At 43.0% G+C, this 60,948-nt stretch overlaps 5 protein-coding genes across 10 annotated transcripts in view; 2 read left to right on the forward strand and 3 right to left on the reverse strand.

The window, feature by feature from the left end:
* dlx6a (distal-less homeobox 6a) overlaps window positions 1-1,366 on the forward strand; it is a 2,465-nt gene extending 1,099 nt beyond the window's left edge. The window contains exons 2-3 of the mRNA XM_030063590.1: window positions 198-391; window positions 769-1,366. Coding sequence (XP_029919450.1) covers window positions 198-391; window positions 769-1,008 — 434 coding nt within the window. The 3' untranslated portion in view covers window positions 1,009-1,366. The remainder of the gene's footprint in view (window positions 1-197; window positions 392-768) is intronic.
* Window positions 1,367-5,545: 4,179 nt separating this feature from the next.
* dlx5a (distal-less homeobox 5a) lies at window positions 5,546-7,307 on the reverse strand. The gene is made up of 3 exons (XM_030063589.1): window positions 6,833-7,307; window positions 6,211-6,395; window positions 5,546-5,982 (listed from the first exon to the last, which is right to left on the reverse strand). Exons 1-3 carry the CDS (start codon window positions 7,188-7,190, stop codon window positions 5,665-5,667), a joined length of 861 nt encoding a protein of 286 aa, XP_029919449.1. The 5' UTR covers window positions 7,191-7,307; the 3' UTR covers window positions 5,546-5,664.
* A 2,465-nt stretch (window positions 7,308-9,772) lies between these two features.
* On the forward strand, window positions 9,773-31,488 carry ago2 (argonaute RISC catalytic component 2). Its single transcript, XM_030064345.1, has 20 exons — window positions 9,773-10,021; window positions 11,392-11,439; window positions 12,187-12,367; window positions 12,497-12,617; window positions 12,789-12,970; window positions 13,732-13,868; window positions 13,951-14,085; window positions 14,303-14,390; window positions 14,588-14,735; window positions 14,833-14,952; window positions 15,236-15,358; window positions 15,532-15,665; window positions 16,432-16,616; window positions 16,757-16,916; window positions 17,118-17,208; window positions 17,928-18,122; window positions 19,604-19,738; window positions 19,997-20,098; window positions 21,004-21,203; window positions 21,513-31,488. Exons 1-20 carry the CDS (start codon window positions 10,003-10,005, stop codon window positions 21,619-21,621), a joined length of 2,613 nt encoding a protein of 870 aa, XP_029920205.1. The 5' UTR covers window positions 9,773-10,002; the 3' UTR covers window positions 21,622-31,488.
* Window positions 31,489-32,218: 730 nt separating this feature from the next.
* Window positions 32,219-55,547, reverse strand: pals2b (protein associated with LIN7 2, MAGUK p55 family member b). 6 transcript variants are annotated; one of them, XM_030063513.1, is made up of 14 exons: window positions 55,441-55,547; window positions 48,718-48,786; window positions 44,758-45,024; window positions 40,859-40,959; window positions 40,005-40,157; window positions 38,506-38,658; window positions 37,682-37,909; window positions 36,493-36,624; window positions 36,297-36,393; window positions 35,871-35,939; window positions 35,617-35,778; window positions 35,115-35,317; window positions 34,529-34,657; window positions 32,219-34,017 (listed from the first exon to the last, which is right to left on the reverse strand). In XM_030063513.1, exons 3-14 carry the CDS (start codon window positions 44,888-44,890, stop codon window positions 33,841-33,843), a joined length of 1,737 nt encoding a protein of 578 aa, XP_029919373.1. In that variant the 5' UTR covers window positions 44,891-45,024; window positions 48,718-48,786; window positions 55,441-55,547; the 3' UTR covers window positions 32,219-33,840. The 6 variants fall into 6 exon arrangements, with proteins under 6 accessions (XP_029919373.1, XP_029919371.1, XP_029919375.1 ...); XM_030063511.1 differs by having other exon boundaries at window positions 40,841-40,959; XM_030063515.1 differs by lacking the exon at window positions 44,758-45,024.
* Window positions 55,548-57,229: 1,682 nt separating this feature from the next.
* Window positions 57,230-60,344, reverse strand: npy (neuropeptide Y). Its single transcript, XM_030063604.1, has 4 exons — window positions 60,299-60,344; window positions 59,620-59,807; window positions 57,913-58,002; window positions 57,230-57,603 (listed from the first exon to the last, which is right to left on the reverse strand). The coding sequence occupies exons 2-4, from the start codon at window positions 59,805-59,807 to the stop codon at window positions 57,582-57,584; spliced, it is 300 nt and encodes a 99-aa protein (XP_029919464.1). The 5' UTR covers window positions 60,299-60,344; the 3' UTR covers window positions 57,230-57,581.
* Window positions 60,345-60,948: the final 604 nt, after the last annotated feature.

Raw genomic sequence — 60,948 nt, forward strand, 5'->3', positions numbered from 1 at the left:
ATAAAGGCAATGTTAGATGTCAGTCTATATCAGCCTGGATTGATTTTTAGATAGTTTCATTCAACCTCGCGATTTTTTTTTTTTTTTTTTTAAATCCTCACCTAGACATTTTGGGCTCTTGCGGTTTGTTATTTTCTGAGCAAAGGTAAAGGCATTTTGGCTACTGTGAATTATAATGTTGCCCATTTTTGTTGCAGAGCAGCAGAAAACGACAGTGATTGAAAATGGGGAAATTCGTTTCAATGGGAAAGGCAAGAAGATTCGCAAACCTCGGACAATTTATTCCAGTTTGCAGCTTCAAGCACTGAACCACCGTTTCCAGCAAACACAGTACCTCGCGTTACCGGAGCGCGCCGAGCTGGCTGCCTCTCTAGGACTGACACAAACACAGGTACCCTGAGCTGTGGATGATCCAGCTCCTGAAAATACTATTTATTTGTCAGCCGTAATAAACCTATTATTATCATTATTATTATTATTATTATTATTATATCATCGTTATTATTATTATTATTATTATTATTATTGTTATTGGCAACAATAATAATAACACTAATGTTGTTTTTTGTTGTGGCAAATTGTATTGGTAAATATATTTTTTATATTTCTTTATCATTTTGCTGGCAGTGAATCTTCTCTGTTTGAATAACCGAAATTATTTATTTTTCAGTTTTGCAGAAATTAAAGCAGCCGTGCTCACAACGTCACACCGCCTATTAATATTTATGCTTCTCTAATGGCATGCATCCCCCCGCTCTCTCCATGCAGGTAAAGATATGGTTCCAGAATAAAAGGTCAAAGTTCAAGAAGCTGCTGAAGCAAGGCAGCAACCCGCACGAGAGCGACCCTATGCCCGGCTCCATCGCCCTCTCCCCGCGCTCCCCGACCATTCCTCCTATTTGGGACGTCTCGGCCTCTTCCAAAGGAGTAAACATGCCGGCCAACAGCTACATGCCCGGTTACTCTCACTGGTACTCGTCCCCACATCAAGATTCAATGCAGAGATAGACTGGCAAGGCTGGAGGTCAGTGAGCTGTCTGGAGGCCTCCGGATCTCCGCCAGTTTCCCCTCGTACGTTTAACTTGTGTCATCCCAGAGACTGGATCTCGAGGAGAAACCCCTCTGCTGCTCCTCTGGTGAAGGATAAATGCGGCCAGGCCTCGGTGAGATGACAAACAAGGGAACTAACCATTGTAACGTACATGACTGTTCAGTGGGCTCGCATTTGTTATGCTTTCATTCATGTCAACATCTGAACGTCAATATACCAAATATATCAGTGACATTTTAGCCAGTTTGGGCAAGGACTGCATACCCTCTCCACGCGCTGTGGCGCACAGAACCTTTTGCCTTGGTTAATTGAAGGACTCCTGACTGCTATTTGACTGGTTGTTTCTCCAACATGCAAAACCAAGCAATTTGTCTGTCTGTAAATATAATCTGCGATTTTAGTTGTACATACACTTTTTATGTTTTGTCAGATTGAGTAAACCATGACTCAAAACAGATGTCTGCTGTTCCATTATTTAAAAAAAAAGAAGAAAGAAACAAATGAGGATTGTTATATTTTTCATTCATTAGGCCTCCTATCCTTCATTTTAGGTCAGCATCACAATATGAATAGGCCTATTGCCCATGCCACTCTAATGCGCATACGACACTGAATAACAATAGGCAAGCTCGAGACATAATCCTCAATGTCTTATTTCATCGTAGTCAGCATTTGAAATAAATCCAAAACGCCTCGCGGTTATTCACGAGGAGAGCTACAGCACAGTCTATATAGATTTATCAAATACATTGAACACCACAGGAAATTAACTTACCCTGCACCGCTCGTTTCTACATTTACCTCGAAAGACATTCGCTCCAGGTCCAGCGTATCTTGTCATTTCACCCTCAATTATTAGAAGTATTGACAAAATGTTTTCTCCCTTCTCTCCGTCCCAATGCAGGCCGTTAAATGCCAAGCTCCGCGGGATCGATCTTGAACAAAGCATCCAGCTGCAGTGGCGTTCAATATGAAGGAGATATTTGGGACAATTTGTGGGTTTTTATCCAAGTGAGGGTTTTTTTCCATTCTCATAAATGCAGGCATAATTAGGGTAATTTTTGATGTAGCCCGCTGATTACAGCGTTTTTACCGTCAAAGATAATTACCTGTAATTTTCTACCACTTTTAATACTAAAAGGCATCTTTATTTGGATTTGAGGTAGCACAGATGGAACAAAAGAGAAAATTATTCGGTTATTCATATACAAATTGCTGAGAGGAGTGAACGCTTGGGATATTATCTGAAATTACAACGTTGAAAAGCTTCATGCAGCTGTCAAGTCGCGGATGCCCCACTCGCGCACAGAATGAGCCTACCTGAGCCCTATAGGCCATGTGCACCCCTGGTCTATTAGCAGTGAGCCAAAACCCTCTGGGTGGAAAACATCAACAACGGCACTGAATACATAAATACACCGGCTAGCCCTGCACTTTAACAAATCTCACCAAACTCCATTTGCCATGTGTTATATTTTCCAAATCGAAAGGCCTGTAACAGCCCCCTCACGAGTTAAATCAAACATGTTTTAACACTTAGATACATAGATAGATAGATAGATAGATAGACAGACAGACAGAAGGGAGGGGGTAGGGAGGGACATGTGTCAGCCCTCTTGGTCTGTGTCTATAGGTGCTGCAGTGAAGCCAGTTCCCATATTAAAGCTGCTATACACCTCACAGGATTTCAGACAGTTCTATTAACCTGATGCCTCGGCAGTAATACAGCAGGCTTAGTAAAAACACAAAACATCAGTTATCCTCACCTGTAAATATAAAGTAATCATCATTAAGGGTGTTGTATAGGCCTCTCTCTCTCTCTCTCTCTAAAAAAAAAAAAAAGTCCTCTACACTGTCCATATAATTCTCATTTAAAAAATATATATATGTTAGATTTTCGTTGCTGCATAAAGCAAAGTGCTGTTAAGAAAGCTGTAGCTCTGTCCAACCCGGACCAATGTTGCCAAATGCCAAAAGGAGCGAGCACAGGAGAAAGATTAGAAATATCCTTACCTTTCTACGCTTCTCTAGAATGGACTAAAGCAAAAAAGCGGTGCACGGTTTTACTGCTGCTGGTTGAATAAGCAAATCCAGGTGGGAGAGTGTTTGCACACCCCGGTAAGCTCTTATATATTGCCTACAAAATTAGCTGTTATTACTGTCACTGTTTAGTGATGGCGAGCTTGAAAAAAGCCCTCTGCAATCAAGAACCAAGCGCATCTTTGCAAATTATAGATAATTGTCAATGTCCAGATTATGATAATGGAGGCCCTAATCCTGGAGAATAATTATTGTGGAGTGTTACAGTTGAAGCTGTCCAGTAAAGCTAACTGTCATTATTTAGACTCGATTTGCAAAACGGGGGGAAACTAGCTGAGTGGAAAATGTTCGGTTGGAAATAAACGGGGCTCTCGATATAATGGCACCGTCAGTGTGTGTGTGTGTGTGTGTGTGTGTGTGTGTGTGTGTGTGTGTGTCTGTGTGTGTGTGTGCGCGCGCGCGCGCGTGTGTGAGAGAGACAGAGAAAGCAGGCCTGTGTGCATGATGGTGTGTGCACGTGAGTGTGTTTACGTCTGCGTCAGCTTTGCGCGCGCGCGTGGCCGTGCGCGAGCGCGTGTGCGTGCGATATGAAAATCAGAAGTAGATTTCTCGAGTGACCTGCCTGCGATGTAATTACGGGACCAACGGCTACAGTAGAAATTAGGTTGAAAACAACAAGAAGCGCCGTCGTGTGTTTTGGATTAGCGTTGAGGAAAGCATCTTATGCAGCATTTTGCTCCAGTGTGTGTGTGTGTGTGTGTGTGTGTGTGTGTGTGTGTGTGTGTGTGTGTGTATGTGTGTGTGTGTGTGTGTGTGTGTGTGTGTGTGTGTGTGTGTGAGTTGGTAAAGTCTATTCGGTACAATCAGGGGGAGGAAGAGGATTCTGTGTCAGGTGGAAACGGTAACATGCATGGGTCAGTGTGTGGGTCATATACAACTGCATTGTTCAGTGTGTGTGTGTGTGTGTGTGTGTGTGTGAGAGAGAGAGAGAGAGAGAGAGAGAGAGAGAGAGAGAGAGAGAGAGAGAGAGAAAGGAGGGTGGTCTTTGTGCAACATTCGTTTATAAAAACTCACTATGTTCTTTGTGCATATGGCCGGGAAAATTCAATTAGAGCCATTTTCAAAACCCTAATGTTTCTCACAGTGGCACGGTTTGTTTAGTGGTTTTGCAGTGGCCTCGCTGGTACGACTGGCTGCTAATAACATGGTGAAATTGTGGAGGATTTTTTTTTATTTTACCCGGAAGGTGGGCTGCGGCCGGGAGTGGCAGAGCTCTGGAGCCGGTCTACCCCCACAGGAATGCGGATTGTCTCAGATCTCCGTGCCGCCCCCCTCGCCTCCTCTCTGCCATTCAAAGCAGCTAATTGTAGGGGACACAAAGCGAGCACGACTGCAGACTGTCTGCTGCAGGACCCAGACATTTTCTTTACAGGGGAAGCCAGTCGACTCACAGGCACTGTAATGTTCTCCACTAAAATAAAATTTTGTTGTGACGTGAAGAAACGCACGGTGAGGATCTGGCATAATAATAATAATAATAATAATAATAATAATAATGTGTGGCCATAGTAATAAGTATAGTAATTCTATAATAATTTGAAGAGAACATCATACAAATATCACTGCAAAATATGTCATATTGGATGCTTGAGAATTATATAGATTTGCTTTGGGGGGGAAAAATTATTACTGAGTAGCTCAGACACACTAGACTCCATAATAACATAATATTCTGTGAATGATTCGTTTGAGAAATCACAATAAAAATATAAATATAGACTTTAGTTCTTACATACCGTGCAAGCCTTGCACAGAAACACTGATTTTCATTTGGCCTGGGTAATTTTCATGACCAGCTTGAAAAGGCCAGTGGGTTATCTAATTTCTGCACATCGCAATGAACTTTCAAAGCAATATTTGTTTTAATCTGTTCAACAGTGTGGGGCATTAGCATTGCTATTCTTTTATACCTTTAGGTTATAAATGCAAATGGATACACCTGCCTCTGAAAACCAAACGGGGAATTCATGAGACAAAGATAGATAGTTTTTAGTCCCTGAAAATTAAAACCAATTTGTCTGAAGCGTCTGCAGACATGAGAGTTTCACGGTTTAAATGACACATAGTCTATAATCTAAATAACGTAAGATAAATATAGAAAGTTGCTATAGTGGCCAATTATTGATCATTTACATGACCGTAACGATTTACGCCACTTTTCATCTTAATACCGAGCAGCTGTGATTTACAACCCTGTGTGAAAATATCGCCTGAGGCACACAAACATATTTTCGTAGTTAGCCCTTGTCGTGATTTTCAGTGCAAATAATTGCGGGTTAGAATAACAAGAAACTGCAGTGAGACCGGAAGTCACATATTTAAAGTTTTCAAAGTCCATTGTCCATTTAAACGTTTAATAGTCTTCCAAAATGCAATAAATTACATGCACACATTTACATATTTTACACGTTTCTTCTATGACTGCCATCAAATACATTGCATATTCCTCTGAAATTTAAACACGAGTCCAATAGAAGGGGAAAAAAAAAATATTTGAAATGCACAACAGGTTTTCAATATAACGTCCCCGCTCCGAGAGCCAAAGAGTGCTGTATCGAGTTAGGGGTCTGGAGGTGGGAATTCATGGAGCCGCCGGCTGTGGAGGTGTACCATGAGCCCGCGTTTTCCAAAAAGTTAGAGGCCGTCGTGTTGATGTTTTGAGGCTGTAAGCTGTGGGGCCTGGAGGGGCCCTGCGTGTCCCACACGGCCGGGGACTGTGGAGAGTTGCACGCCATGGGGTCGCTGGAGCTGGGGCTGTGCTCAGGTGGAAGCTCTCCGTTTTTCATGATCTTCTTCAGCTTTGACCTTTTGTTCTGGAACCAGATTTTTACCTGAAAAAATGGAACTATTAAAATCTGACACAAAACCTCACAAAAATGGCAAAATACGCTGAGTGCGTCAAGGTGCACAGCAAGGCATGCCCAAATACCACATTATTTTGTTGGAGGGAGGAGGAGACTCCTTCACATCTTTAACATTTGAAAACAAAATACACATTTTTAATAATTTAATGTGAAAATAAGAGAAAGAAGTGTTTCATCTATAATGCTTTATCCCACCTGTGTTTGCGTGAGTCCCAGTGAGGCGGCCAGCTCGGCTCTCTCCGGCAGCGCCAGGTACTGTGTGTTCTGAAACCTCCTCTGCAAGGCGGCCAGCTGGAAGCTGGAGTAGATTGTCCGGGGTTTTCTGACTTTCTTGGGCTTCCCGTTCACCATCCTCACCTCGGGCTCTGTTACTTCCTTTTCTGTTAAATAAATAAATAAAAATAAGCAACACTGCCTATCACAAACTGCAGTGGCCTATATTTTTTTTAATCAACATTTTAGGTCGCTGAATAACCTCCGTTTCATCAAGACAAAACCTGCAGACCACATGAAATGAAACTAAGCGCGGGCTGGCAGAGGGAATATTTTTTATTCTAGTAATACTTTAAATCACAGAGAATCGCGCACTGTTTAAATAGTAATAATAAAAAAATAATAAAATGGTTTTAAACATCCTTCTGGGGATTTTATTCGTTTTAATAAGCCAGTAGATACATACATCTGCATTTCTTGTTAATGAGGAACAATTTAAAAAGTCCATCAGAATTGGTGATAAAATATTAAGAAAATATAGCCATTATCAACCACGTGATCGGTCAGAATAAATCGAATATTATACAAAGAATCGGGCCCATACCTTGTGGACTTGGCTGGGCTTGTACTCTGCTGTAACTCCCTGCGTACTGGTGGTAAGCAGAGGTCGTGTACGAGCTGTAATCAGGGTAGGACTTTGTCGAGTAATTTCCAGCGGATCCATTTACGCCGTGGTACTGGTACTGATAGGCATTGAGAGGCTTCCCGTACGAGGTTGAGTTGGGGGAGCAGTAACCGTGCGGGACTCCACCGACGGGACTGTAGTAGCCAGAATCCGTGGCCGTGGACTCGGGTAAGGTAGGAGATTCCTGAGATGGATGATGCATGGTGGAGAGTTGAAACGAGCTCTGGAAATCTGCAGGTTTTACACTCGAGATCCTCCGGTCGAACACTCCAGTCATACTTCGAAAGGGAAAACGTGTGTTTTTTGTTTTATTTCGTTAACACAAACGACACAGTCTGACTCCAAAGTGGTGTGAACTCTACACTGGCATTGTCGAAAGGCTGTCGCGCCGTCGGGCTCTGGTGAAGACTGCAGCCAGCCCCGCAGCAAAGACTTGGTTAAATCCTAAATTGCGCTCTTACGCACTGCAGGGAGGATCTGGTTCCATTGGCCAAGGCGCACACAGACACAGCTACACCCAATTCACTGGGCCAGTGTGCCTATAGGGGGAAAACCACTCAGGCTATATGCTGCATTGTTGTGTTGTTACCATCCATCAATGGCAGTGATTAAATTCATGTCTCCCATCGACATTTTTCAAAGGGCTGAATTAAAATGCAGAGGGACAAAAACTGCAGGGGTGACCGAGTGGTAGTGGTGGCCTCATCGCTGAATTTATGGTTTCCAGTAAAAAGAAAAAATATATATATTTTTTACACACATTTAGGATAACTAACCCCTATATTATGGAATAACATCAAATGACATTCATTTAATCACGTCATATTTAAAAGACCGGTCTTAATATAATAGCCGACATTAAACCAGAAGCACTTACTTACCGACATCATATTATTTTCTATTTTTATCAGGCACGAGACACAATCGAAATTCAAATGGAAAAGCCATCTTAATGGCATGTTTAAAATGTCTACATCTATGTAATAGGTCGATTTAATATAAAATATGATATTTAATTCAATTACCACAATTTAATAATTAACATAGCCTATGACCTAAATAGATTAGGTTATTACCGCGTTTCAGATCCATCATGTTCGATTGGTCTGTTCTTAAAAATGATGTCAAAAACTAACCAAGTTCCCCTAGGATATGATTAAAGTTTAATCTTATCTGAGCTTATCTTCAAATCTACAAGCAAGCATGCAAAATCAATACTGAGCCTGACAGCTGACATTCAGTGGTACACAGCGCCGCCCAGTGAGAAAACTTTGTAGTTACAGAGCAAGCGCACCCACCTCAGTCCCCTGTGCCTTGAGAGGGTAAAACTGGGCTCTCATGGCGATAAGAGCCCACAAGGGAGTGCTTATTGATTAAAGATGAAAAGAAAAACAGAGCTAAATAAGAGATCAAGCTAACAAGAAATGAAACTGGACAGCAGACTGCTGTATTTGGCCAACAGGGGTGATGGGTCTGCACGGTTATTAGGCCTGTAATAATACAGTTGTAACAGCATTACAACTGCATTCAGCTTCCAGACTGGCAACATGACACAGCAAAATCAAGACCTACTCTAGCAATATTTGATGAGGAAGGTAAGGGGAATAATGTGTTTGATATTAGATAAACCTACAGGAACAGATTTATGTAAAGAACAAAAGTAGTCTTGGTTTATTGACACAAGGAGGAACGTAACTCACTAAAGCTGCCGTGGCTGCTCTACCTGGGCATTTCATACTTCTGAAATTTCCAGGACTGCTATTCAGCATACTAGTCTTTTAATTTATTGTGAAAACTGACCCCCAGTTTTAACTGAAGAACTTTTATTTTCAAACAAAAGAGCGGTAAGATCACCCCTAAACCTTGACCTGATTGCCAAAATATCTGGAAAGACTATATCAACATAAATACCTAATAATAGCCTACATTGATTGATTCATTCATTCATTCGTGTATGCTATTTTATTGTACCTATTTTATTTTTTGAAAGAACACCTGCGCGCATTTTGTAGTGTAGTCTGTATAAAAAACGAAGTAACATTGTAAAAGCTCTATTTATGCATTAATGCAAAACATTTTCACCTTAAGTAAAGACACTATATTATCCATACACGAATCAGTGATTATCACATTAATATAATAATGATGATAATCGGTGTATCCCGGAAATAGTCCCCCGTTTGGGGGCCACAGGACACTGATCTTCTTCCTGTGCATTCTTGTTTGTTGACAAGTTGTGAGCGCCTTGCTGCTGGTTTCAGGCCCCTGATTTCTTAAACTGGGTCAGCGCTGCTGTCTGTGGTCCACCGACACGTTTTAATCCGTGAAGTGAGCTTTGCATTCCTGCGTTTTTCTCGAGTCAAGGTTGTTGAGGCGGCGAGCGCGCAGCATGCGTCTGACATCACTAAACAGTGCTCTGGTTCTGCCGTCAAGATAGTTCCCCTCCCATCCTGACCGACAGAAACAAGCTGTCCGTCCGACTGGAAACCAGTGTGTACATGCGCCCAGGCCAAAACTGGACTATTAATTTAACAGCTAGCTAGATAGGCCGGCCATGCATCTGCAGCAGCTACTGTATACAACATGGATTATTTAATTATCACATTTTGTCACATAACCCGTAACCTATGTGTAAGGAGGTTCCAACTTTCAGCAATTGAAAGACATGTCTAAGTAAATTACTACCAAGCTAAAATTACGCCGATAGGCTAAAATTAAATAGGCTTTTGCAGAAGGAAAGTGTATGAGACTCTCTTGCACCAAAGAGGAAAGGGTTTAGAACGGCTGAGCGGATTTAAGCGAAGGCGGAAGTGGAGGTGAGGGAGGTGTCTCGGCCGGATAGGCTCTGCGCTCGCCTCTATCTCGGCTCCCGTTTTGTGTGTTGGGGGGATGGGGCCGTGCCGAGGATGAGAAAGCTCTCGTGGTGCAAATATTTACCACTTGACTAACTAAAATATTTCTTCCCGAACTGGACTTCCCTCGCTCTTTTTGTACAGAGATACTTTCGGGCCACGTATGTGTTTGGGAGGCATACGGGAACAGTAAAGTGGAGTACCCGTACGTCCACGGCACACGCTTAAATCGACAAAATGTATTCCTCTGCTGGAGGTAAGTTGGCCAGTTAGCGTGAGCTAGGCAGTGCAGCTAGCTCAAATCCAGCGATGGTCCCAGCGCTTTAATGCCTTATTTGTGCATAGTGCGAGGCATCGCTGAAACAAAGCACCCGTTTGGTCCTTCTGTGTCGTTTCTTAGTGCAAAGCCCAAACGATCCTTTGCATAAACACAGTAAGTCCACTGGAAGCAGCACTCATAACTAACGTTAGTAGGGAATAGCTGTGCTAGCATCCAACAAAAACAAGCTCCGGCTAACTAGCTAGCTTTGCCACATTCCCCGACCTTGTTATTGTTAGCAAACTTTCCAGCCTAAATACTTCGTGTGGCGTCGATTATCAGGCATATTTCCAGTTAACTTTGTGGATTTCTGCGATTTTAAATCGGTATAGTGCGGTTATGAAGCGTCTCCCAGTTGAATATTTAGCTACCTCGATACATAGTGTTTAGCGACCTAATCTCATCGTCAATCCATGCTAGCCATAGCTAACCCTACTGTTAGCTAACTTTTATGGTAACTGAACTTACCTAACATGTAACACATTTTCATGCGGGCATTGTGGAATTAACACGATCGGATTACGGAAAATTATGCAACTGATGTCAAAAACTACTTTGATGAAGTCGACCAGCTAATGCGAATTGGCCCCATTTTAGACATTAAGTTTAACGGCTGCCCCACTTGGCTAGTAAACCCACACAGGGTTGTCCAAATTTATAGGCTTTATTTATAGTCTCATTTATAAGTTCTTGCTCTCATGCTTAGACCGTCGTAATTGATTACATATTGTTCTTCCAGTGTTCTTGTTTTTGTATAGTTGGAGTAGCTAAAAATACCAAACAGTGGGCTTTTCCTTTTTCATTCAGCTGATTGTTTTAGTGTTTATTTGTTATGGTGCATTTGGACCAGCCATATTCCCTGCCCTCTCTAATGTGACTGATTTTGCAGAATAGAAAGGAAAATGACTGGCTTCTGGAAGATCAGATGCCAGGTTGCTTGACTGTGTGTGTGTGTGTGTGTGTGTGTGTGTGTGTGTGTGTGTGTGTGTGTGTCTTGATAAGAGCTTTGGAAAGTCGCCCTTGGTTGTGAGTGATGGTGTGTGGATGCAGATAAGAGAGCTAGGCTTACTGAAATGAAGCAAGAAAGCACAGACAGAGCTGAGCAGTGCCATGTGCTTTGCTTGTCCATCAGCTAAGTTACATAAATAACAATGTTAATTTCATAAGACAGTTAAATATAGACTGTTGACCTGTATAAATACACGCATGTTAGATGTTTTGCCATTCTGTTTACAGCAATCCCCAGCATATGTGAGACCCAATGGAAAGTCTGAGAAAATATAACATGTAATTTTTGTCTTCTTTAGCTGCTGAGATGCTTGAGGGACCCCTTTCATCTGGGTCAATAGGCTCTGGTAAGCTTTTTCCATATTTGGACTTTGAAGCCGAACACTGGACCTAGCATTGGTCCCAGTGTAACTCATAACAAGTGTTTTTTTTTCCTTCCTTCAAGCATCACAGAGCAGTCAGAGTCATACAATATATCCTCCTGGCTGAATAATGAAATTGCCTAGGAAATAGGGCACAGGTGATTTGTCCACATAGCTGAGATTCTGAATAAAATACTACATCACAGTAGATAGCCAATTTCCTCCAAATCTATCCTAGTTTGAGTTTTGAATGGTTGTGTACTTTAATATATCAAAGGGTATTCAATAATCACCCCCCGGATATTACTAGGTTTTATGGGTGTTATTCTGTTTGAGTGAGTAGAGCTGTAGGACAAAGATAAGGTGCCAAAGGGAGTGTGCTCTTGGAGCCCCACTACCTTATTGAAGTTGCAGATATACGGATACTCGGTTCAACAAGGTCAACCAGTGTTGAAATGTTTATATGCATCTTCTGCTCACTAATAGCACGAAGCATGACTGAACACATTAAATGAAAATCTTCAAGTGCAAGATAGGCAGGTTCTGCCTTGCAATAGAGTATGTACATTTGCCTTTGGTTGAAAGTTCAATCAAGGTCATTCTTTGTTTATCAGCTGTTAATGGATTAGTAATGGGATTATCAAAGATCTTGGGAAATGCCAGTGGTGTCTATACTGTGTGATCCTAAACACTTAATATGTTGTTTTCCTTTCTTTAACCCCTCTAATTTAGACCCCCCATCTCCCCCAGTGCCAGAGTATGTGTTCAAGCCGCCATCACGGCCAGACTTTGGCACCATGGGCAGGACAATCAAGCTGCAGGCTAACTTCTTTGAGATGGAAATCCCCAAACTAGAGGTGTACCATTACGACATTGACATCAAGCCTGAGAAATGCCCCAGGAGGGTCAATCGGTAATGCATAAGTGTATATTTCTTTGACCACCATGTTTACACCTTACAAACTGGAGATCACTGGCATTCTGTCTGCGATGCTGTCTCAGCAGTGTGGTGATTTTCTTGTTTCATTTTTTCTTTTGACAGGGAAATTGTGGAGCACATGGTCCAGCACTTTAAAACACAAATTTTTGGGGATCGAAAACCTGTATATGACGGGAGGAAGAATCTCTACACAGCCATGCCCTTGCCTATAGGCAGAGACAAAGTAGGTCATTTTGGTACAGCCAAGCAACAAACACAATCACCACTTGTGGGGAAATTGCTTAACCTATGTTTGTGTATGTGAGCCATTAAAATGCGATTTAAAAATGGCATTCAGGACAATATCACCGCATTCCCCGCATTCTGACCTCTTCCTATCCCTTCTACCACACAGGTGGAGCTTGAAGTGACCATTCCCGGTGAAGGCAAGGACCGCAGCTTCAAAGTGGCCATCAAGTGGGTGTCCTGTGTTAGTCTGCAGGCTCTGCACGAGGCGCTATCGGGACGGCTACCCAACATCCCCTTTGAGACCATTCAAGCCCTGGACGTGGTCATGAGACATTTGCCCTCTATGAGGTCAGTCTTTTATTGTTGAACATTGACTCTCAAATGGTTGCAGGATATTGTTTTCTCTCATATACAGGTTGTGGTTGATGACATATTTGTGTTAAAATAAATGTAGTTAGGAAAGAATGGCCAAGTTGGTACTTGCACTACTGATAGTGGCTTCAGGTGCTATTTGGAAACATCATATTTACTGTAAATACTAGAAACGCATGAACACCCACTTGAACTCATTGGGAAATATTGATGATGCCCAAGTTTCTGAGGTGTGACGTATCATGAAAACAAAAATGGGATAATTAAAAAGTTGCTAAAATGAACAATAGTACATACTAGATTCACAGTCTATGCGCTTCATTCAGCTACTGATCTAAAAAGCAACTCTAGAATATTTGCTTTTTGTGAATATGTAGCAAAGTCAGGTTTTGAACGATCTGTTTTTTTCCCATCAGGCTGCTATGGTTAACTGATAATTACAACCACAGCACTTGAACACTAGCCAGGTTGTAAGGAGTTCTGAGTTTGGAAATCACAGCTTCCAACTTGCACTGTAATTCACACAGCCACATTCACCATTCTTCAGTTGTGTCCTGAGGTCTTTCACAGATCTTCCTCATTCAGGGGATAACATGCACATCAAAGGCTGCTGACCATCTCATTATTTGCCTCATCAGTATTTCCTTACTGCGTTTCTTCAGCCTGTTCCCCTGCCAGCTTCCCATTGCTAAAAAACATGTTAATCAGGTTTTGTCGTCTGCTGATTTCTGTTCCAGGTATACTCCCGTGGGCCGCTCCTTCTTCACTCCCTCAGAAGGATGTTCAAACCCCCTCGGTGGGGGCAGAGAGGTGTGGTTTGGGTTCCACCAGTCGGTCAGGCCTTCCCTCTGGAAAATGATGCTCAACATTGATGGTTGGTTTCATACTATGTGTTTGCCACTTGCATGAGGAGAAGCTCTTTCTGTGAATCTCACTGGCGTGTGCTTGTTTTGCAGTTTCGGCCACTGCATTCTACAAAGCCCAGCCTGTAATTGAGTTCATGTGTGAGGTCTTGGATTTCAAAAGCATTGAAGAACAACAGAAGCCCTTAACAGACTCTCAGAGAGTAAAATTTACTAAGGAAATCAAAGGTAATTATAGCAGCCAATGGAGTACTTGCTTGTCATTTTGATTTTTCTTCTCTTCTTGTCCTTTTGATAAGGTCAGAGTTATTTACAAGCCTTTCATTTTATCATTTTTATTCCTCTTGAGTGTTTGACCCTGTGTAGAAGTTAAAAGGCAACTACTGTCACAATTTTATGAAAGTCATATGACAAACTGTATCGTCCTGTGTTGTGATCTAACCAGGTTTGAAAGTGGAGATCACTCACTGTGGGCAGATGAAGAGGAAGTACAGAGTATGCAATGTGACCAGGAGACCAGCCAGCCACCAGACGTAAGAATGCTCTACCCTTGTTCTTTAGTTTTTGTTTTAAATCCTAAGATTTGTAGTAAATCAGTAATAGTTGTGTATTTTAAAAGGTTTCACCTCCTTATTCTTGCATTTGGTATGTAGAAACATGCAAAAATTATGCATCAAAGTCTATTCAGAGCTTGCATTAACATACTTGTATGTGTGTATCCTCCCATCAGGTTCCCTCTGCAGCAGGAGAATGGCCAAACTATTGAATGCACAGTAGCACAGTATTTCAAAGACAAGTACAAGCTGATTCTGCGGTATCCACACCTCCCATGTCTCCAGGTGGGACAGGAGCAGAAGCACACCTACCTGCCTCTAGAGGTATGAAGCTATCCACTGATTTACTTTGGGTAGAGATTGATGTATTTTCATCGAAAGCCACCAGAGGTCCTGTATGTCTTATTTCATGCCTGTGTAGGTGTGTAACATAGTGGCAGGCCAGCGCTGCATCAAGAAGCTAACAGACAATCAGACCTCCACTATGATCCGTGCCACAGCCCGATCAGCACCCGACCGTCAGGATGAGATCAGCAAATTGGTGAGTCCCTCAGAGACGATGGTAGTGGATTGTTAACCGGAGATACTTCAGTTGAATATAAAGAAACATGAAGCAGTGTGTCTGCAGGCCCCAAAAGCTTTAAATTCTCGAATATATATTGTTTATCTAAACTCAAGCCATTTACATTTTGGTCAACAATACAACTCAAATAAAGCACTTTAAGTCTTAAATTCAGTTTTAGTTGTCTTGTCTTGTCTTGTCTTTAGTTGTCTTAGTTGTGATTGATTTCTTATTGCGTCAATGTTTTTGTTGTGTTTTCCAGATGAGAAGTGCCAACTTTAACACTGACCCTTATGTTCGGGAGTTTGGAGTGATGGTGAGGGATGAGATGACAGAAGTGAACGGCCGCGTATTACAGGCACCTTCCATTCTCTATGGAGGCAGGGTATGTTGCTCACCAGGGATTAGATGTGTCGATGGTGATCAAAAGATAGCATGCTGATCATCTGTGCAGCTACAGCACATTCCATTTGTTGTTCCAAGATTCAGTGAAAATGACTTCTTGCTGCTTCATGTTGTGAGCTGCCAGCAATCCAAGTCTCCTGTTATCATTTGTAGAACAAAGCAATAGCTACACCAATCCAGGGAGTGTGGGACATGAGGAACAAGCAATTCCACACCGGCATTGAGATCAAAGTGTGGGCCATCGCTTGCTTTGCCCCGCAGAGACAGTGCACTGAAATTCTGCTCAAGTAAGTGTCACAGTGCATTCATAGAATGCATGTTTTTCATCATGCTGTGCCTGTGTGGGTAGTCTGGATTTCAAGTGGTCATGTAGGTGTGACTTCCTAGGGTTTGTTCACAGGCAGGCCATGACTGGGGGATGATTTCAGTGTAAAACTGAGAAAATGTCTTCATCTTGCACATTTCAAAAGCAATATTGAAAGTGAAAATTTGGCCCATGCTGCTAGAGACATGAGATCTGCAGACCTGAGATCCATGTACCTTTTTTATTCATGCTTCTCATGTTTTTCAGTACTTGTGGGATGCTGTGTGACAGTTCAGCTCTTTACATTTCCCAACAAGAAAATAAAAAAACACCTCAGCTAGTTATTAGTTCCAGTTCTTTTTTACTAATGCTTTGGGCGAATGATGGCTCAAACAGTCATTCAGTCAGTCATCAAACAGTTCAGTCTCTTAATACAGTGTCAAAGATCCTATCGATCAGGACCAGATTGACCTGTCTGCAACTTTTAGCCCTCTCTCAGCCTGCTCAGCTGTTGCCTAATAGTTAACCAACCTGCTATTGCAAACCAGTTGTTTATTAAGTGTATTGAGAATTTTTTTAACCTTGCTCATGATCCTAGGCTTGTCTGCCTGGTCATTACGCAAAGAACGGGCATTCATAGGCAAATATTAGTTTGAACATGGATCTTTAGTAACAGAAACTGATTAACTATGCTGTATAATTTTACAACAATTAATATAAAACTTCCTGTGTTTATTTCTCTGTTTCAGAGCATTTACAGATCAGCTGAGGAAAATCTCTCGGGATGCGGGGATGCCGATCCAGGGTCAGCCTTGCTTCTGTAAGTACGCCCAGGGAGCCGACAGCGTGGAGCCCATGTTCAAACACCTCAAATACACCTACCAGGGCCTCCAGCTGGTGGTGGTCATCCTGCCAGGGAAGACGCCAGTCTATGGTAAGGAAGCCATACAAGGCTTAAACTCTCGGTAGCCTAGGCCCATAATTTTTTTAACCTGTATCATCTTCTGTTACACACCAACACTGACATTCCCTTGTTGTCCCGTTTTCTGTGTTTTTTGGGTGCATTTGTTGTAGCTGAGGTGAAGCGTGTTGGTGACACGGTGCTGGGCATGGCTACACAGTGTGTGCAGGTGAAGAACGTTCAGAAAACCACACCTCAGACCCTCTCCAACCTCTGTCTGAAGATCAATGTCAAGCTGGGCGGTGTCAACAACATCCTCCTCCCTCAGGGCAGGTAAGTGCAACCTTTCCAATGAAATGAAGTTGGAATCGAAGCTTACGTCACTCTTTGAGGCTTATCATTGAATTGCATTTTATATATGTATGTGTGCGTATGTGTCATCAACCTCTGCTGGAAATCACTGCATCTTGGTATCTCGTGTCTGAGATATGTCTAGTGATATGTTGCTAACCGTCCACTCTGTCTTTGTCCCAGGCCTCTGGTGTTCCAGCAGCCTGTCATTTTCCTTGGTGCAGATGTGACACATCCGCCTGCAGGAGATGGGAAGAAGCCCTCTATCGCTGCTGTAAGTAGGATCACATCACACAGCAGCATGGCATGAACATCATTATCTTCCATAAAAGAGCGTGCTCAGTAATTGGAATACATTAATAAATCCTTTTCACAGCAGTCATTTTGACATGAAATAGCAGGTAAACACAGGTGTTACTTATGGCGTTAATTAAGATTCTGTTCCATTTAGGTCTTACAGAGCCAGTGTCCTCCTGCTGCACTGAAAAAACTCTGCTACACTTACATGGGACAGACTCTTGATTAATGTCATGAGCAATGCATGTGCTTACCCCATGTGCATACCCATCACAACTCCCCTCAGCACTGTGTGTTTGTTTACATGCCTGGTAGCTGATGCTGTTCCGTAGTGATGCATAGATGTAGAGTTAATTCCATCAGTTAGCAAGCTTGAGCACTCAAATTGTGGTGAGCCACTTCATTCATTTTGGAGAAGAGCAGTCCTAGTGAAGTGCTTATTCCTGCGACAGGGAAGGAGCTGATGGGTCACACTTGGAGGATCTATAACACTCTTATGGATGGCAAGATGACAGATGATCACCACCTGTCAGAGGGTGTAACACGAATGCAAGAATCCTTTGGACAGTTGCAGGGATTTTAAGATAGAGTCGAGGGCTTCTGTTTTATTTTGTTCTTGAATTTGTAACATGATTTAATAATCTGTTTTCATTCTTTGTTTCTAATTGTACCTACATGATATTTGCTTCCTTCCAGGTGGTCGGCAGTATGGATGCTCACCCCAGCCGCTATTGTGCTACAGTGCGGGTCCAGCAGCACCGCCAGGATATCATCCAGGACCTGGCCACAATGGTGAGGGAGCTGCTCATCCAGTTTTACAAGTCCACACGCTTCAAGCCCACTCGTATCATCTACTACCGCGATGGCATTTCTGAGGGCCAGTTCAACCAGGTGAGACACACACACCGCTCTCGCACCAGACTAGTGGGATTCAGGAGGGTCAGTGGGGAAAGTCAAGAATATGGCTGGGAGATGGGTCACACTGTGCTGTGCTTGTTGTGAAAATGGAGTGGTGAACTTGTGTTGCTGTGTGTCTGGAGCATGCACTCATCCACCATATTGAACACAGAATTTAAACATGTCTGGTGTCGATGAATTACCTCCTACATCAATGCTGAGCATGTTAAGTCTTTCTGGTGATTCCCTCTTTTAAAACCAGTACCTCTAAACGAATCACACTTGAGTTTTGAGGTCCTTCAGATGTCCTGCCATGTGCACCTTAAGCATTTACTATTTAATTTGGAACGCCTTGTAGGCAATAGAGTCCAGGGCATTCTTTATACGGTTGTGAGGAAGACAATATATGAGATGTTCTTTTTAATTTTATTCACAGCTTTTATTTATTAGTTCATCATTACATTTTTTAATGTTGACATATAAAGTCATTTTTAAGTATTTTTATGTTATTGATGTATATGGCGACAGAGATGTGAGTTCAGTTATTTAGGAATTGGCAGGAAGTACAAAAGTACTCTCAAGTAAACATTTGTAATGTATCTTGAAAACGTTTGTTGCACGTTAGTTATAATGTGCAAAAAAAAACAAAAAACCTCCAGCCAAGGGGTTATCAGCAGCAGCCTAGTGAAAAACCACAGGCACATTATTTGTAGTACGTCAGAGACAAGCAGCATCAACAGTGTTCACTATGCTGCCACTTCAGGTCAGCTTCAAGTATTCAGTATATGGGTCATGACAAGTTCAACAATGCACCACTGCCTCAACAGAGAGGCATTTGAAATTGAGTCTTGTGCATTGGTTCAGGCGTCACTCGCAATGCTTACATTGTAATTATCATTGACAGTGGTTATGTGGCTCACTGGAGCCTGCACCTTACTTACAGAGGCCATTTGTCCCAGTGCATAGGCTTGAGAGCTTGGCTTGCTTGTTGCTTGCTGGTGAGTGAGTGGGTGGGGGGAAGGCAAGTAGCCAAACACTGGAAGAGCTGCTGTTACACTTGTTCAGTGAGTGTTGATGGGGAAACTAGTGGGTGGTTCAGTTTACTTGAACCAGTATGTAGCATTGCAGGTTCTGTGTGATCTGAGTTCTACAATGATTCGATCAAAATGATTTTTTTGTTTTTATTACCCAGCACTATCTTACACAAAACAGACATGGGTCGGCATATTGTGATATTCCTGAGTCATGTGTAAGAAAAGGGTTATAGATTTCAGTGAGAGATAAGCAGCAGTGTTGTTTACTCAGTGAGAGTGATTAAAAAGGTCTAGTTTCAGTGTCTTAATTTCCTATATTTGTGTCAGTATGAATTATGTATATGTAGAATGCAGTTGATCTCTTTTTCTGATTAACTCTGTGTTTTCCTTGTGAGTTCTCTGAGAGAGTGTTAACTTTGATTCATGTTCATTCATGTTCAGGTTCTTCAGCACGAGCTGTTGGCAATCCGCGAGGCCTGCATCAAGCTAGAGAAGGACTACCAGCCTGGCATCACCTTTGTGGTTGTGCAGAAGAGACATCACACCAGATTGTTCTGCATGGACAGGAATGAGCGGGTCAGTAGTGTTAAGTTTCCTGCTCTTCTTCACTAATCTAACTTTGATTTATAATTCAAGCAATGCTACAGTTATTGTTTTTTTTCCAAAATATTTTCAGAAGGCAACTTATGTGTTGAATCTTTGTTTTCTCAATAAAAAGAAGTTTGCAGTGTATGCCATCTTATGAAGTAATCCTAACATACATGACTTGAATTGAGGAAAAGTCTAATTTTACTTGAATGAAACCCCTTTTGAAATATTTTGCTATTACTGCAGGTTGGCAAGAGTGGCAACATTCCTGCAGGCACCACAGTGGACACCAAAATCACTCATCCGTCAGAGTTTGACTTCTACCTTTGCAGTCACGCTGGCATACAGGTAAAATCTGCACTGGGATTCATTTCCATTGTGCCAATGAACTCAGCATTTGATCTGAATTGATATTCTACATATGAGTTAAAGCAACCCAACAGTCTTGACATATCTGAGGATGGGGTATCAAAAGGTGGGCAGGGAATCAGTTTACATGTCCCACATAGCTGGATTTTTGATAGCTGGGCTTGAAACAACACTGATATCTCCTCCTATTGATGATCATGCCAGCAATTAATAATGCCACCAGGAAACACACTGGTTATTGATGATTGGGTGTTAGGCAGAGTTTTGTGGGTGTAACAGCCTAGGGATAGAAGCTATATCTGCATCTACATGTCCTTGCATGAATATTTTTGTGATTCCTGTCCGATGGGAGCAGAGTAAACAGGCAGTTACTGCTGTGAGTTGAGTCTGTGATGGTGGTGTTAGCCTCTCCAAGGCACCATGTGTTATACATATCCTCCATAGCTGGTCGCTCTGTCCCTGTGATGTTGTGGGCAATGCTGATAACTCCCTGTGGGGCCTTCTGGTCAGCTTTGGAGCAGCTGGCGTAATTGCACCCCTTATTATGCACTGATCTCTCTGTTCATTCATCTGTTCAACCATCACACGTCATATCTCATTTGGCTGGATTTTGATGAAACTTTGAGAAATAATGTAATTGCACTGATTGGACCAAGGGAGTCACTGCAATTACAGGTTAGAATAAAAAACGTTTATAAACATTTATTCAAGAGCATTTCAAGAGTAATGTCCTCTCTTCACTTATTCCTTTATGATAAATATGGGACTGCACAACATGACATACTTGTTACTGATCGGCTCAGATGGATTGTGTCTTATTTTGGGGGAGGACATGTTAGCTTTGCCTTGCACTAAAGCAACACCCGCATTACTATTCCTCGCAGGGCACAAGCAGGCCATCTCACTACCATGTGCTCTGGGACGACAACCACTTCACTTCGGATGAGCTGCAGGTCCTCACCTACCAGCTGTGCCACACCTATGTGCGCTGCACCCGGTCAGTCTCCATCCCAGCACCAGCCTACTATGCCCACTTGGTGGCTTTCCGCGCCCGCTATCACTTGGTCGACAAAGAGCACGACAGGTAAGGAGCTGGATTTCCATTGGCCAAGAGGGACCCTCAGAGGTTCTTGAGGGGTTTCCAGTCAGTCCCCACAAGACTGAATACTTAAGTGTAATTTTTTTGTAGTTTCACTATAATTAACTAGAAATAACCCCTATTAGAGAATGTACAAGATTATCTCTTTTAATCATAGGCCTTTAATTCACCTGACCACACACAGTGGAGACAGTTGTACAAATCAACAATGACACAAAAATATTTGAGAACTTCTGCCGCAGAGTGTGTTTGTAGGTTCATAATGGCATTTTTTGCTTATTTTTGCTGTTTTAGTGCTGAAGGCAGTCACACATCAGGCCAGAGCAATGGGCGTGACCAGCAGGCCTTGGCCAAGGCTGTTCAGATCCACCAGGACACCCTTCGCACCATGTACTTTGCCTGAGTATGCAGGTTGGCGGGGGTGAGATCCCACTGCTGGAACCCAGTACACCTCCCTGCCTCACTGTCAGGTGTAGATACATCACAGTGGTCTCAAACAGTGAATTCCCTACCCAGCAGGCCTGTCAATTTTCCAGTGTTTCCTCAATCATATAAGCCCACATGTGCAAGCCCCTAACCCACCCAAACGTTCTAGCGATTAGACTGTAAAGTTTAAAAAAATCCTCTGTATTGGGGTTTGGATGGCGGAGTTATTACTGGTATTTACATATTGTGAATTAGTGTGTATTTGTAAATGTCATGGGGTCATGTGTTTACAAAGTATGAGTTAAAGGTAGAGAGGTTTGTAGACTGACAGAAGAAATCTACCATTTCTACACTAGTGGGCAGTATCATTCTATAATGGGTGTGGTTTAGACTTCAGAAGAACCCATCCACTTTATCTTTCTCCTGTTTTTATTCTATTTGATAGGGGCCTGGTGCTTGAACAGAGGAGGGGGCATCAAAAGATCGGGAGCGGGGGGCACTCACAGTTCATAGGCCCAATCATTTTGTTCCTCTGACAAACATTATTTATCAGCCAATCAAAGCAAAGTGCACTGACCAGAATGGATACTTTAATCAGGACGAAAGTACTTAATATATCGAAGGTTGCGTCTCAAATCCTACTTTAAATTCTCACGTAGGGCACTATGTGAAGAAAAGTGCCATTTGAGACCACCATTGTGTTGACATTTTTATGTACAGCTATGAATCAAGTGGACCGCATTTGCTGGGTTTTTCAGTATTTGTCCTTGATTGACACTGGTGACCAACATGTTTTTATGTCAGGTTTGCTGACAAACATCAGATTTGTATATGACCCTTTTAAACCAACACTTATTTTATTTTAGAAGAGGGCCTTTAATTTTGATGAGATTGAAAGAACAGCAATTTTCTGCTTTCCTGCCTCGCTTCTTACTTGGAATTCATTAAGTTGCATCACTTATCTTTTTCCCATGCTGCCGAGAAATGGTTGGGACTGGCTCCCGACAAGGACACCTTTCAAGTGTACTCTGAGCCGTGTTGATACGAGAATACATGATACAGACATCTACATGGGGGAACAATAATGAAATCTTGCGTGTCCCCATCTGTTTTTATAGTCTCGCTATTTTAATTTTAATCGTTTTTGTAATGAATATGCATGTAGATGACTCATATTTTTTAGACGTTTAGGTATTTGTGATAATTGTTTATTTTTTTTCTTTTAGACACATTAACCCTAGTTCTGTTTTTTTTATATATATATATATATATGGCAGCAAAATAGTCTCTCTGCAGTGTCATTGTCAGAACTGGATGTTGGTCTGGCAACTTAGTATCCAGGCGTTTGGTACAGTAGAATGAGACCTGCAACATTTGCCTCTGTTTCAACAGAGCCTGGAGTGAAGAATGACAGAGTAAAATTTAATTGATCAAGATTCCCTAAGTCAATTTCATTATAGTGGTTGCTCCATGAATTAGGAGCACTTGTGGCCACACAAAAGCTTGGATTTTATGCAAATGATTTTTTGTGAGTCTTTATAGTATGCAGAATTGTTGATTATAGGGTATATTTTGAATAAGCTTTCAGGGGAGACTGATAAAACTATTATAGAAGCAGTTTTTTAAAAAATGACTGGCCCATATGTACTCCAAATTAACACTGTCTATTTGTATACACAGAACTTAAAATGCAAATGTTCTATTGCCTTCCAAGTCTGTCGCTGATATTGTACTAATAACTCTAGACATTTCCTAGCTTCCCATCTAAGTTTTAAGTTTTACTACTTACAGGTTAAGTTGGCGAATGTTCATATAGTCTTGATTGGAGGGGAATAATCTCTATTTTCTAACTATGCATTGTTTTTAACCAAGAGATTTAGCAGTGGGGTTTCTCTCATGAATTTGGGTCATTTATAGAGGTAGCTAATCAGGGCTTTTATGTTTGTTTGTTGTTGATGTTTTTTTTTGTTTTTTTTTTCCTTTGCATTTTTGCATTTAGTAGCGTTTCTTAGTGCTTATTAGTATCTTCATGCCTTTGTAACGGTGTGAAGGTTTAATGTCCTCATTTGTATTGTTGTAGATTTTATAGCACAAAAATTGGGTATATCCTTTGTAACACACAATCTTTCTTAGCCAAACAAGATTACAAATTTTTACATGAGTAATATTCAAAAGAAATGGAAGCACAAAAGGACATCTTGATTCTAGGTGCTAGAAGTTTTCACTGTAAAGCCACCTTAAATCCTCACTGGACTGGTCCAAGAGGCTTTTAACTTGTTAGACATTATGCGAAAAGATGCGTAACCATTTTAATCTCCCTCAATAACCTCTTTTGTTACCCTTGTTCCTCATTACCTGTAAACTAACTCGAAATCCGACTGACTGTGTTTGTGGGGCATTCTGAAAATCATGTACTTGATATTTACTGTTATGATGTCAATATTGTTCTTATCGGTGCTGGTCTCACAACATGTAAATTTGGATGCACTTTTGATAGCAGAAAGTTGGTATGATGCGACTTCTATAGATTTTTGTTTCTCAATCGAAGCAGGAGGCTTGGCCATATTGTGCGACACTGGTGTAATTGTATGGAAATGGCTGTGTGTTCTACCTCTTGTTACCTGTTAAAGTGTTATGGTAACATCACACCGCTGGCCATTTCCTTATAATTACCCCTGCTATCTATCTAATTGGCATCGTTTGAGTCCTGCATTGACACTCGAGGTTTTAAACGCTTGGTATGCATGGTGGTGAGCGTGCTTTCTCAATTTTATGTAGTTTTTGTGTGATATTCATAGGTTTGCTCAAAATGATAACTTCAAGAGAGAAAGTGGTTTCTTTTCTTTTCCTTTTTTTTTTCTTTAAGGGATTTTTTCAAGCATTGAGCTATACGACCAAATTCTTGAAATGTATTTTATATTTATAAGTAGCTTTCCCTCTTTTCTTTTTCTTTCACTCTGTGCGCCAGTGGAATAGCAGTCACCTTGTTTTTCGCCTGAGAATCATAACAACAAATGCAAAGCCCACATCAGGATAATCACAGTAAGGTCACCTGCATATCTTTGATTTGTGCAAAAGGTTTACGGACCATAGTTTCGCTGTTGGGTAGACTGTTAAAAGTTGCTTGCAAGCTTACAAAACCTAGCTAGTATATCCCACTTAAAAACAATCAGCTTGAAAACTGTTAAACATTTATTAGAATCTGTGTGAATTGCTGCAGTGTGCATAGGGTATACAGCAAAGCCTCTGATCAGTCACATTTTAGCACATGTTTTTTTCTTTATGTATTGGTGTATTCTAATCATACATTTGAATTGCTCTGCTCATTCATGACTATGATTGGATTATTATTGGTTATGCTTAGTTAATCAAACATGGAGCCCTATGTCAGGTGAAGCCATGTCATTGGCTCTCTGCATTGAAACATGAATGTCCTCGTCTGTGTGAATGCAGGTCTTTACAAAATGCTGCCACAAGGCTCCACGTTCTTCACTCATCCAAATGTTCAGTCTGCAAATAGTTTCTCAAAGGGATACCTTGACATTTTGGTTTTTGGTGTGAGGATGTTAATCGTGGGGGAAGAAGTTTCTGTACTTGCCATTCAGGCTCCCCAGAATGGCTTGTCGGCATTGTTAGCATTTCTCCTATAAACCAAAAGACACGGCTAGCTTCACTCTCCACACAAAACAGTGAGTGACCCAAGAAAATAAAACGCCAACCTTCAAAACGCCAAGGTATCCTGTTCAACAGACGTGGTTTATACTTGTTGTTACTGCTCATTTATGTTTTACATTACCTTTACCAGCACCTTAGAATACCAGACCTGAATGGCATTGCTTTTCCTGGAAAAAAAAAAAATAATAATCAAATATTTGATAATGTTATTTTTGCACTAAACTTAAATGGACTTTTGTAGCTGTTGCAGTATTGTGAGTGTAGTATTTATCAGGTGGCAAACTGGCAGCTCATGTTTTTTATTGGAAAGGAACAATCGGGGTTGGTGGCTTTTCACGGCTAGCTCACATTGCACAGCCAACACGTCTGAGAGCCTCAATATGTGCACTACCCATTCAGATAGCCACACCCGTTGATCAAGAGGGAATCCACCTAGCCAACCAGCATGCAGAGGATGACTTTTTAGAAATAGCCTGATGCCTTTAAACGTTAGCGAAGGGGTGAAGTCTCAGTGGTTTGTTGTCATTGGTGTTGGTGGGTTTGCCTTTGCACTGCGGTGAGGTAGAAAGGTGCTTTATGCAAAATAAATAAACTGACAGGTATTGTAAAGAACTGATTAGCTGTTGACATTCAGTTTTCTATTATCACACTGCTTGTTGTAGACACAATGCCAAAGTATTGTGTGAGGAAGTGTGCTGGAAGTTAGTATGTGTAATATTACGTTGTCACAGTCCTTGCTCAAGACTGCAATGTGCATAGAGGGGTCATGCTTACATAGGGCCGCATTATGTGTCACATAGAACTAGCTACATATCAATATTTAGATTAAGCATTTCCTTTTTCAAACAGACTGAGTTTATTGTATATAAGCATTGTGAGCCAAATCAAGAATGTGTATGGAATACATGACTTGTGGCCATAGGGAGCTCATCTATGTATGGATACACCAGCCTGGATGAATGTGACTCTGTCTCACAAGGAGCTGAGTGGTAGCCCATGTGCATGATGAGGCATAATAACATTAAAAACACAAAACTCTTTATTTCTTGGAGTGGCCAAAAAAGGAAAGCAAACATTCTGGAGATGCCTGACTTGTCAAACTACACAGCATATCAAAGGCTTATTTATCTAACCAGTTTTTTGTTTTTTGTTTTTTTCCCCCAAAACTACACATGCCCTTATGTTGTGGATATGCTTGAATGTCAATCTAAAAGAGGCTAAGACAAAATTCTTCAGCGTTTGACGATCAGCCTGTTTCCTTTTTTAAGCAAACTTACTGGCATCACATTGTCTTTGAATAAAAATGTCCTATTTTCAAATGACATGAAGCTATATAAGTTGAAATACATCCGTTTATATGTTATATATATATATACATATATATATAACATTGCCCTCTGTACAGTAATATCTCCTCTGCCTCTTCATCTCTTCAGGTATTGCTGACGTAAAGAAACCTCTTGTAGAGTAGAACCTACTTTCTTAGCTCCAAATGTAACAATGAATGTACTTAGAGCCAGGTTGTTTTATTGTATAGGCTGTCCATCCAGTACGTTTCCACTCATGTTCACTTTCTATGCACAGCCTTTTTATTAGCATAACATTTGAATCTAACCATCTTAATTTTTGGTGTTCCTCTTTTTCAATTTATAGGCCTAATGGAGGAAACCAATACATTTTCTTTATGTCATTGAAGTGACAGTTAACCCTAAAACAACATTTGACCCATAAAACATCTTAAGACCGTGTAAAGAGCATGGAACTGTGTGATTTGACACGGAAATGTGATTATTTGAGAGGGTGTACGACCAGGGAAGTACGACCAAAATCTTACAAACTGATAAAATAGGATTTCCCCCCCCACTTTTTTTTATAAATGTTATTGTAAAGTCACGACAGTTAACCGTGTGAGTTTACAAAGCCATAGGGTTATCATGCACTTTAAACAGAATATCATCTGCATAGGAGCTGATAGAAACCTCCTCACTGATTTACATGAGATAAATAGATCTACCGTTCAAATATCTTTCTCTAAATGCTGGCTACTGTACTTTAGGCGGCAAATGTTTCACACTGGTGCAAAGAGTAGTCCTGTTTTCTGTCCTGTAATGCTTGTGTGAGGTGCTGTAACATAAGAGCTGTGTGTGTATATATGATGGTTGCGGTGTAGTGTGATCTTGTTTGCTGTTTTTGGCCTGAGTTGTAGTCGTTGGTCTGATGTTCCTCTTCAGTCTTTGCAGAGTTGTTCTGCAAAATCCCAAAAGTTCCCAGTTGAGTTCACTAATCCGTTAGCACCACGATATTGATGCTCCAGGTATAGTCCTTGACTAGTGACTGCATGACATTAAAATCCTAGAAGCTAAAGCTTTTGTTTGACTGTTGTCTTTTGTCTCTTGTACTTCTACCTAGCTGTCTCCAAACATTATAAATGACCATTAATCCTTTCCATAACACTGTGTTGGCTTCAGCAGGCCCTGCTACCATATGAGAATCCTGTGTCTTTTCCCTTTGTGTGTTTTCAGTTGAAAGAGACAAATTTTTAAGTATCCTGTTGGATTTGGTTGAGTCAGCTGTCGTCATGCCAATGTCCTTTCCTACCCAGAGCCATGCGACACCGGTGTGTGGTCCCTAAAGTTTCTGATGCTAAAGTTTGCCTGTATTGTTGTTTCTAGCTGCAAATTTGATGTATATAGTACAAATTCAAATGGGGGAGCGGCAAAATTGAAGAAATGCCCCAAAGACTGGAGGCAGTCTTAAATCAGACCTTGACAGATTTCCATCGATGAAAACTAAGAAAACTGTTCTCAAGCTTCACCAAACTAAAACAATACCATCCAGCTGATTTACATGCATTCAGTCATGCAAGACTGATGTAATTTGTATTATGGAAAGCGTTTTTTAGAGCTGCAACGACTAGTCGAATATCGATTAGTTGCCAGTTATTAAATTAGTCGCCAGCTATTTTGATAATCATTTGTTTGAAGTCATTTTCAAAAAGAAAATTTCCAGATTCTCTTGATTCCAGCTTCTCAAATGTGAATATGTTCTGGTTTCAAAACAAGACATTTGAGGACGTCACCTTGGGTGTGGGAAAATGTGTTCAACATTTTTCACCATTTTCTGACATTTTATGGACCAAACAACTAATCGAATAATCAAAAATAGTCGGCAGATTAATGGCTAATAAAAATAACCATTAGTTGCAGCTCTACAGTTTTGGGCTATGTTTTCTTTGGGCGTCTTCAGAACGACTTGGCTTTTTATTTACCAACTTGGAAAAACTACCTCAGAGCGGTGTCGGGTGCTAGCTAATATTAGTCCTGATTTTTAATGGCAACAAAGACAAAAACTGCAGTGACCAAACCAACACAAGCCAATATTGTGTGTGAGCATCATTCTCTCTTGAACCTTGGTGAGTGGAAAACCTTGGGATTATGGACGATTTGTTTTTAGGTTGTAAAAGTTTAGAGGACCAAATTTTGAAATTGAAGCTCACTTCTCATTTGTATGTCCTGTTATTGTTATTATAATTGTTATTATCATTATTATTATTTTTAAAAACACAGTAAAGACAAAAACAACCCACCAGTGCTCAGCAGAATCTGGTACTTGTTCATGTGGCAATATAAACTGTAGTCATGACTGGATTATATTCTGACAAATGTGCCATCGTATTTGCTATTTACTATAACAATGCGTTATCGATGTTCCTCCAAAGTGTTGGTGGTGTTGAGGAATGTTTTTTGCGGCGGTAAAGGAACCACTCTTGTTGGAATGTTGTATGTACAGCAATAATGTCTGCGCGTGGGTAATGAATTGTTGGTAATTATTTGGCAGTCTTGACAACGGTCTGTCCTCTGCCAGCAGGTCAAAGCAACTCTCAGCAAGTGTAAGATTTAAAATTAGCAAGGCAGTACTGTGCAAACTGATAGATTAACAGAGTTCAGTGTCTGGATTAAGCAACAGGGCTGGTTTGCTTGAAATCGTAGTCTCCCTGGAGATCTGCTGGGTCTTAGGTCTGCGTAGTTGTGTTCTCATGATGTGTCGTTGCCTAGCGGTGTCATAATCTTTGGAACCAGCTCTTGTTTTTTTTTTTTTTTTTAACAGAATGTAGAAATCTTGAGGTTTAATACTGGATAGAGCCACTCCAAGTGATCAAATGCCTGCGTTTCTCTGCCATGTTACCCTGTACTGCAATAAAACCAGGGAGGTTCTCCCGGTCTATTACTCAGTTAAGCTCTGCTTCTCCTGCAATCTGCCAGATTCAGTACCGTTGTGATAAGGTTGAAACATGTAGTGGTTGCATGCGACAATTTACAAAGGGAATATACACATTTGAACATACTTTGCAATGCGTCATGACATTGTGACTTCAATGAAAGGTACATATGAGGTTGTGTGGCAATTAACTTCAAATTCTTGTCATTTCTGTCTGAGCTGAAAACATCCAGTGTTTGTAGTCATTTTATGTGTGCCTTTTGTAGGATCTCTTGTCCATCTCCCCCAACGTTGGGTTTGCCAGTCCTTTTTCTATGTAGGATTGACAAAATAGACAGCGCCACATAAAAACAATTTCCATTTTAATTATCATGCAACCTTGAGTGTAGATGCTGCATAGAACGATCAGTATTTGTGTTTTGCACTTTCAAAGCAGTCTCAAAAAAAAAAAAAATCGCCCATTTGAGGTCGGGCAGAAAGTAAAAAGTAACTGACGAGGTATTTTATGGTATCAATAGGAATTATAAGGAATAATATGACTTTGAAGAGCTTTTCTAAAAAGGTTAAGATATATATCTATATATATTCATGAAGTACCTCATAAGCCTGATATATGCTGCATTGACTTTTTTCTTTTTTCTTTAGCGTACTTCATATTGTCCAATAAAATTTTAATTTTCCCCTTTGGGAGGTTTGAATGTCACCAGAGGCTGTGCATATGCCTTGACCAATTAATCTGATAGAGCTCTATTATACCATGAAAAGATGTAACAGATGAGTATGTTACAACCTGTGGCCAAATGATTGTGTTATTTATGCAATTTGTAATCATGCTTAATCACATCACAATATTTCTCAATTGTAGCCACATGATTTTTTTTATTCTATGTTCCTTTTTCATTTTTGCTTGCATACGCTCGGTGTCTGTGTAGCCAAAAATATTGGGTTTAGGCGATGAAGACTTGATGTGCACCAACCATCTGGCGAGACTATGTGGTTTAATACGACTGTTGACTCAGGTATTGCCATGAAAGGGCTGTATCTGCTTACTGTGTCCCTGTCCCGACCCCTCCCACACACACACACCTTTGTCTTAAAATAGCCTTAGATCTACACACAAGGTACTTTTTTCTATTTGGCCTTAAGAGTTGAACAAATTATGCACTACAATTCCACGAACTTGCCAGAGAGCTTGGTTCCCATTCTGACATTTTTTTCTAATTCATGTCATGTCATTGCCATGTTATCTACCTCCTATGAATGTAGGGGTGGTCCTGGAGTTGTAGTTGACTTCAAAACCCCTTTCCCCCTCTCTCTCTCTCCATTCAGAAATTTTATTCATTTAGGGTAAACTGACACTGACAATCTTGTTTCTTTGCATTTTTCCTTCTTTCAAAAATGCAAAAATATCTCTCCTAACTTCATTCATAGAGCACAGTTTCCAGGACACTCCATTTGTCTGTTTTCTTTTTTTTCCTCATTGGCCATTTTTGTTATTTAAATATTTTTTTAAGTTTCTTTTCATAGTAAGCCATGATGGCAAAGCAAAGTGACCAAAGTCTCTCTTGGCAAAGGCAGCGCTGCACAGCCCTGTGATTTCAAACCTCCCTTCATTTGTGTCATTTGAGCTCAGTCTCAAGTTTGTTTTCCTTATTTAAACCACGGCATGCCAAAACTGAATTTGCTGTCATTCCTATTATGGTGAGGGTCTTTATGTAGCTGATTTAATTTGTTCACATCCACTGCTAAGCTCCTTGTTCCTTGTTGACGTGAAGTATATGTGTAAGCTTTGATTTCTTTACATTTCCTTATTTTTGTTAACAATTATGCTTACAAAACACAAGATATGCTGTAAACCCTGTTAGGACATAATGTGAATACGTATCACTTAATATAGTTCACTCTTTGGCTTGACTGTAAGTTGCATTAATTAATAAAATTGTAAAGTTTCTCCAGTTGTGCTGATGGTTGTGTTTAATTGTAAGTGTTGGTTTCATGCTTGAATTATTTCATTATAATATGTTTTCTTTTACTTGCATTTGCATTTCAAATTTGAATAGTTGCTCAACCAGAAACCTTCCTCACTCATTTCAAGACTCGAGCGACCTCTTCCAAATTCAGTCCACCATAAAAAAAAAAGGTGTTTTGTACTGCCATCACCATTTATTTGGCAAGATCAAGTAAACTAGCAAAATCAAAACAGCAAAATCTGAGATTTTACAGAATAGATGTAGTGCAGCAGAAACTTGATCTTGCCAAATAGTGAGCCTACATAAATGTATGAAAACTGTTACAAGTTGTGTATAATGGTTAATTGATCATTTTTAATGTTTACAATCTCATTCATAACCTAATTATAAACCATTCATAAATCCCCTATAAGGTGACCTTATGTAAGGTGGTAGCCCTATTTGCCCTCTTCATTTCAGGATACCCTTAACCTTTTAGAAATGCACCTGTTGTCATTTTGTGTCACCTCAACTTTGAACATCACTGATGGCCGTGGTTCTAACTTTTTTTTTTTTTTTTTTTTCTAATTTTAAAGCATTTTTTCCCCTTCAACTGTAATGTGCACCTAGTTCATAAATGAACATTTTTCAAGGAAGAAAACATACAGAATTCAATATTTACCAGTAATTAATCTTATGTGGTAAGTATTACACACTGATCTCAAAAGCAACTACTTTGTGAAGTTCATTAAACTTTATTCATTTTAAGTTTACTGATAGAAATGTAATAACACAACTCTGTTGACATAGGTTGGTGTGAAAACACAATAATAGAGACAGGAGGGCTATTCTCTAAAACAAGTGGCACAGCTTCACCCCTGGAAAGTGGAATTTGAAATGTTACTCCAAAGAATATCCATCCTAACAAGTCATTTAGTAATGAGTCTTGAAACATGAGACATGAGAAACAATCTGCCTTGGTGCCAAGACATTTGACTGAACTTCCAATACAGGTTGACCTGTTTCCAGAATTATCTTGAAACAAATTACATCGTTAAATACGGAAGATCCCTCTGCTACTATCAAGATAATGTCACTTGATTGAAGAAACTTCAGAAAAAAAACAGTTTAATCAGATACAAGCTGTCAAGAACAAATGTCACCTCATGGCAAATTTAACTTCTTTAAAAAACGTGTTTTAAGACTCAGTACTAACTGATGTAAGATGGAGATTGCAGGATTTCCTTGATGTGTTTACCATCTAACCTCCTAATACATTAAATTATACAGCTGGAATACTGATCAGAGTTAATAGTACTATAATTAGGGCTTTGGCATTCTGCAACACTGTAGCTGAGGACCGTGTGGGGAGTGGGTCTATGCCACATTCACAAATATAAAACATCAAACAAATTGGCTTATGTAGATAGTAGAAATGATGGACGATGAGATTGTGATGCCCACATTTTAGACATAGTGGCTGGTGACAGAATAATTCAAATCAAAATACAGGATCATGATTGACAAAACACTACACTAGAAATATCCACACCAACAAAAGCCTAGTGTAAGAAAACAAAACTAGACAAAGTAAAAGAGACTTGTGTAAAACAGACACAGTGTTTGATTTTGAAAAAGGACATTATAAAGCTTTTACATACTTGGGGAAACATGTACAAAGAAGGGCTTTCTAATCACTCAGTTTATGATCCTAGAGAGGTCAATGAAGAAGATTTTAGGTCAGGCTACTTGAGAACACTGGAGAGTTTTTTTTTTTTTTTTTATAATCAAAGACAGCGACACAGGTTCCTCGGACATCGCCAAGATCTGTGATACTAACTGGTTTCTTTGGCAAGACTGCTCAAAGTTCTGGATAAATCCATCGCTTCTTCTTGTCTTCACTTTGGAGCTGCAGTGGCCATGACAAATAAACTCTTCCTGGGTGTCCATGAAGGAAACACAACAAAAGTATTCAATCTCTGGGGACAACTAACAAATCAAACATAACAGCAATAAATTAATGAAAAAATATGGCCCAAGTATTTGACCAGACACTTTTTATTCTCATCGTAATTCCACGTTGGTATGAATAGAAAGATCTTTCATAAAAAGTTACAAACACTAAAATAAATAAGCACTCTTTCCCTTTGAGTTTTGAGTAGAAAAAAAGTTGCACGATGTGCAGGCCCGAGGAGACAAAAAGAGAAATATGCGAGTTGTTTTTTGCAGAAGTATCTCCAATGACAGAGCTGCCCTCTTCCCCTCTCCCTCGGCCCCTGTGGTCAAAAATCCACGCATGCCAGCGGGTCGTTGTGACCTGGTCAGACTGGACAGTGGGCAACTGCTGCTGGTCCTCAGTACACCCAGTTCACTGGGACCCACTGGGGTTCGGTGCACAGTTTGTCCACGGCAGCCTGTAACGTCTCGAAGGCTTTGTCCAGGTTGTCGTTGACGATGGTCAGGTCAAAGTAGTGGTTGTAGGCCCTCTGGATCCGGGCGCTCTCGTCCACTGTTTTCCTCAGATCCACATCCTGGCCGTACACAAAAGACAGGTCAGTGTGTGTGCGGGCATGTGGAGAGACACTCGCAACAAGGCATTCTCAAAAAAACAAAAACAGATTTGCTATTCTATGAAAAGATTTCAGTCCCTTTGTGTTTCTCAAAATTTAATACTTTAACACTCTGGAGTAAAGATATAGACCTAAAATCGAAGTTCAGTGCTGTAACCGTGTAAGTTGAGACGAAAATGGTCTAATGTGAAAGCTCGTTGACCATGTCAGATCAACCAGATTGATGCTTTATTAGTGATTTTTCATTTTTAAGTTGGCAGATTATCTGTATACTCTATACTTTGTTGCTGCAATGACCAAATTTACCATCAGGGATCAATGAAATCCATCTGATGACTATCAACCTATGTAATGAAAAATTTGTAACCAACAGAATTCCTAGTTTCTCCTTGTTCGAGGTGGCTGAATGTGGCTTTTAACATGAGCACAATGCCAGGTGCAGGTGTGCAAACATGCACTGATGGTAACTGACCGTGAGTTGCTTGGTGGTGATGCCTGCGTCCACCACAGCTTTGTGCATGGCCTTGAGCGTATCAAACTCTGGCGCTGCGATGAACACCACATAGGGCATGAACTCTGCTGTTTTAAGTACTTTCAGAGCCTGGAGACACAAGCAGAGAGCACAGACGTCACAGTCAAGACAAAAAAAGTGTCATTGTAGAGAGTAGGTTTCTGTTCTTTAACCCCCCCCCTCCCACCACCACCACTTTAAAAGAAATCTTTCTTGTCCTCAAATCTACCTCTAATCTAAAATGTATCCTCTCCTTGAATCTATCCCTGTCAAACACAAAATTCAGTTAATCTACCCCAAAGCATGTAGTTTTCTTACATCTGTAAACTGTCTTCCCAAGACACACATGAACACTGTGGAAAACTGTCTGTAAAAGTCCCCCGCTATGCTTTGAAACGTATTGCCTAAAACGTCCCACCCTCAAACACCATACAACGTGGTTTCTGAAGATTCCCCTCTACATGTACTGTTGCCCAACACTTACGTCAGACCCTGCAAACACATCCCGTCACTTCCCACCCCTCTAAAACACTCCTCCACTTCATACCTGTGGGTTGACATCCAGGATGCAGGTGCGTCCCGTGGCCACCACCTCGTGGATGGAGTCGATTTTGGTGCCGTACAGGTTGCCGTCATACTCGCCGTGCTCCAGGAAGCGGCCAGCCTTCACATCCACCTCCATCTCCAGTCGCGTGGTGAAGTGGTATGAGTTGCCATCCAGCTCATCGTCACGGGGCCGCCGCGAGGTGACTGCCAGAAAAGACGGTGCAGTTAAAATGCTGTAACTTTACCCTCCTTATTTTTTTATTTTTTAGAAGAGCGAGGCTAAGTGGAAGTGAAGGCCACAGTCTTGCCACAAAGGGCTAAATTGAGGTAAACTGGACCTGTAGGTAGATTATCGAAGACGTTTCGTGGATGAGTGGTGACATTTCTTTGAAAATCTACAATCAAGTCCAGTCAATCTTGATTCAACTCTATGTAGATGACCATGACCTGACCTCCGTGACCTCCGCAGACACCAAGGTATTGGCTTTCTGTCATGCACTCACATGGTATAGTGGTGCCGAAGCGGGTCGGATTGAGGACCACCAATCGGTTCTTTAAACTGCGCCTGCCAACTCCCTGAGCACCAATCAGAACCAGTGTCTTCCTCTGGAATGGCGGCATCTTTGCCACCTCTTCGTAGATCTGCAGCTCGTGTCTGTCAAACTCTGACCAATCACAGGCACAGTAGTGTTAGCCAGCTGGAGAAATGACACCGAAGAGATCGGTTGGTGGTGAAGTGTGTGAAGAGTATTCTTACCTGCATTCTTTGCTGTCAGGTACATCATCTTCTTCTTCTTCTTTCCAGTTAATGTTCCGCACAGGATCCCTACAACACACGAATGAACATTTGTACACTTTTAATCTGTGCTAGTGCACCGGTTTGCCACAAGAGGGCAGGCATAAACCATTTTCTAGGAGTGTAGTTTTGTTGGTATTAGTGGTTACTCAGGCTCTCATAAATTCTTCATCACTGGTGTAGAAAGAGAACTGACAGAGTTATGACAGCAGCCCACTTGAGAGACTTTAGATGGATTCAAGTGTTATACATCAGCATCAGCTGAGGGAAACAGAGGAAAGCTTTGAAACAGCAAGCTCTCACTGAAGCATCATTCACAGAGTCAAGACAACGTGAGGGTACTGAGCCATGAAGTGACATCACCAATAAATGCATGCGACGAGCTACCTGATCCATCAAACTCTCGAGGGACGAAGGCTTTCCTCTTCTCCTCCAAGAACTGACTGGGGATCAGTCCCGTGGCACCACCCACCACATGGCATGCCTGACACAGATCACAAATCAGTTCACAGATCAGGCCTGAAGAAGTCATCACTTTGTATGTTGGGGTACTTTAAAATGCAGCCAACATGCGCCACCTCACCTGCCACCAGTTGGGATCCTCTCTGTTGACAATCTGAAGGATGTCGCCTCTCTTGAAGCCCATCCCAGCCTCTCGGCAAGGGATCAGGTTGTCATTGGTTGGGTTGTAGTCAAAGTGTGGTCGCACGTACACCTAGGAGGAAGATGCGCATGTTTGATGTCATCGCTGAGTCATCGTGTGGAGAGATAGATCACTGACGCAATGTAAAACCTCAAGGCCTGAGGTTCTGAAAGGTTGAAACACATTTTTTACAGCTTTGTATGCAGTGACATGACTGATAAACATGATTTGATTTCACGTAGTTTGGAATCTTTATACAAAATACTGTGCAGCATGTGACACGTTTGGAGTATGCGAACAGGGATGTGCACATTTACAGACACATGACTGGAAAACAGAGGGACGCCAGGTCAGCATTATGATGTCTCGCACGTTCTCACACAAGTCACAGCGGCTCTTTCACACCTACGACATCGGATATCCGACGGTGAACCCGACACTGCCGTCCGTGCAGCACCAACAGCCGAGGCATTTGCCAACAGGGCTAAGCGCTCTGGCTGATGTATTAGCTTACACAAGCAGCCAGAGGAAGCAATAAAACAAGCCTTTAAAATATACTGCGTAACACGCCCTGAGCAAGAAAGCACAAGGAGATTTTGCGTAATGTCCCATTCAGTTTTACTGCGATTCATTCAGCGCAAGACTTATTAGCATTCCTGTCCCACATGCAAAAAACGTAATTCATTTAGAAGACATTATAGCTCTGTTGTTGTTGTGTTCACTTAGGAGTTACAGTTGGTCGACACTGGTGAAGGCGTGCCTACATTTTAGGAAACAAGAGGGGAAAATATCTAAAAATGGCAGAAATTACTGTACTTTCCATTTGAGGGAGCATATGAGATTACAGTAAGCGTGTGTGTGTATGTATGTATGTGTGTGGCGTGTGCGAGAAAAAGAAGGAGTCTGACCTAGATAACACATGGAGCGTTATTAATAGGGCTCCCAGGGTTCACATTCCTGTGCAGGGGATTGTGGGATGGCCGTGGGACACATCACCAGCCCCATACCACCGACCAACATCTGCAACTGTTACATAAGGAGGTGTGTTTGTGTCTGTGTTTGCATGATTGCCTGTGTGCATGTTTGCATCTCCCCGTGCGTTTCTGTGTGGATACTTGCTTGCGTGTACCTGTGGGGGGGCCGGGGCGTCTCGGTAGCTCGGTAATATTTTCAGCGTGATCCCCCCGCTGCAGTCCTTGAGCATCTCCTGCAGCTCGGTGGGGTTGTTACCGACGTCCTTCCCGTTCACCTCCTTGATAATGTCGCCCACGTGCAGCAAGCCCTGCCTGTCGATCATGCCGCCGTGGAGGATTCGGGCGATGACCAGGTCGTCCTTCTCCACGCGAAACGTCACGCCCTGAGGGGACACAGCGGGACAGGGATGAGCAGGGTGACGGCTGTCCACCGGGATCCGCTCGTGCACATTTGAATGCATAAGTATACATACACACATACAGCTAATTCAGTATATATCAATATTATTTGTGACCGGAATTTCTATTTCTTCAGAAGTTACTTTTTTGGAGACCAAATTTGTGTTGTGGCCAGAGTTTCTGTTATTTTTTTTTTTCAGAAATCATCATTGTTGTTATTAGTAGTAGCAGCAGTAGTATTGTTGTTGTTTTTTGAGGTTTTTTTTTATTTATTATTTGTGGAACATGTCAACAATTGATAGTAAAACCTTGTTTTAAGCCCTCACTGTAGGATGTCTGAAGGGCCCAAGATGTTAGAAATGGTCCTGCATACACATACACCCACACACACACGCATTCACTGTTTCCCTATGTGTTAACCCACAATCCCACTCCTCAAAAATCTACATGCATTCTTACTCACTTTTGCCTTTCAAAACTTACATTCAACCCCTCCCCGCCATCTATATCCACACACACACACACACAAACACACATATGCAGACACATTAAGAGGCAGACAGTCTCTGCCTCTCCTCACCAGTGGCTCTCCGGCCTTCTTTCGGATGCCAATCATGCGCACGGCGTCTGCCTGCATCAAGGCGCTGTTCACTGCCGCGTCATTGGCCATCTCAGCTGGGGGCGGGACCTCGTAACACTTGGAGGCGACCATGTCGTGTGCCTCCAGCAGAGACTGAGAGAAGTGAAGAGAGAATGAAAGGAGGACGTTAGTGATGCTGAAATCATGCCAAGGAGATGGTGACTAGTTAAATATGGAGAGGTAGCTGTATGAAGAGGTGGAATGTGTTGACAGTGCATGCAACAGTGGGGCGCAATAATTAGAATGAATAGACACGAACACCAAACATATGGTAAACTAAAGGGCGGCCAGTGGAGCAAAAACCTCCACCAGCACTGAACAGCTCTCTGCCTCGGTAACAGTTTGTTTGCTCGTCATTTGTCTCCTGGGTTTGATTTTCCAATAAAATCTAGCACTGTTCAGCAGCCAACTCGGAAGTCCCAGATATCGGACCTTCAAATCAGCACATGAATGCAGCATAAACGTGATGGCTAAGAAAAAAACCAAACAATAATCGTATAAACATCCTAGATCCAGATCATCTCTGCAATATAATCAACAGACCCTTGAGCCCAGTGCTATCTGTCTAGCAGATTTCAGCCAAATCCTTCTGTAACTTTTTGGCTATCTAGATAACAAACACACACACACGCACACACACACACACACACGGGTGAAAAACATGACCTCTTTCCAAACTTAAGTCTGTAAACTCACACAGTCAACACATGATGTAATATCTGTTTCTCTCTCTCTCTCTCTCTCTCTCTCTCTCTCTCTCTCTCTCTTTCAGTAGGCCAACACGGTCTTATCCTTCAGCTTACAGCTCAAAGGGCTCTGATTGGTGCACAGGCTTTGCTCAGCTCAAAAATCGAACTCCTATTGGTCTAGCCTGCTATCCTGTGTAAAGCAACCCCCACCTCCCCTACTCCCCTTCACCCCAGATCCAGGGTTAGTGTTTGATGATAGAATCCAAAACATCAGCCGTCCATTAATGCAGCTACAGTCAAAACACCGAAAACATGGCCTAACCTTATTGTGGCGATGCTAAAACCTACGGTGCACTAAGCCTTTGAGAGCGAAATATCAAAACAAAACCCCAGTGCATATAAATGTGTTACAGAATCATAGTCTCCAGTTTGGGCGAAAGAAGTTCATAAAATGATTTCTGCTGAGTAACAAAAGGCGCTGCAAAAACATCAGATGATTGTAGATAAATAAATTATGGCCAGTCATCTTCCACATTCAATAGCAAATGTTAAAGCTTTCAGGGGTGTGTTGTATCAATCAGAGATGGCAGAGTAGTAAAATTGCCATGTTTTATATGAAAAGGTCAAATTATTCCTCTCATTTGCTTTATTAACCAGACCAAAACATCTGCCCAAACAAAACATCTGACATTCTGTTTCACAGTGTGTGTGTGTGTGTGTGTGTGTGTGTGTGTTCCCTCTGTCTCCCACCTGGAAGTGGGGTTCCTGCAGGATCCTGGACAGCTCGGCCGCGCTGTCGTCCTTCACGCTGAGGCTGTTGATGTCGCCCAGGATCTCCGTCACCAGCTCCACGTTGTTGTCCTGCACCGCCTCCAGCTTCACCTCCTCGAGCTTCTCGTGGGCCTGGGTGGGACAGGAAGGGACAAAGGTCAAAGGTCAGCGAGCCTGGGGAAGTTCACCTCTGTTGAGTTGTGTAAGAGTTAAAGGAATGGAGTTTTGCTTTCCTTGTGGCATTTCAGTGTACTGCTAAATGCTAGATTTATAAATGGAGAGTTCCAACCCTGCACTTCTTTGTCGCCACCTTTGGGTGTCAAGGAGGAGGAGAGTCATGCAAGGGGGGAAGCCCAGATGGGCAGCAGCGTCATCCCACTGTCCCCTCTCCTGTCTGGCCTGTCACTCCTGGCCTCTGATTTGGGAGAGCGCCAGTAGAAGTGGGACGACAGAGAATGACATCAGCCTGTCTAGCAGAGACTACAGCCGCCCTCTGACTGACCTGACTGACTGAGGAAGTGTGAATGTGAGCAAACAGGAGAGAGGTTTGCGTGCAGAAGCTGGCAGTGCGTGCACCAGTAGTGGCAAAGGTACAGCATTGCACCTTTTGTGAACTGAAAGTGTGTGGGCATCAGTGTTGTCATGCTCCGCTGTGCCTCCCGTGTGTGCAGATGCATCTCGAGCGCTCGGTGTTAGTGAAAGCCTTACTGTACCTTAGCACCTCAGCCACAGCAAACAGAGCGCTGCCGGGAGCGGAGAGCTGGCTAGCTGGTTAGTCCCTGTGCTGCTCACCCCTAGCTATGTGTGTGTGCTACCTTAGTGAGGGAGCGTACAATGGGACTCTCCATGATGCCGCGCAGGAAGAGCAGGTCGATGTCTTTGGCCCCTGTGGAAGTGGGCAGCTCGCCCAAGTTATCCAATACCTGCTGCATGGCTGGAGAGAGAGAAAGAGAGAGAGAGAAAGAGAGAGTTAGCCATGCATGAAAGTCATACAAAGCTAAGATGACAATAAGAGACTCAAGTTGAGACGCTGCAGTGGCTGTTAGGCTGAGTAGCACACACACTAGCTGTAAATACCAGCTCAGATGTTACGCAATCAATGACAAAAATAAGAATTACTACAATTCAAAGGCAAAGAAAGTGTAATATCTAATAGAATCCCTTCCAGCAATTTCTAAAAGTTTTAGAGACCTTGATCGGCCATGGTCGTAGTCCATTCACTCGATCTGGGTAGTTCTGTAGATCGGTCACAAAGCTGATCATCCAGAATATAAAAATAAATCTAAAATCCAGCACTCGTGCTCCGTCCAGAGCTCAGAGGAGTCCAAACTGTGTGTTTAGTTTGGTGCAGCTTTAGCTTGTAGTCCACTGTCTGTGGTGCTCAGTCTCCACAGGACCTACATATTATATGTTTTAGTACAAAGCCGAGGCACGACACCACAAGTCCAGGCATAAAACCAATCAGTGCTTAAGCAGCATCTCTGATTCAAGCCGAATGTCCTGTCCTGTGCTCTGAGAGAGAGAGAGGTGTGCACTCTGGCTGTCAGCCAGCTAACACCCTAATGCCAGCGTCTCAAAGCCCATGTAAGCCATGTAAGACACTTATGGCGCTTTTCCATTACATAGTATAGGCTCTACTTGCTTCAGCTCTACTTACTTTACTTTTCTGGATTTTGTTTTTTAGTCCCTTCTCTACCAGAGCCCCACAGTGTTCTTTTGATTTATTTTTTTAATTATTATTAAGTTTTTTTTGGCATTTCTGCTTTATTTGACAGTCACAGTGGAGATAGACAGGAAAGGCAGAGGAGAGAGAGGGGATGACATGCAGCAAAGGGATTCGAACCCCAGTCGCTGCAATTGGGCCTAAGACCTGGTACATACATGGGAGCCAGGGAGCCACAGGTGTTTAATTTTTGTTTCTAAAATCAACAATACCAACTCGAAATGGCTGCTTAACTTGAACAATATTAGTTTAACTAAGAGATCTGGTTAAAGAAATACATGGATTTTTTTTTTTTTTTTTTTGACATGGGTAGATTATCAAGTCCGACACAAGTTTCAAAAGGCTTGCTTGGTATTTCCTGGTTGCAAGCGGTGACCAACAGGGCTCCACTGTTCATTTTCTCTCTAACAAATCAATGGTCTGCAGTGTTTCCATGTCACATTTCAGTGTCTGCTCAGCCTGGCTCCAGAAATAGTATTCAGTACCAGACACTATCCCACATTTTGCCTAATGCAAAACCAACATGAAAGACGTGAGAACATTATATATGCATTGTGGCTGTGAGGGGACTGTGTGCTTATTTGGGGAGTAAATACGTTCAGTCAGCGCTGGAAAACAGCTGAATCACCGAGGGATTTCTGTGCTCGTCTCTCATGCACATATATTTTGCTCCAAAGCCAACCATTACTTGAGCCTTACGTCATGTTCCGTGTCCTCAAGTCAAGCAATAGTTCAGTTTTGCTGACAAATAAAGTTCTTTATTTGAAAAAGGCGGCATGTACTCTTTCAAAACCATTGCTGCCATGAAAGGAATAGGCTATGAAATACTGCTGATGTTGCTCGGTGCCGTAGGGTGGCTTTTTTGATCAAAAATAATGGTGCTGTTTAAAATACTGATTGATCAAGTGGGGTTAGCATTTCCACCCAAACTGTAATGATACTTTGGAATAAAACTTTGAAATGACAGATATGTCTTTCCCTTTGCGGCCCCAAAACTGTCAAATCAGTTAAACCGGAGCTTGACAATGTCATTTTTTATCTCAAAAGATGCTGTATATCTATTTATGAAGCATGCACTATCAGCATAGCTGTTTGGTGAAGAGGCTGGAGGCAGACTGGTGAAAACACAAATCACTTTACAGTGAGGGGAAGACGGGGCAAGGCTCGCTGCCAGAGAGACAGACTGCAAAAACAAACCTTAAATATTTATGATCTTGTTAAAAGAGGGGCAAATGAGGGAGTAAGTATGAAGCTGCTTTAGAAAATATTAACTCCAACTGTATATCCATTAAAACAATGCACATAAACACGTTTACTGCAAAGACAGACTCAAAGCAAGAGCTCAAGTTCCTCTGGTTTATTCCTGTTGGTCAGCCCACACAAGTCTCTGCGAGTAAATATACAGTCTGAGAGCAGAGCTGTAATTGTAGTAAACTCACCCACACACACAACCATGCACAAACACCAAGTATTAAACCAGCGTCTTGATTGCAGTAGGATCACTGACACACATGCACACACACACACACACACACACACACAGACTAATGAATAGTATTGGCACAAAGTCAGAAAACTATAATGTGCTTCCAAATTCCACACGGAGAGGCCGGGCTTTCACACTCACACATAACTTGTACTTTCTGAAAGGAGTCTGACTCCAAGTGCTGTGTGTGCTCTGGGCGTGTGTGAGTGTGTGTGTGTGTGTGTGACAGAGAGAGAAAGAGATAGAGAGAGATAAAGAGGGAAAGAGGACTTCAAGTCAAAAGTTGCCTCACTTACACACAGATCTGACCACAAAACCTCAAACACACACTCACGTACACAAACACACACACGCAGTGCGATCGTGCCAGATTTCTGAGTCTGTGTGCTCTGCGTTGACCTTTACCCTCCCGGTCGGATCGTTGTGTCACTCTGTCCCAAACCGCAGGAATGTCTGCTCCCCTCGGCCAGTCAGCCGCCCCCCCGCCACGTGGACGTGTGTGTACATATCTCGTACCCGCAAGATGCTTTTCTATCCAGCGAGAGACAGAGATGGACTCAAGCCTCCAACGTAACGCCTTCATAACTCCATGAAATACGGCATACAGCGCCTGAAGGAGTTTTAAAAGCAACTACGGCACGAAGCAAAGTGACTCTCGGAGATTTTATTCCAGCGGTTTTATTCATCCGCATAATGAAACATCTTGCTTCCTTGCCTGCGCTTAATTCCTCCTCCCCGTGGCAATCTGTTTGTCCTCAAACTCTCATGGTCTACCAAACACCTCTCTCCTCCCAGCAGCACGCTGTGCAGCGAATGCCAACGCGGCGTCGCCCTGCTTACGAATTCCTAACTCTATTTCTCTAGAAACGCGAGACAAATCCCACTAGCAAAGATCTGGCAACCCGCCCGAGACTTGATAAAATAAAAGTCCGTGCTCACATAGGGAGATGTGAAGCGTCGGCAGCTTTCACCTTGGCTACTTCGAGAGTGAGGACTTTCAAGACAAGTGTCTCTCCACATGGTAGCAAGATCTGGCAACCGCTTCTTGTTTTTCTGCATGCAAAGTCAAAAATCTGCCAGTGGAATGAGATGATCCCACTCGTGTCCAATGCAGTTTCACTTGATTCAGGATTTTTTTTTTTTTTTTCTAGGAACAAGTATGAATATGCTGAAACAGGGCAGAATAAGACCGATCAGCCCACTAGTATCAAGAAAATGATCTTCTTTCGAGATAATTCTGGAAACAAGCTGATTAGACTTGGAAACAAATGGGATTACGTCTCATCCACTGATAGTTTTTCACAGATGGAGGTTTTTCACGGTGCACCTGTAGCTGTCTATCACATCTGCTTCTACATTGCAACATTAAATCTATGGACTACATTTTTTCAATCCCTCTATTTCAGCTCACAACACATCCAGCCCTAAACTGCACTACCTCTCAATGACCCCTCTGTCCTATTTCCTAAATATGGGACACCCCATCCCGCACGCCACCTCCTCCTCCTCTTGCTCCCTCTCACCTCCAGATGTATCTGGTCCCCTGGTGGGCTGGGAGGCCGGGGGCCCCTCCCCTGTGGCAGCCACATCAGCAGGGGGTGTCACCTCTTTCTCCCGGACCCCGTTGGGACAGGCGTCCTCCATAGCCGTCACCATCTCCGAGCCCTCTTTCCTTCCTTCTTTCTTTTCTACCAAGTGTGCTAATGCTAACCACTAGCAAACTACCGGCCAGTCAGGAGACAGGCAGAAGCTTCTGTCCTCAAATCCTCTTCTTTGGCACCGCTGACCCGCTAAACTCCCCGAAATAGAGAGAGAGGGAGAGAACAGGAGAGGGAGAGGAGGGGAGGGGATCGAGGGCCGAGGACGAGAGAGGCAGAAACAAAGAGAGCCACAATAAAGTGGGATTAAGATCGGGGGGATATTAAGAGACAAGCAGGAAGAAAGATGAGGGGGAGAAATTCAAGAAGCAGGGCAGAGGTGGAGGTAGGAAAGATAAGGAAGGGCGAGAGAGGTTCAGAGAGACAGAGAGAGAGAGAGACAAAGAGAGAGAGAGACGGAGGTAGAGAGCTGGCTCGCATGCACAGATGTGGACATGCATTCAATGGTTGTCAGTCCCCTCCCTCGACACCGGCTTTAATACCCTCCCCTCCTAACCCTTACCCCCCCTTCGCCAAACACACACACACACACACACATACACACACACATAATCCCACAATCCTCTCCTGCTGTTAGGGCTTGCTTGAGTACCCCTCCTCTTGTTTCCTCAATCCTGCCTCCACCACACCCAAAGTCATGCTCCCCCTCTTGTCTAGACACACACACACACATGCACACAGACACACACACACACACACACACACACGCACACACCAGTTGGCTCTGTCATTATGTAAGTAATCTTACATAAGTGTTACTGAAGGGGCCTGACCCTAGATTCCCATTCTTTTCCCCTTCTTGCCCCCCTACCTTCAAATGAACTCCCTAACCAGCCCTGCCAGGCCCTCTCTCTCAGGCAGGAGGGGGGGGGGGGTCACTCACACACCGCTCAGCATTTGGACGGTCCACTCGCTGGCACCCCGCCGCAGTAATGTGCAGAAACTCTCAGCGTGTGCAGACTGTGCTCGTACAAATTCCCTCAGCGGTCACACACCTCCCCGAGCAGCATGTGTCAGCCTAATAAGAAGCTCTCTCTCTCTCTCTCTCTCTCTGTTGTTTCATTCTCTCTTTGTCCCTCTCCCTCTTTGAATTAATGCACCCTCTCTGCCCGGCTCTGTGCGACTCAACAGAGCCGTATGCACATTTTCTGGGGGTGCAGCAAGAACGAGCATTAAAACATAAAAAGGACTCCCCGTGCACCAAGGCGCTGGCTGCACTACTTTTCCAGCAGACACTTCCTTTTTTTTTCCGTAGCTCTTCTTGCTCTGTCTTCTGTACTGTACAAAGTTTGCATGGATTAACACATTACAGCGGGACAGTGTGTAGCATCGGGGCCAGAGGGTGCTTAATCCTCCGCAAACGCCCGAGTGACCACGCACAGATTTGTAAGTCACCGTCACAATACCTGTGTTTGAAATGGTTCCTGTCGACCCATTCAACTTTTATCAGTGAACTCACTGCCAGGCCTCACTCTGCAGCTACAACATTATATAACATGACACAACAGCCGAAGCTCAGCAGAGATTTTGTAACTCTGCCCCCCCACCCCCATCTGCCGCTGTGCTGCTGCTGTCAACATGCAAGAGTACAAGCCCATGCGACCCTGTGTTTACAGCCGTCCAAGACAGGCTCCTCCCCTTTGTGCGGCCATCGAGCCCAGTGTCCCGCAGTGACGCAGCCGCACTGTAAGAGGAGATGATCTGTAGGCTTTAATCCGCCCCGCCTCCACCGCCAGCAGTCAGCCCCTCCCCCACCTCGGACATGGGATTTAATCCGGCTGCAGGAGCACGGGATTACAATCTCTCACTCTCTTTCTCCCCTCTCTCTCACCATATTCAGTGTTTAAGCATCGACATGGCTACAGTGGGCCTGCTCTGGCGATGGTTTCTGGTGTGCAGTGGGGCAACAGGCTGGCCTAGAGCAGAGGTTTTCAAACTTTTTCATACTCCTGAACCCCCAAGTTGACTTTTACTTAGCCGCACAACACAGACCCCCTTCTGATTTTTCCTTAAAGGAACACCCAGTGTTTTGGGCAAAATACCCTTTTTCCGAATTCCCAGACTGAGAAAAGATGTTGAACACCATTTTCACTTCTGTACATCCAGTGGTTTGGCTCCTGTGGGTAGCATTGAAAGTTATCTTAGCATAAAGACTTGAATTCTATGGGAGTCATTAGCTTAGCTCTGTCAAAGTGAAAAAAATAAACCTTACAGCAACTGTCTTATTTACACAATGTGTCATGTGTATTTGAAATATACATCTAGAATTCCCTCAAGGCCCCCTGTGGGTCCCTGGACTCCACTTTGATCATCCCTAGGCCCTAGTGGGTAGTTAGAGAGTGTCCTTCAACCAGACAGCCTGGGTTCAAGCCCCTGTAGGTAAACAAGCACCCAGCTGAAGTGTGCTTCAGCACTACACTGACTCCCTACCAGCTCCAGGGCCACTGCCCTGCGGCTGAACCTGACCTCTGACCGGACGGGGGAAAGACAATCTCCATGGAGAAACCAGTACAGTATTACAGTATTGTTACTATTACCAGTGGAGAAAGAGATAAGTGACCCTCATAAGAAATGGCAGTTCACAGTCAGTTGATCAGACATGAGACTGTGTGCTGCAATGTTGACCCGACTGTTTTCCCTTTGAAAATGAGGTGATAAGAGCTAATCTCACACATTTTGGCTGTGGCAGGACAGCTGGGAGAGGAGAAAACACAGCACTCTGTCCATAACAATGTAACATGGGATATCACCACATTTAAGAAAACAACGGAGCACCAAACTCTGCATGTACTTTTTTATGTGGAGTCAATTAACACGAGGTGATCCTCTCATGATATTCATGTTATAAGTTTCCCAAATATTGCTCAGTATTGCCACGTTTGACGCTGGAAAAGTTGATAACAGTTTGACTCAGATTCCAACTGCGATCATGGCTGGCTGTGTGTCAAGATCAGGCGGTGGAGAAAACATCCCAGTCTGACAGCAGCTGTAATACAGATGAAAGTCAGCTAGCACGTGATTTGCATCAGTGGTGGAAGCTTACAGGAGCAATCCTGAATTGACCTGAACCGATAAAAAGTGAAGGCATGGCCCCGAGCAAGCTGTACTTAGAATATATGATGCTGAGATCAAGACCTGGATAGTAAGTTTGAACCGATGTGTGATAATAATCGTGATATTTGCAGGCACATGCAACATCTACAATATCAAACATGCTTTAACAGTAATAGTGTACAAAGTAATTTTGATTATACACAATTACGTGCATTTAATATAAAATATGTAATTTAGAAGATTTCAATGGAAGGACTTAGAATTAAATGAAATTTGATTTTGTTAATGTTGTGTTGATGCATATGTACGGAACAGGGTGATCAAATATTGCAATAGTGCTCAAGACACTATGTTTCCAGGCCATGATGGTAGGAGACTATGCAATACATGTACTTATACAGAGTATGAACATGTTATACTTACTGTACATACAGCCACTGCTGTTGCATGAAGTTTAATTCTGGTGGGGTTTTTTTTCTCTGTTTTTGTGTGTGAACATTTACATGGCCCAGTAAGTGCTGAGCCAGAGCCATGGCCCTTGTAGCCCGAAGTGCATGATCAAAAACACGTCCTGGAGGAAAAACCAGCGACTTTCTGTCCTGATTAGTTGACTTTTTAGAAGCACAACTTCTGATTGAACCTCCGTGACGCAGTACATCCCCACACCTCAGAGAGTGGCAGTTCTCATATTGGATTGATAGAATCACGTCAGCGTGCAAACAGCATTTTCCTGAACCTCCCGTGTGTCAGAGCAGAGAGAGTCGTGTTTACCTGTGCCCGTCGGTGTAGCCCAAGCCTCCCGGCAGTCCTACTGGCTGCTCATCAGTCGACCTTGGAGATCTGGAGAGACAGAAAGAGAGAGAGAGAGAGAGAGAGAGAGAGTTAGGGGGGTGGATGTTTGAAAGCTTTTTAGGAGCTGCTCATCTGGATGATGCATCAACATTCTGTTAGCCCTGCACTCCAGTTTTCATCAGTTCCTACACATTCAAACACACATCCATGCAGAGCCCTCACATACACACAGCAAACTGTTCCTCTCCTCGTCGATCATGCAGGTTATTCCTCTCCCCTGGTCCCAGACAGGGGCCGTCGCTCCCTCAGGGCGATGCAGGGGGGCCAGCAAGGGCCGCTCATTGTCCTCAGCTATTCAAAGATCCTTGCATCATCAGCTGGCACCGTGCCATCAGCACGGTAAATAGTCACTTTTCTCTGAAACGAATGACACAGCATTGTGTATTCACTCCAAAAAAAAAAGAGTCCCCTTACTCAGTGTCTTTGGCAGTCTCACCCACGGTCCCTAGCTGGGCACACATGAACCTCTCTCGCCTTCGCCAACGGCCTGTTATTTTTTCATTGCCCCGTTCTCTTTGGAGTCTACGCAGAAGAAATTCAGAAGGTGGACAAATCTCCCCTCCCCAAGCACCCACCCACTGATCCCTGTGGTACTGACAGTAAATTGTTTAAAATACCATTTTCCTAATAAAACCGCGGGGGTCTGGCAGCACTAAACCCACCCAGGCTCCTCTGACAGGCCATTATGAAAAGGGCCATTAAAAACTGCAAGCCAGCAAAAAAAAAAAAAAAAAAAAAACGAAAATGGAATGGTGTGATTACAAATAGCCGATGCCTCCGCTCAACCATGAAACAATAGATAATCACTCTTACATGTTTCATTTCGTTCACTAGCTCTCTACGCCCTCCCCCGTTTACCTCTCTCACCCTCTGGGATGGCAGCGTGCTGGAGAGGAGGAGGGAAGACCGTCCTGTTACAAGAGCGTCACAGGATCTGCCCCATGTGTCCAGTCGGAGCAAAACACATGGAAAAAGTCTGTACTGTCAGTGTATCTGTTCCCAGACACATCCACATGGAGATCAATCACCTCAGTTAACCTTTGGCTCCTTTGTCACGCCAACACATCCCATTCAGCGAGATCGAACCCGCTTCAAAGTGCCATAACATTTGCAACGCTTATTAGCGCCAATCACAACAGATGCTGTGTTTGACCGCCGTAAAGCCTTTACTTCCTTCCTCCCATGTTACTCTCATCCCTCTTTACTCTGTGCAAGTCTTTTCATGCTAGTGCTAATTGGTTCATTACTGCAGAGAGAAGGAGAGATAGGGAGAGAGAGAGAGAGAGAGAGGAAAAGAAGGAATGAGAGATTGCGGCTTCTGAGGCCAATTCATTACGCAACGCAGATTACAATCAGGGTCGGCACGCTCACTGGAAGTGAAAGATATCCCTTGCAAGAATGTTAATTGAGCCAAAGCCACTCGGGCAATTCTTCATCACATCATCCGCACCACGGAGCAGGAGCCGGGCCAATCAAAGGTCCGAGCAGGAAAAAAAAAGGGGGAGAAAACAGCAGAGGGATGGAGAACTTACTAAAAAAGATGGGAGGGGTCGCAGTCAGGTTGTGGAGGGAAGGATAAGAGAGGCAGAGAGAGTGAGCGAGGGCATTTCGGAGGAGGCGTAGAAGAGATTTAGAGCAAACTCCCCAAAGAGAGTAGAGGATACACACAGGAAAGATAAAATACACATTAGAAGTCAGGAGGGAGTAAAGAGAGAGGGAGAGGGAGAAAGCATGAATCCTTAAAGAATAGGTAGAGTTGCGGGAAAAGCCTCTGATGTCTTCAAACGGGGAGAGGATGAGCGGAGGGGAAGAGAGAGAGGAGATGAAGGAGTCGTGGGAGAGAAAAGGGGAGTGGCTCTCTGAATGCAAAAACCTGCATAAACTGTCTCCCGCTGTTTGTGCAAAAGGTAATTGAAGTTTATCTTTAAGCGCACGCCAGCAGGCAATTTAGTTCTGTCTCTGTGTCTCAATGTCCACGAATTCTGCCTGTTTGCTTTAAATAGAATCACCGTGGAGAGACTGTGTACACACACTTCTGCACACATGGATACACGACACACTCTTGCGCACACACTTGCATGCAAAAGCCGGGTCATCTCAAGGACTGAGAACTGGGTTACGACACGCGATGAAATTTTTCAAACACCCGGGTCAGTCTTTCTCGCGCTGATTACAACATGCAACTGAGCATGTGCGGGGCTCCTGCTACCACACGTCTGCACCTCTTTCCCCCTTCTGGAACAGAGACATCAACACCAGGAAGCGGTCGGCACCAGCAGCCCATGCTGCCATAGGCTGGTCAGCAGGAGGGGACGAGCCAACCAAAGCCCTCCCGGTGCCCCTGGTTGCCAAGCAGTCAGATGACAGACAGCTCATGAAAGAGGGATTATGGAGGATCAGGTCTGTTTTTGTGCAAAAGCACAGCAAAAGATCATCACTGTAAATGTGTGTGTGTGTGCGTGTGTGCACACATGCCATGAAAAGCGAGTAACCCGTACAGTTGTAAGTCCTCCAGTTACAGTCACGCTAGCATTAAACCTCACTCTGCCTCAGTCTCAGTGTCTCAATGAAGGCATTTTGTGGATTCAAATTGTCTTGGATGGAATACAATGTGTGCTGCATCCCTCAGGGTCATGAAAAACAAATACACACACACACACACACACACACACACACACACACAATCAAGTACACAAAGCCTCCATCCTCCAGGAACAAACAAATACTTGAGTGACCCTGTTCTCCGGCTCTCTCTTTATCTATTTCTCTGTCGTGCACACACACACACACACACACACACACACACACACACACACACACCAGTGCACCACTGAGCCAGAGGCATGGGCCACTCAAGCAGCCGTCACTCTTGGTTTCTCTCCCTGACTTGAGAATCACAAAGGAGGCCACTGAGCTCCATCTTGCCCGGGAGTCCAGATGTCGTCCCGCTGGGCTGAGCCTGCTCTGACTCCTGGGGGTGCAAACAGCAATTAGTAAACTTTGCTGAGCGCAGCAGCAGCCTTCCCACTGACTGTGGGACTCCAATTTGGTGGTGAGTGCTAGGGGGCGCAAGATAGTGGGGGAAGCAGCTTGTGTGTGTGCATGTGTGTGTGTGTGTGTGTTGGCTAAGAACAAGAAATCCCCACACCATCCCAGCACTCGCCCATCGCCCCCAGCCTCCAGTCAAGCCATATGTAGGTCACTCCATGTGTTAACATGGCCCCTTAATAAGAGGATTACACTGCTACCACCACCATGGCCACCTTAGCATATTATTTTCAGGGGTAAAAAAAAAAAAATTAGAATTATACTTTTTTCACCATAGCTGTCATTATATCATCACTGCACTTGTTTATGCTGCTGTCTCTAGAAATTTGATGAAATCAGCACACTCCTCACTGCCATTTCACTGCTCATTGTTACAAAGCAAGGAGCTTTTTTCCATCATGGTGAGAAGGCAGCTTTCACCAACTTTCTGCTGATTCATGCTCAGCCAAGCAACTACACTGGATGAAGGTACTTATCTCTACCCTTCACCTGACACTGCTGTCTAAATTATTACTCCTGGACACAAAAACACACCAATCGTTGCATGACTGCACTTTCCAGCGACTACCTCGCACCGAGTATTATTTCATTCGGCTCCCCCGGTGGTGTTTTTCAACCGACACACACATTGCTGGGATGTCTGTGGCTTGCCGCACCGCTCTGGAAGGCATGGCTGCGTCCACCGCACGTCAAAACCTGCTGCACTTTATGAGCACCTCATAATATAATTCATTCCATCAAATGACCACGCCTGCATCTCCTCAGTTTGTTTCCCTCCCAGACTCTTGTTACTGACCATTAGCATTAAGGAGGAGAAAGAGAGTCTTAATGTAACCACACTTAACATGGAGAAAGGAGAAAAATCATGTAGCGTTATGATGGATGCTACATTTTGAAGTTGAGAAGGAAGAGAGTTGACAGAAGGAAAAAATAAGACCTGAAACTATATCTTTCCCATGCAGCCAGTAATATGATGTACTATAGAATATATGTACTGATAGAAAAGTGAAATAAGGGCTCTAGTTCTCTGTGAACTACCAAATATGTTTTCCCAGTTCATCTTGTCATAATTTTTGGAATACCATTATCCCTATGGCAAGGTCAGTGAAGACATGCTAGAAGCCACAGAACCAAGTCTATATTCTGTGATATCCTACAGCCTGGAGCTGACACACTGAAAATGAATGGGACTTTGATTTGGTTTCCTGAAATGCTTGCCTGAACTTTTAGGTGAACTTTATATGATCTCAGTACAGATGAGTTTTAATCAGAAAATGTGCCGTTACCCTCACAAAGGTGTCCCAGATACTGCCTTGGTCACCTTTCCCATCTTGTTCTCTGCTGAGCTTAATAGCAGCCTGCCATTGCATCCTCACTGCCCCCTTTTTTCTTCTTTCAGGCAATGGCAGACAGCAGGAGGTGATTTCTATGCCAGGCCAAACTGCCTTATAGCATGCTGATGACATATTTTTTACTTTATCTGCAGTGGCATGCCCCCTAAAGGCCTTCATGTTAGATGAAATCCAATGAATCAGCATTGAGCTGCAGCAAAAAAAAAAAAAAAAAAAAAAAAAAAAAAATACTGTGAAATCCATAAGCTTTCATTTGGCTACCAGTAATCCTCACACAAAGTTCAGTTCAGTTCAAAATAACTGGGTTGGTCAATTAGTCATGACTTTTTCCTGGCAGTGATGCAATTAGTTCATGATAATTGGTCCAGGGTCAGCTCTGCATCAAGTCTAGCGGTGATGCAGACTGCTGCAGGGGAGGGAGAGTTGATTATAGGTGTCTAGATAACAACAGTGTCTGCCCCATGATACATCTGTTGCTCATCCCAGGGAGGTCTGAGACACTCCAGGTATGTATTTGTGTGCTTGTGTGTTTGAGTGTATGTGTATGTGTGTGTGTGTGTGTGTGTGTGTGTGGTCCCCTCTCTCTCTCTCTGCACTCTCTCTCTCTCTCTCTTTCTCTCTCTGCCCATTCTCCATTTGCCATTCCCTCTCAGCCATAGCTGTGTATTAATAATGGAAAAGCAGAAGCATCTGAGTCTCAGGCTTGGTCTTCGGGTGACTCACTGACATCTCTCATATGTTCCAGCCCGGTAGCGGTAAACGCTTGCTAAACTTGAAATTCATGTTTTCTTCTGCCCCGCTGACGGTGCATACAAGGACTTACCTTAACTTCATGCCAGGCCAACCATTCTGCCTACTTCAGCAGGACAACAAAGGGCATCATGGAGCTTGACTTACATGCCCTTATGAATGTTGTGGTCTGCTGATTGCTGCTTTGCTCTAATGCACTAAGTGGTCTCTGTCTCCTTCCCTTCCTCTTTTGTTCTTCATATCAGCTTTTACAAATCTAATTGATCCCTATTAGCCTATGAAAAGGAAGAGAGAGAGACCCATAAACCATTGTTTAGATGCAGCAGGATCAATGGCATCCTTCTCAGATTGCATGATAGTGGGTTACAGTGGCCTATCCTTGCCCCTCCCTGGAAGGATCCCCAAGGATGTTGCGTATGTGCATGGGCTTCCCCCATCACGTGTACAAGGCTAAACAGCTTATAGCTCTTGCCAAGTGACCCCGGGCTCCTGAGCATGGACGTCCACTGAGATTCATTGAAAGCTGCACCCCACTGTGATAAATACTCGATTTAATGTTTCCATTAAGCACTCATATAAACTGGTTTTGACATTGTGTTAGTATATTAGTTTTTGATGGTGCACTTATTCATCTCAGAAGAGGACAAAAAAAATCAATAGCACCGTCTGGCTGCGCCTCCGGTCGGGCAGCCTGTGCCAAGCCACCGGTTCCCCTCTGCCTTTTTCATTCAACATCAGCTCAGTGCAAACAATGCCTCCTTGTTGTTGTGTTGTAAAAGCATTGCCAGCGAATAAATTAAGCAGAAACGTTTCCCCGGGAGAGGATACTGTTGTGCGTGGCTTCTAGTGCTACGATGTAGTAGCGGTGCGCTCGCTTTTTTTCTTTTTTTTTCTTTTTTTCTTTTTTTTTTTTTTAAGTCCACCACCCCGTTGCTGGTAGATATTGCAGTCTGTCATTTTGGGACGGTGGCGCGTCCCAGCCCCCTGGCTGCACTCTTCCTGTCAGCATTAACTACACAGCTCTTTTTCTCCACGCACAGATCCATGTCGCGGTTCTGACGCACGGTCGGTCACATCCGTGCGCCTGATCCATGCGCCAGATCCGTGCCAAACGGTCGCGCCGTTTTGGGCATCCAGACAACTGTAAATTCACACTGATCTCACCACACGTGCGGCCATTTTTGTTACCCATCCGAGCCATTGTGGTGTGCGCACACTTATGGCTACAACCCAACCACTGTATCCTTCCTAATGACATGCAGGAAAAGGGAAGGGACGCATCCCATTCCACTCAGCACAGACGGAGCCTTCACCCAGTGACGCTCCTGCTCGCAGCAGAGCGGGCTCTGTGGGTGGAAGCTTCCCCTCTGTGGGTGTCAAAGTCTTACTGCACCTTAAACGCGGAAAAGTGTCTTTCCCTTTCACTTGCATGCGAGTGGAGCCATGGATCTGAATGGGGGACTCTTGACTATGATCACGAGCAGCGACTTACCTGTTAATCGTGCCTGTGACTTCGCGCTAGTCCACCGACTGTCCCGGTTGGACATTCAAACCCCCCTCAGCTGTCTGTCCTGGTCCCGCAGCAGACTACCAGAGAACACGGTGACAATCAAACTAAAATGCCCCGCCCATCCCACAACGTCACATGCCACAGACCAACGGCAGCGGAGGCTCAACCCCAGTAAGTGAATACATTATAGTAACCTCTTTCAGAACGATAATACTGGTAACATCGAAGCGGCTATTACATTATCATACACTTGTCCATTCACATCAACATGTTTTATTCATGTGCAACTGCATATTCCTTATGGACACGAACTGTGGTAATCCTATCACACCAAAACATCACTGTCTCTATAATGTTAATGACACTGCAAGAGATTAAAAAAGCATACAGTTATTACTTGCTATTAAGGCCCCATAGGAACATTACCACAGCATGGCATGAGTAAATAAATAAATTAACTAATTAATTAATTAATTAATTAATTAAAGTAAAACAAGACACTATAAAAATCACTTTGCAGTACCACAGGCATACCCTTTAGGAATATAAGGTCACTCCCTATAGGAATATTATAGGCAGTTTTTGTCCAGGACAACTGTTGGGCTTTAACAATGACTGGAGGTCAAAAGAGCAGTTCAACACAGCGGCCGTGCGTGCCCTGGGCCTATTAATGGAATTAAATTCGGGGAAGGAATTAAACATTTGGAGATTAACAGGGAATTAGAGCTATATAGGGACGAGGAATTCTGTCCCACAGCACCAAGTTTTTTCCAAGCTCTCTCTACACTCTCTGCATTCATTTCATGTCTGCTTTCATCGTCCCCCCACAGAGAAGCCAGAGCTCTCGTGGAGAGAGAATGTCAGAGACAGCCAAAGAGGTACATCTTTGAAGTCTCCAATTCATTGATATGGAAATGATGTCGATGTGAGCGTTGGCAAAGACCAGGTGTTGCTATTTTACTCTCAATGGCAGCGGAGTCTACAGCTGATTATATACTTGTTCCATACCAAGGCGGTGGGAAAATTATGAATCACTGCAGGAATAGATAGGAGTTACTTCGCAATTAACTCAGTAGCAGGACTTCTTTTTCACTCGTCTGCTCAGTGTTTCTTCATATCACGGGGCATTTCATTACCATGTACTTGTGTCTGCTATGCCCCACGCTGCTTATCCACCTTCTCTTTTGCTGCAGGCGCTGAACAAATAGGCTTAATTGCCTCAGGGCCGATGCCAGGTTGTGCCAGCCGCTCCCATAATTGCATTAATTCTCCTGAAAATGCTCTTTCTTCCTCCATTTATTTCCTGAGTACTTACCATTATGGCCACAAGAGTGCGCCATTATCTACCCAGATGGTAGTCTCAAATCGATCTGAGAGCGTTTGTCTGCCCATGAAAGGCTTTCAGTGCATTCATGCTTGTAAGACACAGCTCAAATGTATGACTGCATTTGCTCTGTTGATATATATGATATTGTTTTTTTTAAAGAAAATATCAAGCTCTGTATGAAATCTGTTGGAGGCCTCTTAGAAAATAAAATATCAGGGATGTATTCAGGTTTTTAAGGCCTACCTACATCTAGCCTTATGATTTAACATAGGAAACAAATAATAGTATAGGATCTCGTCAGATGCAGCAACTTTTCTATACCTTTATCAGTGTTTACTGAGTGATGCTGCTCACTTTAGTGTGCACATATTAAATTCTCTCAAAATGGTTGGAACAAGATACATTTAGCTCATCCACAGACAAGAGGAAAGATAGGTTCTTTCAAACAATGAATCTTTAATAGCACGTTTATACCATACAATCAACATGCCGCCCTCACCCCTATGTGTGTAATTCACAGACGATGACTCCCAGAATAGACTATTTACAGTGTTATGGCACATACTGTTGTAGTCTTGGTTGTAGCTGATGGGTAAGGAAGAGGAGCTTTAATATTCTAGGGAAGTCATGGTGGTACCGGAGGGTGGGGGTCAGTGTGTGTGTGTGTGTGTGTCTGTGTGTGTAGGGGCGGCTGATTTGGTGTTGTAGGGTATGAAGTGTCCAACAGACATGAAGAGGTCAGTATGTCGGCGGTGCTGGAGTGGCGACGAGGTGGGGGTTGATGACGGCGATGACATCACCACAACGATGGATCATATCTGGAGAGAGAGAGGAGCAAAGGTCCTGTGAGAGTTGCAGCTGCTCCCAATACACACACACACACACACACACACACACACACACACCTGGAGCAACATATTGGAAGTGTACTAGCGTTTGTTTTGCCGGCACTGTGGATGTGATATCTATAAGAGTTTGAAAGCCAGAAGAACTTGACCTCACATTCACAGTGAGATGCAACCAGGCACATGCACACCTGCACAAATGTAGATCTGTGAAGCCTGAAAACTGGAATCACACACACACACACACACACACACAAACAAACACACATTCTTCAAACACACCTGGACTGTGGAAGCGTGTCTGTGCTCTCCTTCAGCAGCAGTTCTGAGACCAGTGTGTCCAGGATCTCAGGACTGGACCTCTTCCCATACCTGAAAATAGAGAAAGAGAGAGAGAGAGAGAGAGAGAGAGAGAGGAAAAAGAGAAAGAGATGGGTCATCAAGTCAAGTTCAGGGAGTGGAGCAGCAACTTGGGACTTTTGGCTGTCAGACATGAACAAAGAGAAAAGAAAAAAAGAGGGACTTTAGCTGAGGCAAACAGAGAGAGAAATAACTGAAAACATTTAGGCTGTGAAAGAAACGGCACGCCTGTGTGTCGTGTGTCCTTTCATGAGCTTAAGAAAAGTGAAACGTGAACACAGTCCGAGCCTCGGCAGGCACACACACTCAGGAGGGGAATGGTAGGTGGTCGTATTTCCAGTTCTGCTCCTCAGATGATAAGCCGTGTCGGTGCGCTCGCTCTGACACAACATGTGTACCCCCGGGAGGCTAAATGCCTGCAGCAACCTCCGAGCCCGTGACATTCAGAAGAAAGCTGAAGATTGTGATTATTTTACTGTGCTGTGTTGGCCGAGCCAGAAATGTCTCTGTATGTTTTAGTAGAGGTGGTCAACACGTGCATGTGATGTGTGTTCACTAATAAGGTGTGTGAGATGGAGGCAGCAGGATCCAGTAATCAGACAAGCAGGATTCAGACCAGCAGATCTGATAGTGGCAGTGAAATAATTAATGTCCTCCTCTTTTTTTTTTTTTTTTTTTTGGCTTGATGACTCACTTTTATACCCTTGGCCTGCTCGGCATGTTATCTTGCACGAGTGTGATGAGTATGGCGCTATCATAATTAGAGAATGTTAGAGGTTGAGAGAAAGTTCATGAACAGCAATCGCCTACTGACTAGTGGGAGGATAGAACATTCAGCTGAGAAACATGACATTTTTACTGTTTTACACAGCCAGTGATACTGCAAACATTTATATTACTCTGAACCAGGGCTGAAGAAAGATCTGGTTTAACCTACAGTGATTCTGAAATAGTCACCCAACATCAACATCCAGTCTACATTTTTTTTTTTCTGGAGCCTGTTTATGTCCCAGCTGTGAAGATAAACAATCCTCCACAATTAAAGTTTTAACCCTCTCCCAGTGAGCTGAACTTTTGATTGTCTTCCTCCCCCTCTATGCTGTCAGGAACAATTTGGCTTCAACACATTTCAGACTGGAGGACTTTGTTGAAACTTTACTGAGCATACAGACATTGCTTCTTCTGGACAGCAGTCACCTCTGGTTGTGTCCTCTAAGGCAGCAGCGGTTATGCATGTGGATAGACCCACAATTCAAATCAATAGAATATACGAGAATAGCACAGAAATGTGTTTGAGTCACTGTGTACAGTTTCATAATTTTCAAAAAAACAATTGAGAGTAATGGAATGAAATAGAATAGAGTGGAAATGGGCTTGAGTAACTGTGTCAGCAGGGGGGGGGGGCAATCTATTCTTAATTAAGTCATTTAAGAAAATAAATTGTAATTTATCACCAGTCCTAGTTCAAGGGAATTCATGCCAAGTATATTCTTTAACAGCTCAATCTCTAAACAGCTGAAAACAAGTTGACCACCAAACTTTTTTTTATTTTTTTTAACCTTTAAGTTTCTATTCTATTCTATTCTTGCAGGAGATGTAATCAATGCACAAAGCCCTTGTTTATCGTACCTCTGTCTTGTGATGAGGTTGATATAATGTCTCAGGGCAGAGTAATACTTGGCCAGTTCCTCCGCTGGTGCGTCCTCGCCGGGGTTCTCGGGTTTGACCGGGTATCCTTCTGTCAGGGTGCCCAGGCAGATCAGCGCCCACAACAGGAACCCCAGAGTCCCCAGCCAGGTGACCACATTAGGATGCATCTGACGGCACAGGGAACAAATCCCTGTGAGGCCATGCCACACCACTGGGCATGGTTTTCCCCCCTCACTGCTTTTAATTTCACTTAGCTCTATGGAAAACAGCAGAATTCTGTAATTTACATATTTATTTGCCCAGTATTTCACCTTCTGGTGCGCTATGGTGACACATACAAATGCAGCTGAGCATATTCCAGTTGCCTGATGTAAACTTTGCCCTTGGTCAGAGTTTAGAAAAAAAAATCAATAAAATAAAATAAATGATATAATAATAAAATCACCATAACCACACTAAACTTTTTTTCTCTTGTGCTGAGCCTTCAAACATATCAGTGATATAATTTAACTAGTTAAGAAAAAAAAATCCTTTGGAGACAACCTACAGCCAATCCCCCAAAAGGCAGGTTGGAGAGGCTTTCAACTTAAATAAAGTCTGAAGACTCTTTCCGTGTTCCTTGGTTTGGCTTCAGTCAGTCAAATAGCAAGGTACTCACATTCAGTGGAGGGTTTGACTTGTATCTGCGCGGTGTCCTCAGGCGGCTGCTCTGCTGCTGAGCGCTCCGTGCGCGCCGGGCTTTATATCTGTGTGCGCCAGACGCGCTGCGCAAGACGAGTCAGAGATGCGCTCCGCTCACTGCGAGACTTTGCCTTTTTTTTTTTTTTTTTTTTTTTTTTTCTCCATGTGCGCGTCACTAGTGATGCTGTCATCGCCTTGTTTTTAAAACATGTTTTCAGTCGTATTAAAGACCTTACAATAACACAGCAAACTAAAAATAGATGAAGTCTTGTTGAGATGCTTTGTTTCCAGTGAAGAAAGGTTGGGAATTAAAATTTTAATTAAGCGGTTCAATCCCACTATTGCACTTCTGTGATAAATTTTAAAAGCATATTATCCAAATGGCAAAAGCCCCTAGGAGGAAAATAATATGAATATTGCTGCGATGCTATAGGAGAAATTGCAATAAGGCCATTAAAAAGTCACTGCTGAGTAGGCTACCTTACACTACAAGTCCCCATAAGGATAGAACTGAATTATTATGGTGTTTTATGGTGAATGGATTTACTTTCAATGCATATCAATTTACTGTGGCAATTTGATATGCAGAGAAAACAAAGACCATGCTAATACAACCTAATTCCCCAA

The sequence above is a fragment of the Myripristis murdjan genome, chromosome 11 (genome assembly GCF_902150065.1).
Source record: "Myripristis murdjan chromosome 11, fMyrMur1.1, whole genome shotgun sequence".
Taxonomy (NCBI): domain Eukaryota; kingdom Metazoa; phylum Chordata; class Actinopteri; order Holocentriformes; family Holocentridae; genus Myripristis; species Myripristis murdjan.

Excerpts from the sequence above, each read along its gene's own strand:
- dlx5a (XM_030063589.1), bottom strand. The coding sequence starts at position 7,190 with ATGACTGGAGTGTTCGACCGGAGGATCTCGAGTGTAAAACCTGCAGAT. Across the intron at positions 6,396-6,832 it reads AGCCCAGCCAAGTCCACAAG|AAAAGGAAGTAACAGAGCCC; the intron begins GTATGGGCCCGA and ends TTTATTTAACAG. Across the intron at positions 5,983-6,210 it reads TGGGACTCACGCAAACACAG|GTAAAAATCTGGTTCCAGAA; the intron begins GTGGGATAAAGC and ends CCATTTTTTCAG.
- ago2 (XM_030064345.1), top strand. Across the intron at positions 14,736-14,832 it reads ACACCTACCTGCCTCTAGAG|GTGTGTAACATAGTGGCAGG; the intron begins GTATGAAGCTAT and ends ATGCCTGTGTAG. Across the intron at positions 20,099-21,003 it reads GCAGTCACGCTGGCATACAG|GGCACAAGCAGGCCATCTCA; the intron begins GTAAAATCTGCA and ends TATTCCTCGCAG.
- pals2b (XM_030063510.1), bottom strand. The coding sequence starts at position 43,817 with ATGAAGGCGTTACGTTGGAGGCTTGAGTCCATCTCTGTCTCTCGCTGG. Across the intron at positions 37,910-38,505 it reads AGAAGGCCGGAGAGCCACTG|GGCGTGACGTTTCGCGTGGA; the intron begins GTGAGGAGAGGC and ends GTGTCCCCTCAG. Across the intron at positions 36,394-36,492 it reads AGGATCCCAACTGGTGGCAG|GCATGCCATGTGGTGGGTGG; the intron begins GTGAGGTGGCGC and ends GATCTGTGTCAG.
- npy (XM_030063604.1), bottom strand. The coding sequence starts at position 59,807 with ATGCATCCTAATGTGGTCACCTGGCTGGGGACTCTGGGGTTCCTGTTG. Across the intron at positions 58,003-59,619 it reads AACCTCATCACAAGACAGAG|GTATGGGAAGAGGTCCAGTC; the intron begins GTACGATAAACA and ends CTCTATTTTCAG. Across the intron at positions 57,604-57,912 it reads GACACGCTTCCACAGTCCAG|ATATGATCCATCGTTGTGGT; the intron begins GTGTGTTTGAAG and ends CTCTCTCTCCAG.